Source organism: Triturus cristatus, chromosome 1_2, assembly GCF_964204655.1.
Source record: "Triturus cristatus chromosome 1_2, aTriCri1.1, whole genome shotgun sequence".
In the NCBI taxonomy this organism is placed as follows: domain Eukaryota; kingdom Metazoa; phylum Chordata; class Amphibia; order Caudata; family Salamandridae; genus Triturus; species Triturus cristatus.
The window spans coordinates 1,041,944,597-1,042,016,685 of record NC_140580.1 but is presented as its reverse complement, the minus strand read 5'-3'; positions in this window follow the sequence as shown (position 1 = coordinate 1,042,016,685).

The following is a 72,089-nucleotide window of genomic DNA, read 5'->3' as shown; positions in this document are numbered from 1 at the left end:
TGCATAAAAACGTCACATGCAGAATTTCCGCTGGTTTGAAAATTATTGTATGGAATTCTGAAGTAATCTTTCATTTGCATAAGCAGCTTTTCCTTTGTTTGTTCTTCTGCCAAATGCATGTTTACTCATGAAGAAGCCCCCTCGCCCACCTCCATTAATTATGAGTCGCTCCCTTTGCAATTCTCTCCTTGAAAACACGCTCACAGATGTACATGTGTGTCCACTTTACATTTAAGAGTTTAAATTATGCTAATCCTGATTCTGTGATTGAGGATTGGGGAGTTTACCTTCTAAAATGGATATTTTATTACATCTAAGTAGAATTTGGTTGCACAGATACATTTTGGATTGTGTTTCCATGTAGACAGAGGTATTGAAACCATGATGACTTGAATTTCCCAATTTTTATAATTTCTTTAATTACATCAGCTTCTCAAATCTCAGAGCTGGCGAAATTGAACTGCTGAACTTGGCCGGGAGAACACCCCTCAGCAAATAAATGCTCACCCTTAATCCAGAAGCTCCAAGCAATTTTTGGTACGTTTTTTATAGCGCTTTACATGAGCACCAGTTATTTACATTAGACAATGAAACATTAATCGCTTTTAGGCACAAGGATATGAAGAGAATGCTCAGAGTCACAAGATCATGAGCCGACGCCGAGACTCCAACCTTATTCTCCAGTGCCAAAGTCAGCAGCTCTGGTCAGAGTGCCACATTCGCTTCCACTTCATTTTCTTTCATCTGTATTTCATGTAGCAGTGCAGAAATTACAGTAGTGAATAAAAGAGAGCCTAACTTAGTGGCAGTTATTGTGATTCTACTCTGCCACTTAGGGGTATATTCACAAGAACGTGTGATAACTACCGCAAGAGTAGCTTAACGCAACTATTAACATCGCAGCCTATGGCGGGAAAATTACCCAGTGTAAACGTGGAATTCATAACAAGGCAGCCCCATTTGATAGTTTGGTGAAACAGCGGCCAATGCCCGCAATACAACCACCTCGACGGAGATAAAAACACAAACCCCAATGGGAAAAAACCTGCGATGGGCCAAAGCGCAATAAGAAAACAGTGACAACCAGTGTGAGGGCATTAATACTCAAGCGTAATGCGGGAAAAAGCACAAGAACAGCATACGGAAAATGCCACAGAACAAAATACATCAACAGCGGAGTACCACGGATGCACCCTGACCGACTGCAGAGGACATGTACACCGCAACATTCATGCACCGTGGAAGAACAGAACCGACAGGCACACCGCAAGAGTCCAGTGGCAGACAAATCAGAGCCGCAGGAGCTACTCACCCACCGTACAGCATACGCACATAAGGAGAAGTGCACCTCGACATTGACAACATCCCGGTAAAAACAGCAACCCCACCCCAACCGAACACAGAACAAAACTGGTTCCGCAAATGTGCACAACCTGGCAAATCACACCTGAAACAGCAGGAAAATGTAACATGACAATGTACAAGTACAACCTTTAACCTGCAAATATGTTTTAATCACACATGCAGTGTAATTGGACATCTTCTATTGTCCCATGATTGCCATGGACGGCCACAATGTGACGTGCTCATGAGAAGTAAGTGTCAATGAGGGTGTTCCTACGGGCCATTCCTTCTGCAGCTGCAGTGGGATGTGGGTCACCAGCCCCATCATCACCATCATCGTCCGGTAACTCTGGAACTGGCATCCATGGGGCATTGGTGCAACATGCAATGATCATCTTGCACACGATGTCCGGACTGTACAGGAGCTTCCACCTGTGACGTCCAGGCACCTGAAACGTGACTTCAACACGCCAAATGTGCGTTCATCGATGCCCCTTGTGTGTCTGTGGGCCGCATTGTACTGCCTCTGGGCGGGTGTGTTCGGGTCTCGGAGGGGTGTCATCATCCATGGGCAGAGTGCATATCCTTGATCACCTGTGACAGTGCAGGGAGAAAAGAGTCAATACTTGGTTCGGCAGGATGTGATGGCAGGCCCACTAATACAGTGACGCCTGTGCTGTCTGTGAGTGGGGTGAGTGTAAGCCAGCCCTCAGGGAGTAGCTGATGCTGGCAACAACTCCAACAGTCATCAGGCACTCACAAATGCAATGTCAGAACTACAAGGGGGAATGACTCGAGTCGCACAGGGCTAGTGGCCCCGGATGCACAGCGGCCGACACGGGCCCACCGCCACGGGACGCTGACCTGCGGGAGACTGGGGAAGGGTCATGAGGGCATAGCAGGGCCTTATATGTGTCATGGGTGCCTTCCGCTGTGTGTCACGAGGGAGAATGGAAGGCCAACCCCCAGGGCATGATGCAGAGGGTACATGCAAGATGTGTCCGGCAACATGGCGGATATGAATGACACAGACCCAGGCCAGACACCAAATCCGTACCTGTCCGTTGCTGATGACAACCCCCAGGCCACAGGCTCAGACACCAACGATGTACCGCCGGAGGATGATGGTCACTCATGGCGCACAGGGTTAGTGGCACCACGTGTCGCAGGCCTGCGACATGAGATTTTGCCTCACTGATCGAAGGGAATCTAGTGTTGTGGCCTCTGCCAGGGACTTGAGGTCTGGTGGCTCAGTGGACTAATGCGTCTGCTGCAGGGGCCTGTGTTCGACCTCATGGTCACAGGTTCAAATCCCGGCGGGTCCACTCAGCCTTTCATCCATCTGAGGTCGATAAAATGAGTACCATTGAGTTGGGTAACAATAAACATCTGTTATTCAGCGCCAAGATACCCGTAGTGGTGAACGTGCGCTTTACAAATACACGTGTTATGTTATGTTATGTTATGTTATTCAGGACTCAGGACACTATTCCACATGTGGGAATGACTGGGCTGAAGAGGACGCGGGTGGAGCATGTAAATTAGTAAGTAGTGATGTGGACCACTGTCGGGAGGGCCAGCGGGGGTCTGCGGAGGCTGCAGAGGTTACGGGACTCGGGCTTGGTGCTTGAACCGGCACGTATTGGGCCCTCTTTGACGCACAACGGTGTCGGCAGGTGAGCAGTGCGGCACTGGGACGGGCAGGCCTGGTCTGTGCATGAGCGTCCTGGGGTGCAGCAGGCGTACAGGGTCGCAGGTCCAGCTGCTCACGGCGTCAGGCTCGTGGCAGGCCGCGAGGCGCCTCACTGTCAGTGACGTTGGCCTTCCCGGGAGTGAACCACGCTCTGCGAAACAGGGTTTGTCACCACAACCCTGCGCAGCCCTGGCGTACTCAGGGCCACCCCACTACGCTCACACACACGGGGACGCAGCGTGCGGCACTTCTGCTATCTGTCCCACGGCCTGGGGTGACATGGTTGCGTCCACTTCTCACTACTCTCCAGTCACCAACAGTTGTGGTCTGCATGGACATATCTGTTGTTTGCATTCCCATGTCTGTCCTGCACATCCACGTCTCACTTCTTGCTGTGTATATTCCTACTCACGGGTCACCTGCATCCTCGCACATGGCTGCATTCCGCATCTCCACACGTTCAGCTGTTGTGTGGCTGTGGTGCCATGTAATGTCTGTATTCGGTGCAGGGGTATCCCAGGATGACCAAGGAGTGGTGTAATCGTATCTGGTAGGTGGTCGTGTAGTTTGACATGTTGTATGTGGTTTTGTCACGTGTGCATTCCCACAGTTGTGCGTTGTGTGTTGGTGGCTTTGGGGAGTGTGATGTGTTGATTTGGCACTTACCAACGAGCAGTCCCATTCCGTATGTGCCTTCCTGGAAGCGCTGCTTGCTAATGGGCTGTCGGAAGATGAAGGAATCATGCACACTGTCTGGGTAGTTGGCGGGGACATTGGTGAAGAGTCCCCGGTGGTCCACTATTGCCTGCACATTGATGGAATGCTGATGCTTTCGGTTGTGGTAGTGGTGTGCAGTATCCACAGGGGGCACAAGTGGGACATGTGTGAAGTCGATTGCCCTCAACACAACCGGGAATCCAGCTATGGCGTAGAAGCCTCGCTTTGTCTCCAGCTGTTTCTGCACAGTGTTGGGGAAGTGAAGGTACTGGGGTATGAAGCAGAGGATGGCATCCAGGACAGGTGTGATAAACTTTGATAGGGCTGGCTGTGAGACCCCTCCGACTCTGGCAGTTGTTGGTTGGATGGTATCAGAGGCCAACAGGTGCAGCACAGCCAGCAGCTTTGTCTGCGGAGGGATGTTGGTTGTCCGCTGTGTTGGGACCGTCTGCCTGTTGGCGATGTGGGTCATGATGCGGAGGATGGTTGCCCTGGTTGAGCCTGTAGTGGGCAATGATTTCCTCGGGCGTTAGGTCTGTGAGAGTGGTGCGTTTTCGGTAGGTCCGCTGCCTTACTCTGTGCTGCTTCTGTGGTGGTCCGGGGTGGGGGGCGGGTCCGGGTCCTGGGGGTGGTGGTGGTTCTGGGGGTGGTGGCGGTGGGTGTTGTGGCCCTGTTGGGGCTCCGAGCTGCATGATGAGTAGCTCCATGGCGTCGTTTGTTCTTCAGGTGTGGCTGTGTGCGGGGCTCCGTTGCCTTCTGCAGGTAGTCGTCCGCCTTTACACCTGCTTGAGGCAGGTGTTAAATACCTGTGGCTTCCGCGGCTTATCGCCTGTTTTTGGTTCGCTTCACAGATCTGTCAGTACATTGTGAAAGTGGTGTTGTGGTTTTTTCATGTGTTTTTGCACGGAAACGCCTACTCTGCATCTCATTAGGGTTAGTTGATGATGTCCGCCATGGTGATAATAAGTTTGGGGCAGTTATCGCGGGAATACTGGCGATGTCGGCTGTTTGCACCAGCTTGTGAATGGGGTGCTAGATCTATCTCCACTTTTGATGCGTTAAGGTGGAGATAAATCGGAGATAAGGCCTTGTGAATATGCCCCATAGATATCTGGTAAAACACAGTCACCTTCCGCCTGTGTCCAGTCCGTGTACGTGTGACATACGCTGCATGGAATGCAGGGAGCTGGGCCTTCCAAACTATGTTCAAGTCTGACTATGTCAGGGTACTGCACACTTCACAAAGCTTGAAGGTGTGACTTTACCCGACTACGATAGCACGATTTTAAATGGCTCCCAATCAGCACCCAGATAACCGTCACACACTCCCTCGTCACATTCAAGCCGGACTGCATGCACACTCTCTATGCCAGGATAAAAACAAACTCAACCAAAGGCTGCTGACCATTTAAAACTCATCAGCCAGAATCACTCTCAACCTCCCATGCCTAAATCACATCACACCACACCTGACGGAGCTCCACTGGCTCTCCAAACACTAGCGAGCACAATTCACTTTCAATGCACTACATAACACCAATCCAGCATACCTCAACAATCGCATCTGCTTTCACAAAGTTTGCACACACCTTTAGTTGTCTGAACTTCTACTTGATCACATTCCATGCATATAGAAATCTATATCCGCCGGTTAAGCCTTCTCCTACATTTCTCCTAAAACGTGGGATAACCTGCCACTACAGAAATGAAACTCTTCTTTACTTCTTGATAGCCACTAGATGCTGTAGACCTGGCTTTTCTAGGAGTCCCAATAGGCCCTAGGTTTGGGTGATAATGAGCTCTAGAATTCTGCGTAACAGAACATAACAATTAAAACTTTACTGCCCCTAGTTCAGACTTATGCAGGGGTCCATCCTTGACTCACTAAAGTGAGAATTTGTGATATATCTTCAGGATACCCAGGTTGGACACATTTTTATAAAAAGAAAGCTAAATGCCTCATGGACCAATGTTGGGCACCCCAATATTTACTCAGCACTAGGAATTGTTAGGGTGAGAAATGGCTCTCACCAGCCCATATGGCCATTAAGTCTCCATGGAGTGTAGGAACTGAGATTTCATTGCCTACTTGCTTTGATTATCTGAGACAGGTCTGCAGCAGCAAATAGCCCTTTCTCCAAAGGAGGACTAAGGGCCTTTTCACGAGTAAGGCAACCCATAGGACCGCCGCGGTGGCAGTCCTACCACCGCCAAATGCGGGCCTGTCTGCAGTATTACCAGTTGGGCAGTCGGACTGCCATAGGACCGCTGCATGTGCCAGAGAACCAGGTTCCTGCGGCAGTCGCACAGCGGTCAGGAAGCTGCAATATGCTGGCCGTGCTGCTGTAGCACTGCAGAGTATATTACGAGTTACCTGTCTGCCATGAAAAGAGTGGTGGAGAGGCAATGAAGGGGGCCCCTACAAGGACCCCATGCCACGCCTGGGCCTGGGGGTGCATGCAAGTGGCATGTGTTATGCCCCCCAGGAATTGCCCCCCTGTTTCTTCATGGTGTGACATGCATGCCACACGTGCAGGAATGTGCTGCAGGCGCTGTCACGGCAGAAGGCTGCATGTTAGGCTCTCCATTAAATCTAACAGCCCACAGTCATGTGACCACTGCAGCACTGCCCGTCTGACCAGGATAAAACTCCGAATCAGGCAGCCGGGTGCACCACGGCTTTGGCGGTCATCCGGTAGACACTGCAGAGGCAGCACCACTGGAGGACCGCCAAAGTTATAATAAGGCCCTTAATCTCTTGTTTTCAAAGTAGTGCCAGTCAGAAAAAAAGTATACTTTTCCTTGTGTGTTAAATTTATAGTGGGATTCTCTCCCAAAAGAAGTATGTTACCGGAAGGAGTAAAATTCTTTGGCAAAGCCAATAGGTCTAGTCTAAGAGAGCTTCTGGCTTTGGCAGTGTTTTTTTTTTAGACGTGTTGTACAGCAGCATAAAAAATTGCACAGCTCAAGTACTGACCACCACCCCCTGGAAAAAACACAATATCCATAGCAATTGTACCTTTCTTGATTAACATTACGGTTAATGTCTGCCATGATGGAGTTGACAAACAAACAAAAGTGAGTACCTTTATAAATTTGGTGCAAAATTACAACATCAATTCTTAAAGTTGCCGTTTTAGTGTAAAGTAAGGTCAAGCAAAATTATACTTTGCCTGGAGCACTAAACTCCTTTTACATTCATTGCTAACATGAAGACTATCCACTTGAGGGCTCCATCTGACGCTTACCCCACCATGTCTTATTCAAAGGACTCCTACCGCTAAGCGAACCAGTAACACTCATCATCAACACCTCCATCAATTCAGCCACATTTCCAAACACCTGGAAACAAGCACACCGTCATGCCTATGCTCATGAAATCCAGCAATGCTTTCCAATTACAGACCCCTCTCCATGCTCCCTTACCCGGCAAAGGTCTCAGAGAAACTAATCAACCAATACCTCTCAACTACCTCAACATTTACCTGCTCCTCAATGCCATGCAGTCCAAATTCATGCCTAACCAAAGAACAGAAACAGCACCCATCGCTCCCATAGACGATATTCCCATTATCCTTTACAGAGGAGACATGGCAGCACCCTTTCACCAGAATCTCTCTGCAGCATTTGAGATAGTCTCACACCCCATCCTCATCATGCACCTGCATGAGATTGGCGATCCAGGACCCGCTCTCTGCTGGATCTGCTCTTTGTTAATGGATAGAAAACAAGCTGTCCCCCTGGCACCATGCTCCTCTGAAGCCCATAAACTCGCCTACAGAGTGCCTAAAGGTTTATATCTCAGCCACACTTTATTCAACAGGATTGTGATTTAAAACCGTCTTTAATGGTAAAGTTGGATTTTAAGTCACAATTCTGAAAATACCACTTTTAGGAAGTTGGCATTTTCTTGCCCTAAGCATTTGGTGCCCGCAGCCTGCATCCTGGATCACATAACTAGGTGTAGATGGTTGTTGGTTTTTGTGTATTACGCCCAGGCAGTGAGACAAAGGGAAGGTAGATGTTGGCAGGATGGGCCATCTCTGACTTGATGAGGGGGAGGAGCTGTCACCTACCACACTTGCACATCACAAAGACTCTGTCTGAGCACTCCCACAAAGGGTTGCCACTAATCTTGTATGAACATGGACAAGCTGGGGCCAGGGCATGGAGGCAGGAAGTTCCAAGCATCTCTGGGGGTTGGAAATCTCCAGAATCTTTGCCTACTTGTGGGTACCAGATATTAATATGTGACCCTCAGACCCAACTCTTCAGTACACCTCTGGTCCTGTGGAAGATTCAGAAAGACTGCTGTGCTGCTGTGCAAGAATGACTACTACTCTGCTGCCCTCCTGCCCTGCTGCATCCTGCCCTTCTGCTTGAGTAAAAGGATTGGACATGCATCTTGATCCCAGGACTACTAGAATGACTCTAAGAGCTAGTTGGTTGGCCTCTTGAAGTGCAAGCCCAGCTGTGGTCCTTTGAGCAGAACCGATGTAGCGCAACGCATCTCTTCGCAGCAGCTTTGGAACCACCACAGTGCAATGCTTCCCTGATGCCAAACCAGGGATCGCAGACTCCTCAGAACTGCTGCTGCGTGATGCATCCTCTTCTCAGGACTCCACATTGCAGCCCAGTAACTTCTTCAGTACTGCCGGTGTACAATGCATCTTCGATGAAGGATTTTGCTACGCTAACCCCTCATTGATGGCATCCTCAATGACGATGCAGGACTCCACATCACAGCCTCCTCAAATCTGTGCCATGCACCCTTGATGTGGGATCTTGCAACGCTCCGCAAACAAGGATTGAAATTCAAATTTCATATCTCTGGTTCTCCTAATTGTATTTTTGTAGTTTTGATCTCAAATACTTTCCTATATTTTCCTCCATTTTCTAAATTCGTGGGGGATTTTTCTTCTGTTGTGTTTTCACGTTATTACTTTTTGATGAGCTTTATAAATACTTTACACATTGTCTCTAAGTTTAGCCTGACTGCTTTGTGCCAAGATACCAGTGGGTTAAGCACAGGTTAATTAGAGGTTTGCTTGTGACTTCACCCTGACAGAAATTGTGGTCGGTGCTTAAGTAATGTTTCACCTCCCTCAACCAGTAACCTAATTTCCAAAACTCACACACACATTCAAGGCAAAAAAACTCAGGCCCCACCTACCTGAACAGTAACATCTCCTCTGCGTGATGCCTACTCATACACATCCAAGTATGCACAGAACCAGATTGGGAGAATGGGCTTTCTCGGATATCACTCCCTAAAGCATGACACGGCCCCCCATTCCACATTAGGGCTTCTTCTTCTCTTGGATTCTGCAAGAAGCTGATAACCTGGCTTTTCAATTAACCAATATTCCATAGGTAGGGCTAGGCACACACACCTGCTCAGTGCCAGGATACCCCCTTCGATGATAGTCCATTTGGCTAATATACATAATATTCCTGCATGTGGGGGGAATAACACACCAAGAGTTTGTCTAACATTCATAATAGCAAGGACAACTATGTAGGTCTATAATTCTCACATTTTCTGTCTCTGCTCTGTTTTTTGTCTCTTTTTGTCTCTTTGCTTCCCTTCCACATTCGCTATCTCACTATGTACTATTCTCTTCCTTTTGTCTTCCTTTCCTTTCCTCAATCTCTTCTCACCTCTTTCCTAAAGTGCTCTTCATAACATTTCTCTTAATATAAACAAATCTAATTATAGTTGTTTCTTATCTTTCTTCTTTTTCCGCACACCTCAACTTTGTAATCAAACTTCAAGTTATTGGATACCTCAGTCGGTCCATGTCTGACAGAGGTTCTAATCCTGACTGGGCTGTTTCAGACTTTGATCTTCAAAGACTAATAAAATGACTACCTAGGTCTGTGCATAACCTTTATTATGCAAGTGTAATCTCATGTAATTGCCTATTCTCCTCATGTTATGTTATGTTATGTTATAGTGTTTTATAAAGCGCGCGATTACCAAGTAGGTGTCCTGGCGCTGTCCACAATTCCTAGATTCTTAAGCTGACGTAGTTATTGAAACAACCAAGTTTTTAGAGCTTTCCTAAAATGGAGTAGATTCTCCATATGTCTCAAGTGGAGAGGTAGTTTGTTCCAGAGCTTGGCAGCCCCATAAGAGAAACTACGTCCTCCCCAACGGACTTTTTTTATGGCTGGAATCGTGACAAGCCCGGCCTCCGCTGAACGAAGATGCCGGGCAGGGACATACCTAGTGAGATGCTTAGTCAGGTAATCTGCGCCTTCTCCCTTCAAGGCCTTAAACACCAAGCACAAGGATTTAAACTGAACTCTCTTATGGATAGGCAACCAATGCAAGTCATGGATGGCCTTGGAAATCGGGGAGAACTTTGGAATACTTGTAAGTAATCTGGCAGCCGCATTCTGCAATAACTGCAGTCTATGCAACAGATTTTCCTGTATATTCAGATACCGACTGTTGCAATAGTCGAGTCTGGAGGACACAAGAGCGGTGACCACCGTTTGTCGACTGTCCGGAGGAAGCAAAAACAGGATCTGCTGTGTCCCTCCCTAAACCCATGCTGGGATACATCCAGCAATGATGATTGCTTTATGAATGCTGTAAGCTGTATGTTCATTGCCTTTTCCACTAGTTTAGCCGGAAGAGGAAGCCGGGAAATAGGGCGGAAATTGTTAGGGTCCGCCGCATCTAAACTCGGTTTCTTCAGCAGAGGGAGAATAGAAGCCATCTTCCAAATATTAGGAAAGATTCCTTCTTGGAACATCCCATTAAAGATAGGTGTGAGAAGGTTGGCTATCGGCCCAGATGCTAGTTTAGTAATCCTTAGTGGGCAAGGGTCAAGAGGGGAACCTGAGTTAGCTTTGGTGAGCAAATCCAAGGTATTTTGTACTGTGAGCGGAACAAATTCCTCCAGGGTAATAGATGACGTGGCCACTTCAGTGGACCCTTCCTCTGACTTCTCCTCCCACCTGATTGAGTTGCTAAGGCTAGTGAAAATATTATTAACTTTGGTGGAAAAAAACAAGGCAATTTGTTCGCAGAGCTCTGTGCTAGACGAGATGGGAGTTGGTGCAGGAGAGGATAACTTGGTAATGGTGGAAAACAGCTCCTTAGAGCAGTTTTTAGCTGACAAAATCTGGGTCGCATAATACTTCTGTTTTGCTTCTCGCAACATACAGTTGTAGGTTGCTAAGCTTGCCAGATATTGCCTTTTTTCCGTAGTGGTATAATTTTTCCTCCAATTACGCTCCAATCTCTTACCAATACATTTTTGTACTTTGAGGTCACTCGAGTACCAGGGGGCTGAAGGTACAGTCCTTTTGAGAAGAACTTGTTTAGGAGGAGCGAGGTCAGCACAGGCCTGCGTGAGCAAATTGGTATAGGCCAGTGCCGCCTCATTCGTGTTCCTTGGAATGGGTGTAGAAATGTTAGTCAGAGCATTAGAAATGTCCTCTGCAAGCACCCTATTCCAGGCTCTGATTTCTTTCTTGTCAGTCTGGTGCTGACCATTAGCTGTGTGCGGTATAAGATTAAGATTAAAGCGAACTCCCGCATGGTCTGACCAGGCCAGGGGTAGCAATGCTATGAAGGATAGCTCCGGAGTATTAGAAAAAAACCCATCTAGGGTATGACCAGCCGTATGCGAGGGGCCAGTTACTTGCTGTACCAATTCCGCTGTTTCCATGATATTAAGGAGGCGGGCCGTCTCAGGCTCGTCTGCCAGCTCGAGATAAAAGTTGAAGTCCCCTAATATGGTTTGCGAGTTTCCCAAAAGTGCATTTTCTACAAGGGTTCCTAGCGAGGAAAAAAATATATGTTTGGACCCAGGGGGTCTGTAAATAAGAGTTCCTTTAAATGAAAAATGACTAGTTAATCTAATGTTAAATGCGAGTGCTTCGCAGGCTGGGACAGAGAGTGCGTTAAAAGTTCCGGAGTAGGTGCTATGATAAATAATAGCCAGGCCTCCGCCCCTCTTGTTAGGGCGGTTGAGAATTTCGCAGAAAAAACCTGGTGGAGTGGCTTTGACTAGATCCGGGCCGGATGCTTCGTCCGTCCAGGTTTCAGTGATAAACGCAATTTTTATATCCAGATCCATCAGCAAATTGGCGCATTCAGTGCTGTGCTTTACAAGGGATCTTGCGTTTATCAGGATGCAGGCAACAGGTTTTCCCGCTTTGCACATAGTGTTCACTGACTCTGTGCAAGCCTTATTAGTTCCAGCATTAGTAGGGAGAAATGAAAATGAACAGTTAGGACAAGTGCCTAGAGGTTGAAAGAGACCTAATTCATCCGGTTGCTGGTTACAATCACCCATTACCTTCCCAGGGTTTAATTGTAGCAATGTAGTTCTAGAGTACATAAGTCGTACCAGTACCTCGATGTGCATTCGGGCAGGGGTTTGTGCGCTGAGCGCGGCTTGGGCGCGGACGGGTGCAGACGGGCTTGCCTTTGGCGCGCCGGCGGCGCGCCGGCGGCGCCAGTGCCCCTAATGTAGGCGTCCCCAGTAGCTAGAGCGTCAAACCCCAAATGTCGGATTCCTCCCAATATGGCCGCCGCTAATGCACGCCCGTTCCACAGAGAATCTGTTCGGGTCAATACTGCAGCCAAAGGAAGCGACACCGGTAAGAATGCCTGACAGAGCGCTAAAGAGTAGCTGGGCTAAAAATCACATGTGCAAATATGCAAAATGTGCGCGTGATACAGGGAGCTCGTAATTAAAATGCATAAAATAGTAAAAACAGTCAGCTCGGCTACAAACAACTTTCTGCTAATCTCATAGGAAAATGTGCGCTAAGTCCTACTCCCGGCTCAAGCCTCAGGAGATTGTGGACGCTGCGCGCTCGCGCCAGTGCCCCTAATGTAGGCGTCCCCAGTAGCTAGAGCGTCAAACCCCAAATGTCGGATTCCTCCCAATATGGCCGCCGCTAATGCACGCCCGTTCCACAGAGAATCTGTTCGGGTCAATGCTGCAGCCAAAGGAAGCGACACCGGTAAGAATGCCTGACAGAGCGCTAAAGAGTAGCTGGGCTAAAAATCACATGTGCAAATATGCAAACAGTGCGCGCGATATAGGGAGCTCGTAATTAAAATGCATAAAATAGTGAAAACAGTCAGCTCGGCTACAAACAACTTTCTGCTAATCTCATAGGAAAATGTGCGCTAAGTCCTACTCCCGGCTCAAGCCTCAGGAGATTGTGGACGCTGCGCGCTCGCGCCAGTGCCCCTAATGTAGGCGTCCCCAGTAGCTAGAGCGTCAAACCCCAAATGTCGGATTCCTCCCAATATGGCCGCCGCTAATGCACGCCCGTTCCACAGAGAATCTGTTCGGGTCAATGCTGCAGCCAAAGGAAGCGACACCGGTAAGAATGCCTGACAGAGCGCTAACGAGTAGCTGGGCTAAAAATCACATGTGCAAATATGCAAAAAGTGCGCGCGATACAGGGAGCTCGTAATTAAAATGCATAAAATAGTAAAAACAGTCAGCTCGGCTACAAACAACTTTCTGCTAATCTCATAGGAAAATGTGCGCTAAGTCCTACTCCCGGCTCAAGCCTCAGGAGATTGTGGACGCTGCGCGCTCGCGCCAGTGCCCCTAATGTAGGCGTCCCCAGTAGCTAGAGCGTCAAACCCAAAATGTCGGATTCCTCCCAATATGGCCGCCGCTAATGCACGCCCGTTCCACAGAGAATCTGTTCGGGTCAATGCTGCAGCCAAAGGAAGCGACACCGGTAAGAATGCCTGACAGAGCGCTAAAGAGTAGCTGGGCTAAAAATCACATGTGCAAATATGCAAACAGTGCGCGCGATACAGGGAGCTCGTAATTAAAATGCATAAAATAGTAAAAACAGTCAGCTCGGCTACAAACAACTTTCTGCTAATCTCATAGGAAAATGTGCGCTAAGTCCTACTCCCAGCTCAAGCCTCAGGAGATTGTCGACGCTGCGCACTCGCGCCAGTGCCCCTAATGTAGGCGTCCCCAGTAGCTAGAGCGTCAAACCCCAAATGTCGGATTCCTCCCAATATGGCCGCCGCTAATGCACGCCCGTTCCACAGAGAATCTGTTCGGGTCAATGCTGCAGCCAAAGGAAGTGACACCGGTAAGAATGCCTGACAGAGCGCTAAAGAGTAGCTGGGCTAAAAATCACATGTGCAAATGTGCAAACAGTGCGCGCGATACAGGGAGCTCGTAATTAAAATGCATAAAATAGTAAAAACAGTCAGCTCGGCTACAAACAACTTTCTGCTAATCTCATAGGAAAATGTGCGCTAAGTCCTACTCCCGGCTCAAGCCTCAGGAGATTGTCGACGCTGCGCGCTCGCGCCAGTGCCCCTAATGTAGGCGTCCCCAGTAGCTAGAGCGTCAAACCCCAAATGTCGGATTCCTCCCAATATGGCCGCCGCTAATGCACGCCCGTTCCACAGAGAATCTGTTCGGGTCAATGCTGCAGCCAAAGGAAGCGACACCGGTAAGAATGCCTGACAGAGCGCTAAAGAGTAGCTGGGCTAAAAATCACATGTGCAAATATGCAAACAGTGCGCGCGATACAGGGAGCTCGTAATTAAAATGCATAAAATAGTAAAAACAGTCAGCTCGGCTACAAACAACTTTCTGCTAATCTCATAGGAAAATGTGCGCTAAGTCCTACTCCCGGCTCAAGCCTCAGGAGATTGTGGACGCTGCGCGCTCGCGCCAGTGCCCCTAATGTAGGCGTCCCCAGTAGCTAGAGCGTCAAACCCCAAATGTCGGATTCCTCCCAATATGGCCACCGCTAATGCACGCCCGTTCCACAGAGAATCTGTTCGGGTCAATGCTGCAGCCAAAGGAAGCGACACCGGTAAGAATGCCTGACAGAGCGCTAAAGAGTAGCTGGGCTAAAAATCACATGTGCAAATATGCAAACAGTGCGCGCGATACAGGGAGCTCGTAATTAAAATGCATAAAATAGTACCTCATGCCTACTCCAATCATGCATCTTTCTACCACAGCAGCATTACTTCAAGCATATATGTGTTGCAGAAACCGCATAGCTGGACCTTATGCATCTACCTGGGACAGTGCAATTTACAGAATCTGAACATTGGACCTTCACAACAGGTATTTAATATCCTTCCATGTGCAAACAGATATTGATAAGTGGGATCTGGAGATGAAAAGTACTGCAAGATCCTGATTAGCAGTTGTCAGTTGCCACTGTGTAGCTATAGTTAGGATCACGTTTCCATAGGAAAATCATTATTTGGTTTGTATATAACTTTGGCGCCTTCTTAAACTTTCCCAAAAAGTGTTCTTCCACCTCAGCTTCTAACTGGAAAGTATTGGGGTAATCTGTCAATCAGAGGCCTAGTAAAAGGGAGGTCCAAAATGTGCTTTCTCCATTCATTTTCCCACAGGAAAATTAGATACAGCTACAGCCAAAATGGCTGAACTAAATTACACCAAATTTGTCAGCAAGTTAGATCTTGGTCCAAGAAGCCTGTTATTTTCATTTGGTGTTAATCTGTTCAGCAGTTTTTGAGAAATTTAGGCTTAAATATGTTATATATTTAATACTGCAGAGGATCTGCGGTGCCAACAGATCATGAGATAAAATCTGATTGGCTGCCACCACATCAACAAAGATGTGGTGGCAGCCATTTTAGGTCCTGGGAGCTCAGTACCCTGTCCAGGAAAAAAAGTGAAAAAAAGATGTAAGGGGGCATGGTACTGATAGCCTGCTCCTTATGCCTGGTGAAGGGGGTCCCTGAGGGACCCCCTACTGGGGCCAAAAACAGCAAAAACAAATTTGACACCACGCATCCCTGGACAATCTGTGGAGGAACTACAGATGTGCAACTCATGTAAAGAAAATGGCAGTCTCCCGCTTTTAACAAGTTATCCGCCTGAGGCAGAGTGGGGCAACCCATCATTCTTTTAAGGGGAGGAGGGCATGCGGCCCCCCTCCTAAAAGCCTCTAGAAGGCCTCAGGTACCCTTTCCCTGGGGTCACTAATAATATAGTGGGAAGGAGGTAGCGAGGTCACCCTCCCTGTGCCTCTTATCCTCATACCCCCATCCTAATAGATTATATTTATGGGTAGAGAGGTGCACGTAGCCCCCTCCCCCAGCCTTACACAGGTCCTGGAAACCCATACACTAAGGTCGCCACATTCTAATTGCCAGAGCCTTGAACAAGCCCCAGGGACGCTAAATGGAAGAGGGGAGCGCTCGTCCCTTGCTGTAAATCGCCCTCAGAGACCCCAACCTAAAGGCCCAGATTTAAGCAGTGTCCCGAGGACCCCATTCCCTAGGACATGTATGTTTTCTGCCTGGGAGAGTGCAGGCATACCGTGCCCACAGTCTCCTGGGCAGAAAACACAACTTTGCTCTCACAGGAGCACTGGAAACAGCTGCTCCTGCCTGGACAGGGGCAAAGGTAGTGAGATGCTCCCACCAGCACCGATTATTATCATGCTGGCCAGGGAGCCATCTGGGGTCTTGGGGGGCCATGGGACTCCCACTGCAGCTCTGAAACAAAGATGGCTTGTGGGTGCCCCGGTTGGGCACCCACCAAAAATTGAATACGTGGGCTGCTTCCACTGGGGGAGCCAGCAGGGGCTACAGGGGACTTGGGGCTCCCCTGGTGGCCCCCAACAAAAGGTAGCATATGGTTGCCCTGGTTAGACACCAGAACACCCACCAAAGATTTAAAAAGTTTTCAGCAGAATCCACTAATTTATTATTCACTGCTCTGGCAAGAAGCACCCCTCAAGGTCCAATGGCATTATAACATTATTATTATTTTCTGGCTGCTGGTGCTCCTAGATGGGGCAGGGGCACCACCAAACATTTTTAATGTTGTGTGTGGCAGCAGTGAGTGCAGCAGTCCCCCATCATTCAAAGACATAACTCAGTAGGTCTCCTGGGACATTGAATCATTGACCCCAGGAGAGCTTACCATATGGTTTAAAATGCTCTGAGCTGGAGCTGTATGCTCTTCAGATTTAGTGTGGGGACTTCTAGTGGTTGGATTTATGATTGACTTTGTGGCCTTTGATGAAGCCAGTAGGTTTGCCCTATTTAAAATGACACCTTTTATATTATTACATAATATACCCAGCCCTGTGCATGGGTATGATGAGGGGGTTTGGGTGCAGGGTCTAGCCGCAGGCCAAGTCCAGCGAGCAACCTCAGCGATGGAAATCTTACTTTACGTTTAAAAAACAGAAATTCACAGAAAAAAACAAAGGTTAAATTGACAGGTATAGTCAAGTATTTTAAAAAACCTTAGAAATTCATGAAAAAAATTAAAGGTTCAAGGGACGTTATAGTTATGTGAAAAAGTCAGTTAAAACATTCTATTTGAAACAAACAAAACCACTGTAATTCACCAGTTATAGCTATCTCAAGTAACTGTAACTAGTGTCGTAAAGTAACTATAGTTAGCACCCTCGTCATGCACTGCAAATTACCTCACATATTACATCACTCATGACTTGTTCTATGACATCATTGATAACATCATCACTGCAACATCTGAAATGACATCATCCATGACAATACTGTGCATGGCAGAGGTGCAAGTTAAAGTTGCTTTAGGGCATATTTTTTTTAAAACTGTGTTTTGTTTTTACTTTTATACAGAGAGACCTACTCTGTTTCTTTGCGGTTTAACATCTGCTTCTCCAAGCTTTTTCTCTGCTTTTTTAACTTTATGTAATTTATCCATTCCCTTTCCACCTCTGATACCATTTTTGTAATAGATTGTGTTTAATCACTTTTTCCCAACACATCTGCTGCAGTGATTCAACCTTTACTATTTTCGAGTCTGAATTAAAGAACTTTCTACAATGATTTTTAAACAAATAACAAAAGAAAATGTATTTGTTTTGTCATTTTTATACTTTGGGATATATATTAATTAATTTTGATTAATTCCCCTCTGTGTCACTGGTGAATTCATTGCAGTTTGCTGCAGATTTCTCCCAGCCCTGAATTGCAATTTGCTTTAATTTCTTTTCAGCCTATAGTCTGCAGTCACCTGCAGCTTCTGAGATAATCCCTGTCTAATCTCCTTCCTAGTTTGCACTTCCTGTTCCTGCTACCATTGCCCCTTGTTCCTACTTGGCAGGAGCCTTGTATTCCGGTTTCTGATCCAGTCGTCCTGTTTATTTCATCCCTTTCAACCCTTAAATCCTTTATGCACCCTCATTGTCTCATTGTCTTGCTCCTTGTTTTATCTGCACATTGCTAGTAATTCCCCTTCTGCGGGCTCTAGTTTAGCTTGCCATTCATGTCTTGCATGTAATAGGTTCCATGCACTTTGGGCCAGATGCATCATTGTAAACTGCGGTCGCAAAGGGGCAGATTCACAGAATCTGCCCGTTTGCGACTGCAATTTTTGAATTTGGATGTATCTCCCAAATGCAAAAATCATTATTTAAGTAATCGCTAACATTGCAATTACTTAAATTGCGATTGCATTTAGGGAATCGCAAATTGTTATTCCCTAAATGCAATGCAACAACCCAAAAAAATTGTGATTTCGCAATTTAGAAATGCAAATTACCATCAATTCAAAGTTGCATTTTTCAAAGTTCTATGTTGCACACATATGTCCTTGGGGCATGTGTGTGTGCAACATGTGTTGAAATTGCAATTTTAGGGGTGCATCGAGGTGTCCTTTTGGCACTCTTGAAATTGCATGCGCAATTTGCGAGTACCTATTTGGTACTCGCAAATTGTGCATGCAATTCCCATTGCCTAGAGGCCCATAGGAATGAATGTGAAGCAATTGCCTAGAGGCCCATCGGAATGAATGGGAAGCAATTCCTTATTTGTGAATCACAATTTGCGAGTCGCAAATAAGGAATGTGTTGGAATCGCACATTTTTTGGCGATTCCCACATGCATAAGCATTTGCAATTCCTAAATTGCGATTTCTTAAAAATTGCAATTTAGAAATCGCAAATGCACAGTTTGATGCATGTGCTTGTCCTGACACATCAATCTCCTTTACACTATCTTGCTATTTAAGGTTTCTGGCATTCTTGCGCTTACCCTGCCTTGTTTGTTCTCCAGCTTTTCCTTCATACCTAGTTCTTGCATGTTTGCTAAAGTTCTTAGTCTCTGTCTTGATCGTGAAGTGTTTAGTTTGCAGATTTGCTCTGTCTTGCTGTTACAGTCCCTTTGGCTTCCAATGTTTGTCTTGCTCTCTCCATTCTCAGGATTTCCATACTACATTCCTCTTGTATATTTGCTACTATTTTAGGGTTCTGTGTACTTACTTACCATGCTTTATTTACTCATTGTTATTGTCATTTTGTCTTAGTACTCCCATGATTCCATTCCAGTTTCTTGTGTCTTATCTTTGGTTGTTTACTGACACAATTTTCTCTCTTGTGCTCGCCTAGTAAGCCTCTTGGGCTCTGAGACCCAGATTTAAGAAAAACTGATCCAGCACTGTGCAGCAAGTCACCTTGCTGCGCTGCACTGTGCCACAGGGAAAGGGCAGGAGTGCGCAATATTTAAGGCAATGCAGCGCATTTCTGTCCTTTCCCTTGCGCTGGCGCTCTTTTAGCAGCCTAGCACCAACACATCTTGGTGTAAGGGTGCCCGTGTTGCATGCACGGTTGCATTTATGTAAGAAGGAGCAACTACCTGAACAAAAACAATCCTGTGAGACAAATTCCTCTTTCAGCACACATAAAAATAGGAAGAAACAAGGAGAAGTAGAGATATTTCTCCTCACTATGCCTGCTGTAGTAAGGCGAAAGATTTTGGTGCATCGCCAGGTTTACAAGTTCTTGTGAATCTGGGGATGCGTCAAAATCCATGGGAGTTGTGTGGAAACACCCATGCAATGCCCATGAAACACCTTCTCAGGGCATAGTAATACAACACAGCGATATGCACTGCATGGCATTAATCCAGATTTATGAAGCCACGCAGAGCCATGCAAAGTGGCTTTGCCTGGCTTCATAAATCTGACTTAGAGGTTTACATCACGCATGTACCACTTTGCTTGGTGCTAACATAACACAAGCCTCTCGTAAATATGCCCCTGAGTGTTTTGTTAAGTGTACTATTGTGTCCTCATTGTATAATTGTACTCGTTTGTGCAACTGTTCACTCCTTTAGTCTAGGAGGCAATCTTAGCCCCACACTTTGTTGTGTGTTACATGTAGCCTTAATAGACAATGTCACATATTGCTATTTACTTAGCTATCTCCACTGTGTTTAGCTTTAGACACATAGGGCTAGCTTCTCTATCGAATAATAAAACTCCACTGTGGCCTTGGATCAAGATACAGAACCATTTCTGCTATCACCCTCCTATGAGTTTGCTGAGTGACTATCTGTAAAACTAATCTGCATATAGACTTTGCATTTCTCCATTCTGCATCTTACCTGTGTACATACCTAGTAATAATTCAGTGTGCTTGTGCAGACGTTTTTTTCCATGTTTGTACACATTAGGGTTGTCTTGCCTCCACTTTCTTGTTGTTGTCTCCAAGTTTTATTTGTGCCTGTAATTCTGTGCTGTATGTCATTGCCTGCTCTTCTGCATCTGTACACCATCTACGGACTCTGTAGTTCGATATTTATTCACGTTACGATGTGCTTCCCTGAGACCCATTACATTTTGAGGTCAGCCCAGGTGTCATTTACAAGATATGTCTAGTTACTAGATTTCCCAAGACAATATCTCAGTTGGGATATATCAGGAATATAAAAACTTACTCAGTTTCACAATGTTTTTGAAAATGTGAAAATGGATTAATTTAGCATAGAAAGTTGATCAATTTGCTAAATTTTTGGGAAACATTTGTTTTTATAAGGCGAGCCCAATTGTGCTGCAAAAGTGATAGTTCCTAAGACAGTATTCATAGAGACTGTATTGACAAATGATGGTGCACTTTATAAATGTTTTAACACAAAAAGAAATGTAAGCCCAGATCAGGAACAACGTAGAAACAAAATAGAATTGCTCATTTCCACTGAGAATATGTTTGTGCTTTATTTGTGTTTTATTAAGCCCTAACGTACACTCAAAAACATCTGGGAACTGTAGAATGTAATTGCAACAGGGCATTAAACGTCATTTGCTTTTAAGAAGTGCAGAAAGGACAAAGTCAATATTTTAAGGCGTTCCTGAACTTCAGAACATTTGTTTCTTGGTGCAGTGCCAGGGGAAGATGGATTCCTGGGACTGCTGCAGTGACTGAAAAACCTACCTACTTTTATTGGTGTTTAGACAAAACATCAGAGATAATATATTGTGTGCACATAATATTGTGTCAAGAATATTGAGGACAAAAATATTTGTCAAGGTAAGTTTATATAGGTAAGCAATGTTTTACTTATATAACTCCACATATATTTTTATATATATGTGTATATATATATATACTCACTTAAAAAACCATAGGTTTCACACATGTTATAGTTAGCTGGACATTTCACTCGTGAAAAACCATTGAAATTCCCCCGTTATAGTTAGTGCAGGCAACTATAACTCACGCGCCCGCAATCCTCTGCTGATGACGTCAGATATTACATCACTGATGATATATGTGTCTTTCTGAAAAAAAAAAAATTGTAATATATGTATAGCTAAAAATTAATGGAAGAAGACATGGGTAAATAAGTGTCTAAATACAGTGATGTAATATCTGACATCATCAGCAGAGGATTGTGGTCGTGTGAGTTATAGTTGCCTGCACTAACTATAACGGGGGAATTTCAATGGTTTTTCACGAGTGAAATGTCCAGCTAACTATAACATGTGTGAAACCTATGGTTTTTTAAGTGAATATATAGATAGATATATTATTTTTTTTAAACGTGCCTCCACCAGGACCAAATATTGAAGCACTCTTACAGGGTCAATATTCATTTATTTGCACTGGGAATAACGCGTTTCAGCACAAAGCTTTTTTCAAATGCCCCTCATGAAACAAATCATTTGTGTGCAGGTGTTTAAATACTATGATTGGCTTCCCAGTGCAGTGGATAATAAAAAAGGACCACCATTTCACCATGGTCCTTTCAGTTTATACCGCCGCCATCATTACATGTATTATCTCACATTGATTTACCATCATAATTAAGTGGTTTCAGCTTAGTGATAACAGGAATAGTTCTCCAAAATCCTTATCTCGCACTGATAGTATTTGGTGCCACTGTGATTTTACTAGGAAGCATTAGCATCACACGAAATGCCCCTTGTCTGCCTCTTACTGCCAGTTCAAAATTCTGTACCTGAAGGTGCTCAGTCTCAGTGACATCCGCCTTGTCATGTTGTCATGCCCCAACTCACTGTCAGTAGGTGCACAATTTGTTTCCATAGCCACAATGGTTCTGGCAGGTTTCAAATTTCATAGTCAAACAAAATGTGACTAAACCTGCGGAACTCATTACGAACGGGTGCCTCTGGCGTACATGTGGCCTTCAAAAATTAATTATTAAACAAGGGATGCCAATATGAGTATTTAAACACCTGCACACAAATTATTTGTTTCATGAGGGGCATTTGAAAAAGGCTTGGTGCAGAAACGCGTTATGCCCAGTGCAAATAAATGCATATTGACCCAGTAAGAATGCTCTGGTATTTGTTCCTGGTGGAAGGACATTTTGTTAAATAATTCATTCGTGCAGGTACATGCACACCAGAGGCACCCGTCAGTAAAGAGTTCAGCATGTTTAGTGGCATTTTGTTGGACTACATGTATATATATATATATATTCACTGAAAAAACCATAGGTTTCAGGGGTGTTATAGTTAGCTGGACTTTTCACTTGTACAAAACCATTGAAATTCCCCGGTTATAGTTAGTTCAGCTAACTATAACTCGCGCGCCCGCAATGCACTGCTGATGACGTCACATATTACATCACTCATGACATGGTCAGTGACATCACTCATGACATCACTGATGACATCTCAAATGACATCACTGACGACATCACTGATGACATCATCCAGTGAATGTGTGTTTTTCTGAAAATTAAATATGTTTTAAATATGTATATCTCAAGGTCGATGGAAGAATAAATGGGTATATAAGTGTCTAAGTGGATGATTTGTTTTTGAAAAATTGATTGTGTAACTGACTGATTAAGTGTATCATAGTGAATACATGGCTTAGTGAGTAATGTTTAAATATGTAAATATCTGTATCAGTCTCTCACTTTGTGTATAAGTGGCTGCATGGGTTGGTGAGTAGCTACATGGGTGTCTATATAGGTTATTAGTTGTTTTTTTGAGTATCAGTCTGAGTGTCTGCATGGTTCGGTGGGGGGTATTACGTAGTGCATAGGTGCATGAATGAGTGACTCACTGTTTGTATGTGTTGAACACAGCATGTGTGCAGGACTGTATGGGTGGATGAGTGTGTGCATGGGTGTGTTAGTGAGTGAATGATTGTCTCAATAGTGTCTTTATGAGTAACTACATATGTTTTAAACTAGTATATGTGACTATTGGTGTATATATGTGAGTATATGTGAGAGTGAGAAATTGAAAGAGTTCCTGTATGAATAAGTATGTGTTTCTATAAGTGATTGTTTAAAAGACTAATCATGTGTAAGTTTCCGTAGAAGTAAGTGTAGTGGTGTGTGTATAACTGTATATGCAAGTAAATGTATATTTGATTCTTTATTAGCATGAGTGACTATGTGTGTGAGTAACTCTATGGATGAGTGGCATTGTGTAACAGGATGTATAGGTGTATGAGTACATATGATGAGTGAGTACATGTATGAGTGACTGTATAGGACTGTTGGTGAATGAGTGGATGTGTATGTGGATCTTAGAATAACTGAAGAGGTTGTTGTAACTGGTATTGGTATGTCCATTGTTTTGAAAATTTTAGTCTCTATTTTTGAATGTGTGTATCAAAGGTTATATTAGGGTGAGAGGAGGTCTGCCACTCTATCACAAGGATGATGTCATCAGTGATGTCATCAGTGATGTCATTTGAGATGTCATCAGTGATGTCATGAGTGATGTCACTGACCATGTCATGAGTGATGTAATATGTGACGTCATCAGCAGTGCATTGCGGGCGCGCGAGTTATAGTTAGCTGAACTAACTATAACCGGGGAATTTCAATGGTTTTGTACAAGTGAAAAGTCCAGCTAACTATAACACCCCTGAAACCTATGGTTTTTTCAGTGAATTTCTGAGGTTTTTTAAATGCTAATTCCGAACTATAACGTGCCTAAAACCTATGGTTTTTTCTGTGAATTTCAAAGGTTTTTTAAATGCTAATTTCTAACTATGACTACAGAGATAGGACATGTGAAGAAAGAAGAAAAAATGCACAGAAAGAAACAAAAGAAGTGCAGAAAGAAGCAACAGAAGTCCTCAAAGACGAAGAAAAGTGCAGGAAGAAGGATAACGTGCAGAAAGAACAAAAAGAAGAGCAGAAAGAAGCCTTGTTGCAAAATCATCCTGTACCCTCAACTTTTTCAGACGGATACTGGTGGTAACTGAGTCTGACTAACCAGTCCTAGAGCCAGTGCTATGTTAAAAGACACTTAGAATACAGTGAAAACACCTACATACACTAGGGAACATTATGCGTTGGGGTCCCCCTGTGATTAGCATGACCTCCTCTGTAAGCCCCTAGTATATAATAGGGCATGGGGATTAAAACTACCTCTTAAAACAGGCCACAGGGCGTTTTTGCACACGTTAACTCAGGCCCCATCCCCTCCCTTCACCACTGTGTAAACACGCCCTGTGTCCGTTTTTAGTTGGGAGATTAAGTTCATTTGAATCCTGAGGGTCCCTAGGGTCCAACTAGCCCACTAGGTACCTCCAGTTAGTGCCACAGAGCTGCGTTGCAGAGAGGTGTAAAAAGTGGCACGGCCTTGACCACCTCTCTGCAATGCAGCTCAGTGGCGCTTACTGGAAGCACTTGGTGGGCTAGTTAGCCCCCAGGGGCCCTCAGTATTGAAGGGAAATTATATCCCCAATTTAAAACGTGCCATAGTGCGTGTTTGCACACGTCACCTCAGGCCCCGTCCCCTCCCTTCACCACTGTGTAAACGCGCCCTGTGGCTGTTCTAAGTTGAGAGATTAAGTCCCCTTGAATCCTAAGGGTCCCTAGGGTCAAACTAGACCACTAGGTACCTCCAGTAAGCGCCACAGAGCTGCGTTGCAGAGAGGTGTAAAAAGGGGCTTGCCTCAGAACACCTGTCTGCAGCGCAGCTCCATGGCGCATACTGGAGATGCCTGTTGGGGGCGCGTTTGCAGAGTGCTGCACGGAGGGGGCATGGCCTCCGGCACGATGCCAGTCTTTTATTTGTTTTAATTTTTTAAGAAGGGGGGCTGTGTGGTTCCCCTTCTTATTCTAATTTATTGGCCCTGATGACCCCATCCCCCAGGGCCTGTCTCCTAATTATATTTTTTTGACCCCAATCCCCAGGGCCTGCCACTGTTTTTTATTATTTTTAAAAAATATATATTTATAGACAAACCTAGTACATGCTGGACAAACCGTACGTACCTATCACCATGACGATTTGCGTGATATTCATTAAAAGGCGACTATGCATACAATGAATCCACGTGGAATGTATTTACACCACTAGTGAAGCTCTGACATGTCTGATGCCCTACCGTGCCTAATCCCGGTAGACACCCTTGTCGTTTATTTATACAAACATGGGTAGCTATTGATGGGCACATTTAATACACATGCACACCAAGCCATTCAAAGGGGATGCGACAAAAATTCGACCAAAACTATGCAAGAAACCCCCCTCACGGTTAATAAAACACACATCCACTGCCGGATGTGTAATACTTTTTATTTTACTCTCTGGAAAGGGGACGAACATCACTTGAGAGTCACAGCGCACTCCTGACAGAGCCCAATGCTGTGTTACACCCACCATTGCCTGCCGAGTGCCACACACCTCTGTGTTGTATTCCACTAGCTAGTGCATATGCTATGACACTCTCTAGCCCATGTGCACTGTAACACCACCCCGTGAATATGTCATGCCACACTTGTCTTCGCACGGGTTATATTGCCCCATCTAACGTGCCTTCCTCGATGCCTATGTTATAACGCACAGTGCTATGCCATACATATTACAATCTGGGATCCATATCTTTGTCACAGTGCATATGCAACGTTACACTCCCCAGCACATATTTTATATTACAACTTTAGAGACTAGTTAGGTTACACAACACTGCCCTGTGCATATTACACTCCAAGGCGCAAATCGCATAGCACACGCTTGTGCCTGTGCTATCTCGCGCTCTCCAATGAATCTGTCATTGCGCACAATGTATTGCATATTATATCTCACGCCCGGTTCATCTTATATCACACTTTTTGGTGCATAGTTTATACCATACACTATATCTAGTTTTCATTTTCAATCGTGCTCTCAGGACTATGTTCTATATAACACTGTGTTCACCTACCCTTTTCACGGGCATTACATTTTGCGATAGGGGGTGGAGGGTCAGGGGGTGTTTCTGCCAAGTGAGCCCGGAGTCACAGTCACAAACGTCCTCTTCTTCCTGAATAAAAGTGAGATTAAGCTGCATACTTGTTCATATTTTAAGAAGTTCGCACAGACACAATGTTTTACAAACAATAAAGTTCCTAATACCCGCCTTCTCTGAACAGGTATCTTGCTGCCCCATCCCCCTCCTCCCTATCCTCTGTTGTGTGAATCCATGGACTAGCCTCCTCCCTCCTGCCATGCATGGTCTGATGTGCTGCCACTGCCCTCAATTTAGTATGATGTACCAGTCCACTCCTCCTGCCCTCCATTGCCCAATTCTATGCCCCATCATTGACCTCCTGCTTAAACTCTGTGCTTAGCTTGCTGCCCCTATTCTCCTTCCCCCTGCCCTCCGATGTCTTTGTGCATGCCCCTGCTCCATCCTTTTTGCCCACCATGTTCCATGGACCTGCCATTCCTATCTACTCTGAGTGTTCTGTTGAGCTGCCACTCCCCTCCCACCTGCCTAGCATTGTCAGATGACTGTAACCTGTCCCTGCCACCTCCACCGTGCCTGTCCACATGCCATGCCCCTATCCTCTTCCTCCTGTCCTACATGGTCCATTGTACTACCACATCCTTCTGCCCTCCCTGGTCTGTTGTGCTGCAACTGCTCCTCCTGCCTGCCCCGTGTGGTCTGTTGTGAGGCCCCTTCCCCTGAACTTTCTTGTCTGTGCACAGGTCCTGACCCTCCCTTCTATCCTCCATCGTCCTTTGTGCATGCCCCTGCACCCTCCTTCTTGCCCATCATAGCCATTGTGCTGCCACTAACCCTCCCACTTGCCATGCATGGTCTTCTGTGCTGCCATGGCCCCTCCCACCTTCCCTGTGTGGTCAGTTAGCTGCCCCTGACCCCCTCCCACCTTCCCTCCATGGTCTGTGTGTAAGCCATCACAGTCTCACTGTTGCTCTTCATGGTGTGTCTTGCTTCTAGTGCCCATCCTGCCTGACCTCCATGGCTATCTTGCTGCTCCTGCCCTGCCCCCTTGCCCCCAGTCCTCTGTTTACATGTGCAGACCCCTACTCCCTCCCTCCTGGCTTGTCTGTTCCATTGTAATGCCCCTGATCCGTCCCTCCTGCCCTTTATGGTCTGTTATGCTGCAGCTTTCTCTCCTGTCTGTCCATTATGGTCAGCTAGCTACCATTGCCTCTTGCCCCTCTGTTCTCTGTTGTCCATGTGCATGGGCCTGTCCCCTCCCTCTTGCTTTCTATGGATTGTTGTGCTGCACTCCCGTCCTGCATGCCCTGTGTGGTGTATTGTGCTGCTGCAAACCCTGATGACTGCCCTGCAGGGTCAGTTTGGTGCACCTCTCCATGTCCCTCCTGTCCTCTGTTATCCAAGTCCATGTCCCTACCCCATTTCCTTCCATGATCCAATGTACCATACTTGCGAACATTTTGAACGTGGTAAGAGGGAGATTTTGAAAAAAAACTGGGGTATTGATTTTCCCCTTTGAGTTACATTGAAAAAGAGGAGATTGTAGACAGGAGACAGATCAAATAAAGCCCATTTGAGCTTAAAAACATTGGACGTTTCCTGGCTGAATCGGGTCTGTTGGCATGTATGGTTGTACTACCATTGCCTCTTCCTTCTGCCCACAATGGTCTATTACATTGCCACAGCCTCTCTTGCAAGTCCTGTATTGTTGGTTTGTTGCCCCTGCCCCCCTTTCCACTGCCCTCCATAGTCTGTTGTGCTTCCACGGCCCTTCCTGCCTGCTCAGTGTGGTTAAATTGTTGCCTTTGCACCCTCCTACCTGCCTTCAATTTTCAGAGTCCGTGCCCCTGGCCTCTGCCTTTCAACAGTATCCTAATGAACAACTAGATTGCTAACATTCTATATTTATTACAAAAGTGTGGAACGCCTGACATCATCTTGATGTAATCAAAACTGTAATACCTTGAGCATTTCCTTTAGAAATTACATATGTGAGAGGGTCTTATTGGCATCAAAATTATGGTTAGTGCTCTAAAAGACTAAAATAAGGACATATTTTCTGAGTTTTCAAATAGCGACAAAGCACTTTTAAATTATTTGTTATCTTTATGTTTTTTTATCCAGTTGACCACTTGATTAAATGTTGCACTTAGGAGAGAGGATGTGGTGTTACTTCCATAACTGCAGACTTTGCAACTGGGGAACCAGGTTGAAGTTTCTGCTTCAGCTCGACATTCTGTGATTCTGGTCAAATCACTTAGTCTCCCCATGTCTACAACCAAAATGAATTTGTTCTTGTGTGATGTAACCAATGCTCATGTAAAGCACTCCAATACCTGACAAGTCTGCACTATATAACACTGCAAAAACACAAAATAATAAGTGTTTTGCACACTTCTGTCATTGGGCTATATTTGGGCTACATCTGGGTGATTTTGGGCTACATTTGGGCTCTTTTGTCTCCGGTGGCCATCTTGGGAGATTTATTTGTTATGAAGTTTCCTAATTTCCTCATGTACTGCAGTCTCCTCAGTAGGAAATGCTTTCAGTTTTTTACTTTGATTCCATCATGAAGGTATTCAGATGTGTCACACATTTGCCATAAATTCAGAATGTTAGCACTCTTTTTGCTCATTAGATCACTGTAGTAAAGCTACTGCTCACCAGGGAAAACTGCTGCTGTTATTGAAAGTGCATGTTTCAGTCTGCATGTCAGAATTTTTTAATGAAATAGAAGAGGATTTGAGAAGGCACTCAAAATGTGCCCTCATTTTCTTTCTTCTGCATTAATCATAATTTCTATAGCAAAATGAACCCCCTCATTGTGTTCCTTTTTAAATTAAATGTTTTCAGTGTTATCAGTTTATTCCAATCAAGATGGCTTCAGGTGTGCCATACTTTTGTCATAATGAAGACAGTAAGCGCTCTAGTTGTTTTTAAGAACATTCTGGGACATTCTGCCATTGGGCTATACTTGGGCTACATCTGGGTGATATTTGGGCTACATTTGGGCTCTTTTGTCTCTGGTGGCCATCTTGGGAGACTTATTTGTTATGAAGTTTCCTAATTTCCTCATTTACTGCAGTCTCCTCAGTAGGAAATACTTTCAGTTTTTTACTTTGATTCCATCAAGAAGGCATTCAGATGTGTCACACATTTGCCATAAATTCAGAATGTTAGCACTCTTTTTGCTCATTTGATCACTGTAGTAAAGCTACTGCTCACCAGGTAAAACTGCTGCTGGTATTGAAAGTGCCTGTTTCAGTCTGCATGTCAGAATTTTTTAATGAAATAGAAGAGGATTTGAGAAGTCACTCAAAATGTGCCCTAATTTTTCTTTCTGCAGCACTAATCATACTTTTTATGGAAAAATGAACCCTCTCATTTTGTTCCTTTTTAAATTAAATGTTTTAAGAGTTACCACTTTAATCCAAGCAAGATGGCTTCAGGTGTGCCATACATTTATCATAAGTAGGACTGTTAGCGCTCTAGTAGTTCTTTGGAACACTCTGGGAAGCTGCAGTAGAACACAAAGGAATCAACTGACAGTCACTGCCCTTGTTGGATGTACATGTTTTACTGAGAATGTCAGACTTCATTCTCACATGACTGAGAAAGATAATGTGAATTTACAGAAAATAAGCTCTCAATTTAGCTTATAGATCACCTTCCAAACCTCTGTGGTAAAAGCATGAGAAAATATTTTTCTCTCAATTATGATATCCCAGCAGAAGGCTTTTTCACATGGTGAAATCACCTTAGAACATACCACAATTCCTAAAATGAGTATGGTACCATCAACAAATGATTTATAATGTAACTAAAGTCTTAAAACCTTCTATTAACTGCAATGCTTTTTAATGAGGTGATATCATGTATATTGGTCCCAAGATGGCTGCCAACACTTCTTGGATGAAGTGCTGACAGCCAATCAGATCTCAGGATGAGATGTGTGGTTAGGCTCCGCCCATATATATATATGCTTTTAAATGCTATTTTCTCAGGAAATACTGAACAGATTTACACCAGACCTGCAAAAGGCACTTCCTTGACCTTATGGCTACCTCTCTGTCAAATTTCACGTAATTCTGTTCAGCCGTTCGGGCTGTAGCTGCGACTAAAGGTCCTATGGAAAAATGCATGGGGAAAATGCGTTTTGGGACCCCTCCTTTTTCTCGGCCCCCGCTTGACGAATCACCCCGAGACTTTCAGGGTAGGAGCTGAACGGAGCGCCCCATTAGTTTTGAAAATTTCGCGAGGATTCGTCAACCGGCGCCAAAGTTATTCAAAATAGAATTTTGAGATTTCCTATGGAAACTAGGTTGTAACTATGACTATCTACTGGCGACCGCCAGTAGATAATATATATATATATATATTTATATATATATATATATATATATATATATATATATATATATATATATATATATTACCTACTGGCGATAGCCAGTAGGTAGTTATAGTTAGGACCACGTTTCCATAGGAAAACCTCAACATTCTATTTTGAATAACTTTGGCGCCGGTCGACGAATCCTCGCGAATTTCTCAAAATAGGTGGGGCGCTACGCTCCGCTCCTACCCTGAAAGTCTCGGGGGGATTCGTCAAGCGGGGGCTGAGATAAAAGGGGGGTCCCAAAACGCGTTTTTCCCATGCATTTTTCCATAGGACCTTTAGAACGAGCTACAGCCCGAATGGCTGAACAGAATTACTCAAAATTTGGCAGAGAGGTAGTCCCTAGGTCAAGGAAGTGCCTTTTGTAGGTTTGGTGTAAATCTGTTCAGTAGATTCTGAGAAAATAGCCTTTAAATCAATATATATATCTGAGCCAGCTTACGGTACGCTTACCGTACGCTTACCGTAAGCGTACGGTGGCGTGCGCGAGCGCGATTCTGATTGGCTCTTAGATCTTAGTAAACATTCGAATCGGCCGAAACCAGGAAGCGGCGGCCGCCATTTTGTCTCTCGCACTGAGAGAGATTTTTAAAATCGGAAGCCCAAAAACATGTAAAGGGGCTGTTTTGACAACTCCCTCCCACATAGTCATGTTGAGGGAGTCCCCAAACATCCCCCAAGTGCAAAAACGGTTTTATTTTTTTTTCGGCAATTTCGCGGGGTACGCTTACCGTACGCTTACGGTAAGCGTACGGTAAAAAAATAAAAATAAAAAAAACACTATCCACACTTACCCCACCCCCTGTGCTTTTGGCGGCCGAAGGCCACCAAATGTGCTGGGCTTATTACAATGGAAAAAAACACTATCCACACTTACCCCACCCCCTGTACAGGGCTTATTATAAGGGAAAAAAACTTAGCATTTAAAAAACCGTACTAATTCACTGAAAAAACCATAGGTTTCACACACGTTATAGTTAGGAATTAGCATTTAAAAAACCTTGCAAATTCACTGAAAAAACCATAGGTTTCACACATGTTATAGTTAGTGGAAATTTTACTGATAAAAAACCAATGAAATTGCCCCGTTATAGTTAGCGCAGGCAACTATAACTCACGCGACCGCAATCCTCTGCTGATGACGTGTCTTTATGAAAAAAAAATAATTGTAATATATGTATAGCTAAAAATGTATGGAAGAAGACATGGGCAAATAAGTGTCTAAATACAGTATTAGCATCAGCAGAGGATTGTGGTCGCGTGAGTTATAGTTGCCTGCGCTAACTATAACGGGGCAATTTCATTGGTTTTTTATCAGTAAAATTTCCACTAACTATAACATGTGTGAAACCTATGGTTTTTTCAGTGAATATATATATATATATATTTATTTTTCTTTTTGGCATGGGCCTTTGAACCTTTTCACTAACAAGAGCTACTTATGTTAGATGAGCAAGCATCCCAAGCTACTAATAATATTAGGGTTGTACACATCAGGCAAGATTACATTAGTGACTACCCTATGCAAGGTTACCAGCCATGATCACCTCAGTGCAGGATTGCCAGCAGTAATGTAACAAAGGCTTAGTCATTTTGGAATGCCTTTATAAGGGCAATACATAACAGGCACAAGTGTAATGCCCTGGCACCAAGGTAATACTATTAGTAATAGGTCTCTCAATGCTGCATGATTTATCATTCAGATATCAGAGTTAAATAGATTTTGGAAATTATGAGTTCTGAAAATACATTTCACATCAAATACACACTTTTTAATTTTGGCATTACATACATTAATTCAACCAAATAAAAGCTTCTAATTTAGTAGGCCGGACTACACACAGGAGAGCTACTCACAGGTAGCTGGAGAGCTACCTAGACTTATCTGGTTGCACTTACCTGCTCGATATTTTGGTCATTGATGTTTTTGGCACACTATTCTGTCCACATGTTATTTTTGTCGATAGTCTGTCAGTGATCCACTTTTATGACCTATTTGTTTGTATTGAGTCGAAGTAGTATGCGGCTGGCTGAACTAAGGGACCATGTGGGTTGATGCCACTTAACACATTCAGACAACGGCATCAGTCTTTGGCTATTGATAGCTTTTGGACAAGACGTGTGGATTTGAATACGGTGCACTGGTGAGCAGGTGGCTAGTACAGAGAAGGGTAAGCAAGAGGTATATTCTCTATCAGTTCTGGTGTAATTAATGTGGATTTTGGCAAATCTAAGTAAACTGCGTTGCAGCATTCAACCAAAAACAATATACTATTATTTATGTCAAACTTTTATGGGAAAAGAGGAAAAGTGGTCAGTCCTTTAAATGTTGTAAATTGGAAAAAGAGTGCTAGTAACTGAACTAATTTGCGATGATTTTGTCAGTTTTTAGTCAATTTTAATGCCAAAATTTGCATTTATTTATATAGCGCTTATTACCCTTGAAGAGGCGTTGAATGATGAAAAAGTTTAGTGTTGAAGGGTGGAAATCATACCTCATTTTATAGTGCTATTATTCAAGCACGACTGGGATAATGGTATTTAGAATTGATCAGCTGACTAATAATTTCAATGATCAGAGTGGTCAAATGAAGGTATTCGAAAAATGAAAAATCAAATATACGCTGTGGGTTCCCTTCACAGACCTTTTAGGTCTCCTGTAGGCAGCGCTTGTGCTGTCTCTTCGAGGCATGCAGCATATAGGATATGGGCTTGAAAAAACATCCATCGTTTTCATTGGTTCCTGTTGCTGTCCTTTAGAAATCCTGGCTTTTCATTGGTGAATACACTTAGTAGTCCCTCCTTTTGGAATTTTGTATCCTTCCATGAGGACTGGCCCTCTTACATGTGTTGTTAAAGTTCAGGTTATTTATACTTCGAGAGAACTCTTTATTTGGTTGGGCTGCATCTTTGCTCCTTAAGTGTTCTGTTTACTTGTGCACTGAAACTTCTGTCACTTCATTTTGCTTATGGTCCATCCCTTCATTGGCTTGGTCCCTTGAGCTCCCCGTGCCTCCCCCTCACCTCTACCACAACACTGCTCCTGGCCCCCATCACCCCTCTGAGGCCACTGCTGTTTTACTCATGACAAATTTCCAGCTTTTATTTAATATTTCTAGCTTTAGCGCATCTATCCATGTGCTTGTAAACAGTCAGGCTAACAGCAGACTCGAATCGGGATCCCCAGCTCCCCAGTTGCAGCTCTCACCGCTGCTCCCTATCCTTTCCTTGTTGCAGGGTGCAGTACCATATGTGGCCAAAAGACGTCCCATGGGACACCTCGTGACATCCTGTGGTACTGCACCCTCGCAATACTGCTTGTTGCTTACTGCTGGGATATTTGTTGCCCAAAAATAAACCTAACAAACATTTTCTTTTATACCATTGCGGCCGCTTCATGGGCCACCAAGGAAATAACTTTCATATGCAAGGACACCGTGCTTTGTTTAAACATGGCACCCGCATTTGCATTTACAAAGCAATTGTTCTATGTCTTGCAAATGTGATACCTATTGCTTTGCAAATGCTTGAATATCTATGCTTTGTAGGGATGCTCACTGCCATTGTGCTTCCTGCACATACTTCGCTCAAGGTTCTTTTTATTTATTTATGCTTTTGTTAACTTTACAGGTTTCTCTAATTCGTCAGTATATCCTCGCTGGCCTCTGGAATTCAATAAAAAGAAACTATTTTATAAACTCTTCTCAGCAGAGCTCTAATAAATGTCGGTGCATTCGAAGTGCACGTTGTGTTCTACATTTTACATTTGTTTCAATTCTCTCACTAAGTGAGTGCATGTGGGGAAGGGACCCTGTGCACTCTGGGAATCTGTCCTGGTTAGGTTATTTAACCGTGGAGCCCGGTTCTCTGTCTGCTGCGCCAGTCGCCTCCACTCTACCAGTTGGCTTGAACTACAGGTGCCCGGCTCCAGCAACGCAGGATTGGCACTGTTAACACCATTACTACAGGTCAACCTGACGCTTGCAAATTACAGCGCTTAGAATCGGTACAGCTCCTTCTTAAAAATATGTATTGGCAAACAATTGTGTTATTCATGGCCACCGAGGTTTGGGAAAACCGGTCGAGTGTTTTTGAAAATAATAAATACAAGAATCCCTTATCCTGCTAATTTCCTATTTTGGCTTTACACAACTGAAAACAGGCATTTGATGTAAAATGTTAGTAGCAGACAGCTCACCGAAAAGTGTTGGCAATTAGTTTTTTTAATGTGCTTTTTTACACACCCCTTTAACCTAACGCAACGTTTTATACACCCTTTAGACATGTTTCTAAACAAAAACACATTTTGAGAGAATCTGAATCGAAAACAAAAATTGGCCCATGTGAGTGTCACAGCCCTGCACCATGAGTGCTGGCCTGGTGCTAATCCAATGAACCAGTTACAAATGCTTTTTGTGTAATCCAACTCTGGCATGAGGGTTTTTGGGCATCTACTAGTACTGCTAGTTTGAAACTGAATTTTGATGCATTTTGGGGTCTGTTGCTTTAATTTGTTATTTTTTTTGTTTGTGTGGCTTCCCTTGTGTGTGTATGTTGTGTTTTGTTTGTTTTTATGCTGAATACACGTAGCCCAGTATTCAAAACCCCCAATACTTCAGATGAATCAAAGAGAGACCACATGCAAGCAGTCTACAGTAGCTTTCATATTTTATTCAAATGTGTGGTCTCATTTTTCTTAGCTTTTGTGTTTATGTGCGTTTTGGGTCCTGGTAGGATGGCTGGTTGGACAGGTAGGAGGTTGAGGGTCAATTGTTGATTGGTAATTTTTCTTGTACTTTTTTCGTTATTTATACTATTGCACTTGAGAATGAGAGTAGCTTATCTCTTTAAGAGATTGTGGTCAGTGTTGCCGTTTTGGGGATCTTTATGATAACATCTAGAACCATCCATTTAAATTGGTTCTCAATGTGAGCTGTCCACGTAGTGTTTTACAAAGGAAGCGGTCATCTTTTTAGTTCATGTCCTGGGTTTATAATGACATTTGTTTGTTCGATTTTCAGGTTGGGGTTTTCATGTAGTTTCTTGCATGGGGATTGTATCCCATATCTTAACATTTTTTGTTTTTGTTTTGAGAACTTTTTGTGTGCAATTCTCATCTGAACGAGACTATTACTTAAAGAGTGCTTACCTTAGAATTACCCCCAGGCGCCAGATTGGATCCGGAGAATTTTTCTTCAGCAGCATCCCTGCGCGTCGGTAGGTGGCGTCGGTCGACTCCGCGTTAGTTGCTGGCATCGTGATCGCCGGAATGACACAACAGTATCTACTTAGACGCCGCCCCTGCTCTCTGATGTCAGTTCTTTTTTTTCTGTGCCAGTCAGAGGAGATCAGGAGAGAGCGGTAGCTCTTGTCACTTTTTGACTGTCATTTTCGACTTTTGTTGACATCTTTTTCGAGTCACTCGACTCCTGGTGCACAGGGATCTCACATCGGTGGGCCGGGTTCAAACCTTGTGACTCCTGTCACAAATTGATGTCGGTTACAGATCCGCACCTTGGGGCAGATTTACAATAACTGGTGCATCCCTGCATATTAGCAGGGATGCGCCAGTTATTGTGCGTCATGGCTCTGCCACCATGGATGCGCCGCATTTACAATGTGGTGCACCATGGGGCAAAAATGGACAGATGCGTGACGCATTTGCTGCCGTAAAGGCGGCGCATTGCAGGAGTTGCGTCGCAAACGTGACGCAGCTCCAGCAAGGCTTGGGGGTGCCCTATCTTTAAAATGCAGCGTCAATCCTTATGCCTGCTTCACGCAGGTGCAGGGTTTTGACGCAGCATCGCCTTAAAAGTGGCTGAGTGAAATCTTGTAGATTTCACTCAGCCACTTTTAGGAGGCGTTCCGGAACGCCCCCCCTGCGTCGGAATGCCTACATGTGGCGCAGGGTTTGACAACGTGACGCATCTCCCAGATGCGTCACGTTGTAAGTACCCCGCACCATGGCGCTGGTTTTGCGCGCCACTGTGTCACAAAAGTGACGCAACAGCAGCGTAAAAGAGGCGCAAGGGGCTTGTAAATCTGCCCCCTTGTGTGGCTGTGATGCTTGAAGCGCAACCACGACCCGAAGTCGTGCTCCGACTGTTGGGCCATTAATCCGAAGTCTTTGCGGTAGCAGTCCCGAAAGCTTGTGGAGGCCCAGCAGTTGGCTCTGCGTCGCTTGAGGTCTCGGTCGAGAGGGATTTCACTGGACCGGTTGTGGAGTCAACACCATCACTCCTCTCCGACGTCTTCATTTTCTAGTAAGTCGAAGCACAAAAAGAAGGCGAAGAATCACCGTCGCACTTCACATTCTCCCCATCTGTCGGCCGACGCGATGCGAGATGAGTAAGGCCGTCAGCTATCCCACAGAGCCTACTGGGTCAGCTCCGAGCTTCTCTCACTTTCTAGGAGCTGGAGCGACCCCTGCCCAACTTCGTAGTTTTAACAAAAGCCCTCCACTCCATTTTTCGGCAGCCCAACTGCGCTGGCGTGCCTTCAGGCCCCGCTGACTCGGCTGGAGCTTCTAGGCCTTCGATGCTGGTCGCTTCGGCCCCAGGGCCCTCAGGGATCCAGGCCTGGATCCGGATTGGCACCAGTCGACCTTATGACACCTCCTTCAGTGCCGAATCCATTGACGACACCTCTGCCCCATCCGACGCCAGTTGTGTCCTCAGCCGACATCAACCCCGGCCTCCTCCTCGACATGGACACGGAGACGGACCGGGGTCAACCGACACCGGTACCGGCGCTGAACGGTACTTTTGTACCTCTGTTCTAACCTGGTGTTCCCTATTGCCCTGAGTGGCAACAGAGTGGGGCAAGTAGGACTGGGAGCGATCTGTGGACCCTTTGGCAGACCAGTTGGAAGAACTGGAGAGAGGAGTTGGGTCAGGCCAGTGGTTTGGACACTTCTCAAGACCTTGGCATGCTTTCTCTCCCTACCGTGGCTTCGGTGGAGGGAGCCTCTTATGCTGTGGTGTTGCATAGGGCGGCTGAGGCCTTGAACCTTGAGCTTCCTACGGTGGCGGTCAGGACTAGCCTCCTGACAGATGTGCTTCAACCGACTGCGGCCTCTTCGGAGCCCCTGCTGCCATTCAATGAGGCCCTCAAAGACATCCTTCTCGGCACTTGGTCCAAGTCCAGCACAGGGGCCCCTGTGGATAGGATGATTGTCCAAAGCCACTGCCGGGCCCCAGGCGACCCTATTTTCCTCTCCCAACACCCTACCCCGAGAGCTTGGTGGTCCAAGCCTCAACTTCCAAGGGCGCGTTCCCTACTGCTCCACCTGATAGGGAATCCAAGAAGCTGGATCACCTTGGGAAGAAGATGTTTTCTTCCGCCAGCTTAGGACTATGGTCGGTGAACACCGCATTTCTCTTGGGTCGTTACGCACACTCTGTGAGGGACACGGTCACGCAGGTGCCACCACAGTGCCCGGAGAAGACCCGGCCGTTCTCTTCCCATGCAGTGGCTGAGGATAGAGATGCAGCTAAGTTGGCCATACGATGTGGGCTGGACACCACCAACTTGTTAGGCAGGACGATTACAATGTCAGTAGCCCAGAAACATTATGCCTGGATGAGGACCACTGGCTTCTCAGGTGATGTCCAATCACTCTTTTGGACAGGCCCTTTGATGGCCGTCGCTTGTTTGGCAACAAAGCGGACAACGTGCTTGAATGCTTTAAGGGTTCCAGGGCTACAGCCAGATCCTTGGTCCTCACTATCACCTCTAACCCGCCCAGTCCGCTTTTTGTCCCTTTTGTGGCTACGGAAGGGGTGCCCCACCACGTTCCACCCAGAGCCACAGGGCAGCGCAAGCTACAGAGCCTCTGCGTGGGTGGGGATGTGGGACCTGGGGGCCAGCAGGCGGGCCAGTCCACCAGCGCCCCTCTGCAGCAACCTCCAAACCTTCCTAGTTCGACTTTTCAGGGCCACCAATTGCCAGTGGGCAGCAGGATTCGCCTTCACCTCCCCCACTGACACAAAATCACGTCGGACAGGTGGGTTATGCAGATAGTCCAAAGGGGCTACTCCCTCCCTTTTGAGACAACCCATCCCTCCATGCCATCTGTTTTCCATCGCATGTCGGGGGATCACTTGGCCCTTCCCCGTCAGGAAGTTGTGGCTCTCTTGTGCCAGAAGTAGGTCGTGGTTGTTATTCCCACTACTTCCTGGTGCCCAAGAAGGACAAAGGCATGTGTCCTATCTTGGATCTCAGGGAAGTCAACCACTTTCTCCGGAAGGAGAAGTTCAAAATGTTGACATTGGCTCAGCTCCTGACTGCCCTCGACCCCGGAGACTGGATGGTAGCGTTGGACTTGCAGGAAGCCTATTTTCACATCACCAGCCTGCTTGCCCATTGGTGTTACCTACGGTTCACGGTTGGTCAGAGGCATTTTCAGTTCACAGAGCTCCCCTTTGGGCTTCCAGCACCCCTTGGGTGTTCACAAAAGTGATGGTGGTGGTCGCAGCTCATCTGCACAGATCAGGGGTTCCAGTCTTCCCTTATCTCAATGACTGGCTGTTGACGGCGAGTTTTCCCCAGGCTGTCATCTCCCACCTCCAGGCTACCACCGACCTTTTGCATCCGCTGGGTTTCACTATCAACGTGCCGAAGTTATGCCTGATTCCCTCTCAGAAGCTCCTTTTCATCGGGGCACTTCTGGACACAGCACAATTTCGGGCTTATCCTCCCGAGCAACGAGTCTAGGATATTTGGGCTAATATTTCATTTTATTTTACTCATTTGTATTGCGCTGCGAATCATCCCCAGGGGGATCGCTCGGCGCCTGAGAAGAAGTCACCTAATGAGCAGAGGAGTCTTAAAACAGCCAAGTCTTCAGCAATTTCTTAAATCAAGACAGATTGGAGCAGGCACGGATCTCCTCAGGGAGACTGTTCCAATGAATGGGGGCTAGATGAGATAAAGCCCGACCACCCCGTTTGGCTTTCCTGATTCTCCGCGTGCAGAGCAGACTGCGATTGCTAGATCTCAGCTGACGCACGAGTAGATACAGTTCAAGTCTCTTCTTAAGGTAAGAAGGGCCCGTCCCCTGGAGCGCTTTAAAAACAGTACATAGAAGCTTGAAGAATGCTCGTTTTCTGATAGGAAGCCAATGTAGTTGACGTAGAAGAGGTAGAGATGGGGTGCGTGCCGGTTTATTGAGGGCAAGGTCGGCTGCAGTGTTTTGAACCACCTGCAATTTAGATAGAAAGTCTTCCCTTATTCCGACCAGCAGAGAATTGCCATAATCCAGTCGACTAACCAAGAGCGAAATGTATGAGGGTTTTTCTTGTCGTGAGTGGTATCCACGGGAAGATCTTTCTAAGCATCCGTATTATTCCGCAGCAGGTGCCTGACAACGACTTCAACTTTTCCTCCATAGAAAGTTTATTATCTATTCTAATGCCTAAGTTCTTGGCCCATTTTTTAGGAGAGGGCGCCTCTCCTAGTTCTGCTGGCCACCATTCTGGTGTCCACAGTTCCTCAGCTTTACCAAACTGCAGTATCTCTGTTTTGAATTAAGCTGGAGAAAGTTCTTCCTCATCCGTATGGCTATATTAGACATACAGTTTTAAACTTTCCTTTGGTCGCTGTCGGGTCCGCCTCTATAGGGACTATCAGCTGTGTGTCGTCTGCGTGCGATATGGTCTCAAACCCGCAGCTCCTGATAATTGAGGCTATGGGGCCACATATATATTAAACAAGGTGGGACTTAAGATGGATCCCTGTGGGACCCCCTTATCCACCAGAGTGGTCTGTGACACAAAGGAGTCCAACTGGACACATTGTGTTCTGTTGGTCAAATAACTTTGAATCCATTTGAAGGCCATGCCTCTGACACCAATCTCTCGAAGCTTATCCAGAAGGATAAGATGTGAGATGGTGTCAAAGACAGCCGATAGATCAAGGAGAACTAGCATCAATGGGGTCCTATTGTCCAATGACATCCTTATAGTGTCAGTGACTTCCAGCAATGCGGCCTCGGTGCTATAACAGACCCGAAAACCCGACTGGGATGAATCCAGTAGGTTACTCTGTTCCAAATAGCCAGAGAGATGACGATTGATTATTGTCTCCATGATCTTCGAGCTGCAAGGGAGGAGAGAGATCAGCCTGCAGTTTTGCATATCAGTGGGATCTGCTAGCGCCTTTTTCAGCAGTGGTTTAATGTGTGTGTGTTTCCACTTACGAGGAAACGTAGCTGTAGCTAACAGGATGTTACAAACTTCAGCAAGCACATCGGCAAAGACTGGGGTAAGTTCTGACATAACGACAGGCGGAGCCGGGTCTAGTGGTGATCCAGATTTCAAGTCCATTAATAAGGAGCCCACTTGCTCACCCGTGATAACAGGGAAGGATTCTAGGCTAGGGGGGGCGAGGGTTTTCCCGGGGGGAGGCTCCCTTGTAATCTACCTCTTCTGGACCGATGGAGCAATAGATTGTATCAATCTTTTCAATAAAATGACTGGCTAGATCCTGGCATAACTCCTGGGTAGGCGGAGGTAGCAGGTTATTGGGCCTCTGGTTAGTGAACTCCTTGAGAATCTTAAAAAGCTCGTTAGAGGAGTTCTTTGCTTCCGTGATCCATGAACCTAGATTTTCTCTCTTGAGAGTATCTTAATACCAAGGGGCTGGAGCTGCCCTGTGCTGAATTTTTACCCTCTTAAGTGGAACAATAGCATCAAGGGCTTCAGTTACTGAGGCCTCAAACCTTTCTAAGGCTGGATCACCATCTTCGCAGTTTGTAAACGAAGGGGAGGTGTACACCCGCCTAAAGGCTATGATTCCGATCTTTCAGCCTCTATCCCGGGTTTCGGTCAGAATGACCCTGAGGCTATTTGGCCTCATGGCCTCCTGCATCCTGCTGGTGGATCATGCCAGGTGGCACTTGCGGGCTCTGCAGTGGGACCTGAAGTTCCAGTGGGCACAACATCAGGGGAATCTTTCCTATTGTATCTAGATCTCAGAGGGCACTGCGCACCAATTGCAGTGGTGGCTAACGAACCAGAATTGGGTCAACGGCAGATCCCTCTCCCTTCCCCAACCAGAGTTCACAGTGGTAACATATGCTTCACTTCTGGGGTGGAGCGGCCACATGGGGAGGCGGAGATCAGAGACCTCTAGTCTCCGGCAGAGTCTGGGCTCCATATCAACCTTCTGGATCTCCGGACAATTTGTCTTGCACTGAAGGCGTTACATCCTTCTCTCAAAGCAAGAGTAGTGCAAGTGTTCACGGATAACACCACCGGTGTATTGCATCAAACAGGGCGGGGTAGGGTCTTGGACCCTCTGTCAGGAGGCCATTTGTCTCTGGCAGTGGCTGGAACATCAGGGAATGTCCCTGGTGATTCAACACCTGGCAGGTTCCCTGAACGCCAGGGCGGACAAACTCAGTTGCCTGTGCATGATGAATCACGAATGGCATCTTCACTTGGAGGTGGTGCATGGTCTCTTTCAGCAGTGGGGAGAGCCTTTGTTATATCTATTCTCCACTAAGAAAACGCGCAATGTCTGCAGTTCTGCACGTTGGAATTTCCAAGGTGGTATTCGCTAGGTGACGCTTTTGGTCGCGAGTGGAGTTGTGGTCTTCTATACGCCTTTCCGCCTACACCACTTATGCCCAGAGTGCTGCTGAGGAAGATCAAGTGCCGCCAGGCCCAAAACATTCTTGTGGCTCCCGATTGGGCAAGAAGAGTCTGGTATCCTGAGCTCTTGAACATGGCCATAGATCCTTCGATCAGACTGCCTCTTCGGCAGGATCTTCTATTGCAGCAGCAGGGAATGGTCCTTCACACGAACCTGTCCAGCCTCCACCTCCTTGCGTGGAGATTTAGCGGCGACAGTTGACAGCTTTTGACCTTCCTCCCAAAGTCTGTAACATTATCTTGGCAGCCAAGCGATCCCCCACCAAAACAGTATACGCCTGTAGATGGAACAAATTTGTGGCATGGTGTACATCCATCTAAAGAGGAGGAAAGGTTCCACCATCTGGATTCAAAACGTGCGCTATCATTTTATCTGGTTCTCACTGGGCCTGGCCGGTAAATTCCGTTCCGCTCATGGAATTCATGGAATTTGTGGAATTTAGGTACTTTTGCGTCCCGCGGAGAAAGCGGAATTGCCAAAAATTCCGCGATCCGGGGTTTTCCAGAATTTTTTGCTTGTTCGTGCTTTCAAAATATGTGTTCGCAAGATATTTCTACCCGAGCACGCAAACAGCGTTTGTGAACAGGTAAAAAGCATCGCTAACGGGCGGAAAAAGCAATTCCGCGTGTTCGCGAAACTTTTGCGTGCTCGTGGAGATTCTTTACCATTTCACGGAGCTTTGCGTAGTGTGGTAAATAATTTAATTACCGGAACTTAATTTGATGCGGAAAATTAATAATAATAATAATAATAATAGCTCAGAAAAATAAGAGGCAGAATCCGTGGTATTAGAGGTTCGGAACGGGCTTTATTCCAAGATCAATTCGAATTGATGGGCTCCATATTCCATCACCACGAAGGTTCAGGAAGTGAAGGACCCTACTTTATTGACAAGTAATCATTTTTATACAATAGGCATTACAGTGAAACAGATGCAGGGGGCGTAACAATTGATAACACATACATGCGTAACTAAAGTGGGTGTAACTAGGCGTAACTTAAAGAACGTCATCAGGTATGATGTCACAATAGGGTGGTTCCATGAAAGAATTTCGCAATGTCAGCAGAAATACTTGGCAGAGATGCGCGCGCAGCAGCATGACGTGTGATTGACGTGCAACTAGGGGGTGAAGGGGACTTGACATTTAGCTCTACATGTGGAGACAGGGAGTCTGGGGGGTCAAGTCAACCTAATCCCAAATCATATCTAACATCCTATGTTTAAAGAACTATGTTATCCAAAAGGAAAGGTCTCTCGAACAAAATCTATTCTATACTGACTGTGAGTGCGTGTACAAGCGTCTAAGTGTCTACACTAGATGCGAGAGCAGAAATCTTCCATAGTAACAGGGCTATGAATTACTTGCATAAAGACAGAGAAACCGGGCCCTTTGCTCGGTAACTGGAAGAATGTTTACTTGAACTACTAGACAGGAATGCATTGGATAGGGAGCGGAGCAGATAATCTCGAAGGTGAAATACAGTTTTTGGCAGGCAACAGGCTGGAGTCAGGCACCGTTAGCCGCGCAGGGAGTAGGACAAAGTTCATGGATACAGATGCGAGCTCAGACTGGAGCTTTCAGAGGCAGAAGGCAAGAAAAGGCTTGATGGCAGAATCAGGGCCTACTCGCCTGGACTGTAAAATGGGATAAATGAACCATATAAAGTCGGTGGCCTTTCATACTTAGGAATGGAATATCCGGCCCATTCATGGCGGATCTGAAAGAGGACATGTTGACGGTGGACGCACATGTGTTTGCGTCTTCATAACTGGAACTGGAGGGATCATACATGTACTTATGATTTATACATGAAATCGTTGGGGTCCAAGATAGGGGACATAACTGATCATAAAAATCCATATTTCCACATTCCCTCCTTGTCCCCTACTTGCCCTTAAGAGATATCAATCTTCATCAATCCATTGATCTGTTCATATAGCATCATTTGTTCTTCTTTTTTCTTCTGGGATGAATGAAATCTTGGTGGTGGAATACACGATGTGGCACACAGACCACAAATCGCTGGTCCACATTGTAGGCATAGACAGCAACTGAATAGTATGAGAAAGCCAATACCTAGGAAGGATAGGACCCTCCATCCAAAGGTAGATAATACACTCCAAAACCAACCGGACCAAGTCCAGGTGCCTGGATTCTGGTGTATCTGGCTTACAATCTTATGAAGGCGAGTTATGGCTTTATATACAGATGGCGAATTTTCTGGTATGAAAATGCAACAGCTTGATCCTATGACCCTGCAAGCTCCGCCCCTATCGGCCAGGATGACGTCAAGGACAAGACGATTTTGAAGCACAACGATCCGCATAGCAGACTGCTCTTCTGTTAAATTGCCTAAGGCGGAAATAGTTTCGTTCACTACTGCTTCAAGGGTTCTGGTTAATCTACGTATCAGCTTACTATTGGTAACTGTACCTATATAGGGAAAGAGACCTTTATTGAAATCTGTGTATTTTTCCCATGCTGTCTCAGTGTAGTCGACTATTGGGAGATCTCTCCGTTCTCTATTGTGTACTAAATGAGTATTTCTATGATAATCAGGAGGAGCTAGGAAAACAGGTGGCAAAAGGAATCCGATGTAGCAGGTACCATCCCAATCTAGAGGCAAACGTATATATGCCGTCTGACCACATATGAAGTAGGAATGGCGAGAAGCTCTAAATGTAGACTTGCCTTGATCACTGAATTCTATTACAGTGGTGCATCTACTATGGCCCATATGTATGGAACCATTCTTTCTTACACATAATTCACCTTTAACTGGAAATACTGACATGGCGGGCAAAATTGGTGCAGCTTCGGATTCGACATTCAGGATCATGAGATTAAGCGTGAAATTCCCTAATCCATATACTTCATTTTCTAGATCAGTTCCTGTTCTTTTGGGAAGTCCCTTCTTGTCAGGGTAGCAGATTTTGAGCAAAACTAAGTTCAGGTTTCCCCATACCCAGTTGTCTTGATAAACTGCAGAATTCGAATCTAGGGAATTAATTAAACTAAACCATGCTCCACAGGAGCCATTGTGTGTGAACGGATATGGAAAGAGAGGCAGAATTCCTTTATAGTTCTGATAGGGAGGGAGTCGGCCACATATCCAACAATTTGTAGCATTGCTAACCTGATGGGAATGATGTAACATACTAATAAAAGTGTTATTGCGCAGCGCAAATCTATAGGACAACTCATGCGGGGGTAATTCACTAAAAGAATGTTCAGCAGTAACATTGTAAATATGTTTAAAAATAGGATAATATATGTGCAACAATATACTTGCAGTGATTATTAATAGACTTAAGAAAAACAAAATTAATAACGTCACTGTGCAATGACTACGCAGTGATTTACAGTACGCATGTTGTTTCAACTGTATTTTTCGGTTTCTTTCTCTATTCAGGTCTAGACAATACATGTCAGATACAAATTCGACCGATTCACCTTGGAGAGGACTTAAACAATCAAATTGTCTGACTTGTTAGACCGTAGTTTTAGTTTATATTGTTCCTTGTCATTCAGTTCAACCAAAGGAAGCTTTGAGTCAATCGGTGAAGACACGCGAGGTGTGTCGTTTACATCGGACGGTAGTCCATTAAATTTCTTGATATGACTTGAATGTATCCAGCCTTTTCGACCTTCGATCTTCACGGCTGTCCTCGTTGTTAACAGTACGAGTTGAGGCGATTTCCACCTAGGATCCAGCTGAGACTTCCGGTCAAAGTTCCTCACTAACACCAAATCCCCGGGAACTACGTCATGGGGTTTCACCTCGGTGTTGTCGGGAAAGGCTGCAGCCACCTGTGAACGACAAGATTGTAGTGCAGACATCAAGGAAGCCAGGTAATCTGTCAGCATATTACAGTCAACATCAGTTATTTTGCGTGGTATAGGCGTCCCCCACATATTTGGTGGTCTGCCAAAGACCACCTCATAAGGGGATAGCCCTGTTCGAGAGTGTGCTACCATTCTCATGTAAAAGATTGCAACTGGTAAGGCTACTACCCAGTCGACACCTTTCTCTCTACATATTTTGGACAATCTAATTTTCAGGGTCTGATTATGTCGTTCCACGAGACCTGCTGCCTCGGGGTGTCGGACACAGTGAAATTTCCACTGATAGCCTAACAAAAGTGAAACGTGTTTCATTAGTTCGGATGAGAACGGCTGGCCGTTATCTGAGTAGACAACACGTGGTAAACCGTACCGTGGGAAGAATTCTCGAACCAACTGTTTGGCAGTAGTCGGGGCAGTGTAATCTGAAACCGGGTATGCCTCTGTCCAACGGGAAAGAGCACAGACAACTACGAGAACATATTTGAATCCTCGACATCGTTCCATCTGGATATAATCCATCTGGAGGACTTCAAAAGGGTGATCAGGAGGCCGAAATCCACCTTGTTCTACGGGAATGCTTTTACCTGGATTAAACTGACAACAGATCATACAGGTACAAACTTTTTGTTTAGCTGCTGCTCGTAAATGTTTGTTGAACCAAATGTGTTGAATGCTGTCTAGCATAGCTTTTTCTCCTAGGTGCGCTGGACTATGTACAGTATTAATTATAACTTGAACCATTGAATCAGGAAGGAACCACACAGATTTTTCCTTCGTCATCCATCCTTGATCCGTTTGGATCCCTCCTAATTCAGTCCATTTCTTTATTTCATCTGGTGTAGCATGTGTCTGTATGTCAATTACGTCAAGAGCGGGATCCTTAACCGTCATGCAATATGTTGGTGTCGGGACTATTGTCTTTATCATGTCAGATGTTTGAGTTTGAGCAGTCTGTTTAGCTGTTCTGTCAGCTAGGTCATTGCCTTGAGAAATGATATCAGTAACTTTCGTATGAGCTTTACATTTCATAATTGATATTGTAGTGGGCAGATGTATTGCATCTAATAAGGCATGAATAAGGGGTCCGTGCTGAATGTGGGCACCGTGAGAAGTTAAATAACCTCTCTCTCGCCACAGCACGCCGAAGTCATGTACAACTCCGAATGCATAACGTGAATCAGTGTATATGTTGACATTTTTATTCGTAGCTTGAATACAGGCTTGTGTCAGAGCGATAAGCTCTGCTGCTTGAGCGGAAAAGGTATTTATGCGATTTGTTTCAATGACTTCAGTGTCTGTTGTGACTGCGTAAGCGGCCACTAACTCTCCTGTACTTGTTCTCATACATGAACCATCTACATACAACGTCAGGTCTGGGTCTGACAATGGGACGTCTGTCAAGTCTTGTCTGGGTTTCGTCGTGATAGTGATAACTTCAATACAATCATGTGCAAGTGGGTCTGTTCCATTTACAGGTAACAGTGTGGCAGGATTCAATGTACTACAACGTCTGATTTCTATATGTGGCTGAAACAATGTTAATTCGTAACCAGTGAGTCGTGCTATAGTCAAGTGTTGTGTTTGTGTGCGGTTCAAGAGAACCTCTACTGCATGTGGTACTTGTACTGTCAATTGGTGTCCTAGTACTATGGCATCGCTTTGTCTGATTGCTAAAGCTGTCGCTGCCACCGATTTCAGGCACGCAGGCAGAGCCTGAGCTACGGGATCTAATGTACTAGAAAAATAAGCACATGGTTTGTGTGATCCTGCTTGTTCCTGTGTGAGTACTGACAAGGCAGTACCTTCGCGTTCTGTAACAAAGAGTGTAAACTGTTTATTGTAACATGGTGTTGCTAAAACAGGTGCTTGACATAAAGCTTTCTTTAGGCTTTCAAAAGCTTGTGTATGTTCCTGAGTCCAAGGGAGAACAGTCGATGTGGCTGCCTCCTGTGTTGTCAACTGAATGAGTGGTTTCGCTAGAAATGCATACTGAGGGATCCACTGCCTACAATATGAAGTGAGGCCTATGAAAGCCCGCACCTCCTTTTGTGTCTTGGGTATTGGCATGTTAGCAATTAACTGAATGCGATCTGGTGTAAGCTGCCTTCCCTCCTTGGACAGCGAGTGCCCTAGGTAAGTAACTCGCTGGACACAGAATTGCAGCTTAGAAGGGGACACCTTGTGCCCCTTTTCAGCCAAAAATTGTAAAACCGTCAGTGAGGTTTTTTCACATTCAAGTTCGCTTCTAGCGGTGATCAGCAGATCATCGACATATTGAAGCAGGGCAGTGTTGACTGGCATGTGGATACTGTCAAGTTCTCGTTTCAGTGCTTGGCTATAGATGCTGGGGCTTTCTGTGAATCCTTGAGGTGCGCGTGTGAATTTAAAGCTTCGTCCATTTAAACTAAATCCGAACAAGTATTGGCTTTCCGGATCTATTGGGACGCTGAAAAAGGCATTCTTGAGATCAATTACAGTAAAGAATGTTGCTTCGGAATCAATGGCTGTTAGTAATGAAGAAATGTCTGGGACTACGGGGTATTGTGGTACAATACATTTATTTAATTCGCGCAGATCAATAACCAATCGATATACTGGCGGGGCTTTTGGATCAGTTCGTTTAAGAATCGGAATTATCGGTGAATTACATACATTGGAGTCGGTTTCCACAACCACTCCTTGGGTAATAAGCTCGTCAATGATTTGCAGTAAAGCCACTACAGCATCTGGGGGTAACTTATATTGTCGTATTCGTGGTAGTACCACTCCTGCCTTCAGTCTGACTCGATATGGTGTAATGTTCATGCAACCAACATCTGTAGGGCCTTGTGCCCATAAATGTGTGGGTAAAGTCTGCAGTCGGTCATCCATGTCTCGGGACACATAGTGCCCTTTGAAATCACGTAAAAACAATCTTACTCCTTCCGGAGAACAACATATTATAGCTCCTAGAGCTTTCAATGTTTTTATGCCTAACAGGTTTTCTGGACATGATTTAGTAAGCAATAAATCCGTAGTTCGTGTCAAGGGACCAATCGTAAGTGGAAGAGGCTGTGATACTTCGTTAATGATAGGTTTTCCTGAAAAGCCAAGGGAAATATTCTGTATGCCTGAGAGGGGTGCCCCCGGAACTTCACTACGTTTTATTGTTGTTCGGCTTGCCCCTGTATCAAGTAAAAATTTTCTATCTTGGCCTAATAGTTCACTGTGTACATAAGGTCCTTCTTGATCTACAGGGACCTCAATAAGGGGTAAGCCAACTTCCCTCTCTAGGCTGTTTCATGAGTATCGTTGATAATCAGGATAGTCATACTGTGCGGTCTGATACATCTGTCGTGTCGTTGTTTGTGTGGCAGCAATAGGCTGCGGTGGTGGAGCTGGCATAGACTGTTGTGGAGCTGGCATGGACTGTGCATGCTGCGGGGCTCCTTGTTGGTTCTGATCCTGTCTAAGTGGTCTTGGTCTTTCTTTTGTGTTACCTATGGCGATATTATGTTTTAAAACGGGACAATCGTGTACATAATGACCTGGCTGTTTACAATAGTTGCACGTCCCTTTTACAGGACCTGCTGAAACACTGGACTGTGTCATACCCTTTTTATGACCGTCAGCTGGAACTGTCTGGGAAACTAGCATTTTCATTTTCGTGTCTTTCATGCGTCTTTGTTCATGTTCTTGTTCCTCTCTAATTCTATTGTGATGGTACTGTAGCATTTGTAACATTTGTGACGGGGTGTTACCTTGCCAGGTACTCTCGAATTTCAATACTCTATTCTTAACTTGGGGCAAGGCATTTTCAACCAATTTTGTCACAAACAGATGTGGATACGACTCGCTACTTGCTTTTATTCCACTATTTATACTAAAACATTTTTCAAATCGGGAATAGAAATCACTAGTGTCTTCATCTGGTTTTTGTTTACAGGCTGAGATTGCACCCCAGTCTTCCTTCTTCGTAGTTAATAAACGTGGCAGTACCTGTACTAGTAAACCTGGTAGTGTTTTGGTCTTGTCCCCGAGCCCTGAACCTGGACCTCGAGCTTTTTCTTCGTTTTCTAATGCTGTCCAATCTATCTTCTGGTCTCCCACCTCCCAATCCTTTTCCTTGAGTTTTTCGTAAATGCCCGCAGGCATTAATACCTTCAATATTGTCATAATGTCGGGGTAGGTATATTCTCCCATGAGTAACATATCTTTAATTTCACGGTGGAAACCCGCTGGGTCTTTGTCATGACTGGGTACCACTTTCTTCATTTCTAACAGTTCTATTTTGGATATCGGTGTGTATACAAACACACGTTTAAACTGATTGTCCTCACCTTTTATCGGGTGAACTTCGCGTAAGGGATTCTGTCTATCCATATAATACGTCGTTCTTTCCTTGATGGGCAGTGAGACATGTTCGGGACATACAAAAAGAATGTACTGCTTTCTGGATTCTAGTATTTCTCTAATTAACTCAGTACCTGAACCTCTCCATTTGTTCGTGAGTAATTCAGTCAATATATCAGGTAAGGGACCAGGATCGGAATGTTGGATTTTATATAATATAAGGAGTTGTTGAATCATATAGATACCAGCTAAACGCTGTTCATCTGGGGTGAGGTTCAAAAACGTATGCGCTAGTGTATCATCACCATATTTTCCAGGACTATCAACCCAGTGTACGGCTGACCTGGCTAATTCTTGTTCGTCCATAGAATCGAGTATATGATAACCCCTTCGTTCTCGAAGTAATTTGTCAGCGGCTTGGAACGAATGTTCGGGGGACCTTAGATTTATTATAGGAGTTTGGAATTTTCTGCTATTCTCTGGACGTGTCGGACGTATCGGATCAGTAAAGCATCTAGTATTATTGCAAGATCTTCCTCTACCTACATAGGCCATGGTTTCTAACTGTCCTGTGGGCAGTTCTAATTCTTCCTCGTCCTCGGTTTGTTCAGGTTCGTCTACTGCTAATCTTTCTTCGTGTATTCGTTCTATTTCTTTGCGGATCTTTCGGCACATAGCTACTATACATGATCGTTTATCATGTCTCCCCTCTGATATATTCTTACTCCATGTGGTAAGAATTTGCATTTCTTCCAGATTTACCCCTGGTCGGTCTTGATTTCTGATCACACAGTTTATGAGGAAACGTAACAGTTCCCCCTGTATTTCCACTTTTTGGTACTCCATGGCTCTGTTAATACTCTCAGGATCTCGCCCTGACTGGACAAAGTGATATATATTTTCTAAATTTGCAGTCATTCCTGGTATCTTCCCTAAATATATTGCAGCTCGTCGGATACGTAATGATGCCAGCACCATTTCGTCCCCTTTTCCGGGCACAGGGTCATATCTACAATCTATTAGAAGTTCCTTGAGCGTATTGGGAGTTACTAGTTTGGGCGTACGTTGGTGGGCTAATTCTTGAAAGGAAAGTTTATTTACTCTGGGTGGCGTGGAAAAAACGTTTGATGTAGCTCCGGTAGCACCACCTGGGGTGCTGGATGTGAAAGGATTTGTTGAACGTGATATAGCAACCATAGGTGTGGATACAGATGTAGAAACAGATGTGCTTGCCGGAACTTGTGTCGGAGTGTGCTGTTGCGGAGGTACAGACGGAGGAGGGTCTTGGCGTTGAACCCCCTCGGCAGGCGGTCTATGTGGCGCAGCATTAGCATACTCGGGAGCTGCGTCGTCTAAATAAGAGGAAAGAAAAACATCTTCTGCGGTTCTGGGATGCCCTTTGGGATGTACTTTAACGGAAACAATGGGGGTGGCAAGTCTTTTGGTATCTCCGGAGTAGCCTTAGGTAACCCTTCGGCCAGAAGGGGATACATACCATTCATAAGGGCATTTCTTTGTCTGTCTATTTGTTCTGACTTTACTCGAGTACCTTCTTCAATTAATAGATTTTCTCGAACTTTATTTGAATTCTCCTTACTTTTCTCTTCCTGTCTGAGCGCTTTTTCTGTACGTCTATATGATTCTTTACGCCATAATTCAATGGCATCTTTCTGTGACTGTCTAGCTTTCTTTTTCCATAATTCTTCTTCTACTTTCATGATGCAATCTGCATCCCAGGTCCCAGCTGCGGGCCACCTCTGACTTTCTGGTAATTCCTTGGTGTAGTCCACCCATAAATCAAGAAATAATATGGCGTCTAGGCCATGTTTATGATACATGAAGTACCCTGGAGTGTCCCTAGGAGGAATGGGAACAGCTTCTTCGAGTACCCCTTTTCTAGTTTTGATCTGTCTTAATTTCGAAAAGAGCGGCATATTGAGAACTGATCTGATACCTAATTTTGAACACGTTTAATACAGCAAAACACAATAATGAACAGTCATTCACACCACAGTATGCAGAACGTATTTAAAACATTTAACATTTAACATTTAATGAACAACAATGATGGCCATTTAGGGAACTAGTCACTAAGCATAATACTCGATACTAACTAGGTAATTCTGAATTATATACTAGACATACTTGATATACTGCTAAACAGTACAGATACACTGCTGAAACAGTGCAGACCGGATTTGTGTACCAAACCCGTCTTGACCGGCACAAACTATGTGCACGTCAGAACGCCTCCCCGACAATGGTACTCACCGGGTAGCTCGAAACGGAAGGCCTCGGAACTGAACTGAACTGGACTTGAACCGGACTGGACTCGACTCGAAACTTCGGAACCTCGGAAACTGGTGGGCCTCTGTATACCTTGGATCTTGCTCTCTCAGCTAGGCTCTGGTCGGGATACTTCGCACTTCTCACCGCCTCGTCTGGGTGTTGATCGCAGCCTCAGTTACCCCCGCCTGGCAGGAGGGAGATACAGGAAATCCTGTGGGTACGCGTTGTTGTCCGTCCAGCTGTGGCAGGAGACCGGGCCTGCAACGCACCGCCGGCGCGTGAGATGAGAAAGTGTCCCTATTCGGGCGCCATATATGTGGTAAATAATTTAATTACCGGAACTTAATTTGATGCGGAAAATTAATAATAATAATAATAATAATAGCTCAGAAAAATAAGAGGCAGAATCCGTGGTATTAGAGGTTCGGAACGGGCTTTATTCCAAGATCAATTCGAATTGATGGGCTCCATATTCCATCACCACGAAGGTTCAGGAAGTGAAGGACCCTACTTTATTGACAAGTAATCATTTTTATACAATAGGCATTACAGTGAAACAGATGCAGGGGGCGTAACAATTGATAACACATACATGCGTAACTAAAGTGGGTGTAACTAGGCGTAACTTAAAGAACGTCATCAGGTATGATGTCACAATAGGGTGGTTCCATGAAAGAATTTCGCAATGTCAGCAGAAATACTTGGCAGAGATGCGCGCGCAGCAGCATGACGTGTGATTGACGTGCAACTAGGGGGTGAAGGGGACTTGACATTTAGCTCTACATGTGGAGACAGGGAGTCTGGGGGGTCAAGTCAACCTAATCCCAAATCATATCTAACATCCTATGTTTAAAGAACTATGTTATCCAAAAGGAAAGGTCTCTCGAACAAAATCTATTCTATACTAAATGTGAGTGCGTGTACAAGCGTCTAAGTGTCTACACTAGATGCGAGAGCAGAAATCTTCCATAGTAACAGGGCTATGAATTACTTGCATAAAGACAGAGAAACCGGGCCCTTTGCTCGGTAACTGGAAGAATGTTTACTTGAACTACTAGACAGGAATGCATTGGATAGGGAGCGGAGCAGATAATCTCGAAGGTGAAATACAGTTTTTGGCAGGCAACAGGCTGGAGTCAGGCACCGTTAGCCGCGCAGGGAGTAGGACAAAGTTCATGGATACAGATGCGAGCTCAGACTGGAGCTTTCAGAGGCAGAAGGCAAGAAAAGGCTTGATGGCAGAATCAGGGCCTACTCGCCTGGACTGTAAAATGGGATAAATGAACCATATAAAGTCGGTGGCCTTTCATACTTAGGAATGGAATATCCGGCCCATTCATGGCGGATCTGAAAGAGGACATGTTGACGGTGGACGCACATGTGTTTGCGTCTTCATAACTGGAACTGGAGGGATCATACATGTACTTATGATTTATACATGAAATCGTTGGGGTCCAAGATAGGGGACATAACTGATCATAAAAATCCATATTTCCACAGTAGCACGACTACGCAAATTCCACCCAACCCTAGTTCTCCCAAAAAATTTACGGGTGGATGATTAGCGCTTTCTTGGCTATGTGGGCACCAAGAAAGGCCGTGCAAAACCGAACCATCTCTCCATGGGCCGTTCTTTGCATTGAAATGTGCTATTCCTTAATGAAAAAGAAACCTCCAGTGGGTTGTGCGCCCATTGCACTGAGGCGACGGCGGCCACTACTGCTTTGGGATGTGGAGTCCCCCTTCATGGCATCTGCCAGGCTGCCACGTGGGCATCATTGCACACGTTCACTAAGCATTATTGCCTGGATAGCCAAGTCCTGAGAGACAGCTTCTTTGGCCGTTCAGTTCTCCAGGACTTTCTGGTGTGAACCTAGTTCGCAGACCCACCTCCGGGTTTGGTTTTGCTGGGGTATCTATTCTAAGGTAAAGAACCTATAACTAATAGTCTCTTGCAAATGAACAAGTTACTTACCTTAGGTAACGATATATCTGTAAGAGACATTTATTAGTTATAGATTCCTTACCACCCCACCCATTCTCCCCTTTCTGCAAATTGACTCATAGGTATGGGGACTCCCTTTCAGGGCCCTTGTTTTGTGCACCAGTGGTCAGTATCTGCGCTTCTGGCATGGAATGTCATGTAAAGAACTGACGTCAGCACACAGAGCCGGCGTCTGAGTCATTCCAATGAACACGACGCCAAAGACGAATGCAGAGTTGACCAACGCCACCACCCGACGTGCAGGGGTACTGCTGAAGAAAAATTATCCAGATCCAGTCTGACGCCTGGGGCTAATTCTAAGGTAAGGAGTCCATAACGAATATATGTCTCTTACAGATATATCGTTACCAAAGGTAAGTAACTTGTTCGATGTGACCATAGAGAAATTAGGTGGCCTCAATGGTGTGTAAACAAATGGAACTTTTGCCACAATTCTTTCTTGTCTTTACAGGGTTGTAGGTTCCAGATATTCTTTGAATCTTTTAGTTTAGGTCGAGCCCTGGCAGCGCATGATGTATTCACTCTGTGGGCTTACACATCGCCCAAGTGAAGTAAAAGTAGATTTTGTAGCACCCAGGATAGTTTGCTGCATACCTAAACACTTATAAGGTCCCAAAGACAAGACCTATTCACCATGCCAATACTAGTTTTATAATATTGTGCGGACTTCAAAGCACCATGGGGCATATTTACAATAACTGGCGCATCCCTGCATATCAGCAGGTATGCGCCAGTTATTGTGCGCCACAGCTCCGCCACCACGGATGCGCCGCATTTACAATGCGGCGCACCATGGGGCAAAAACGGCACAGATGCGTGACGCATCTGTGCCGTAAAAGTGGCGCATTGCTGGAGTTGCGTCGCAAGCGCGACACAGCTCCAGCAATGCTCTGGGGGGCCCTATCTTGTTAATGCTGCGTCAATCCTTACGCCTGTTTCAGGCAGGCGCAGGGTTTTGACGCAGCATGGGCCTAAAAGTGACAGAGTGAAATCTTGTAGATTTCACTCAGCCACTTTTAGGAGGCGATCCTACGCCGGAACGCCCCCCCCCTGCGCAGGAACGCCTACATGTGGCGCAGGGCTTTACAACGTGACGCATCTCCCAGATGCGTCACGTTGTAAGTACCCCGCACCATGATGCAGGATTTCCGCTGCCGCTGCGTCACAAAAATGACGCAACGGCGGCATAAATGAGGCGCAAGGGGCTTGTAAATCTGCCCCCATGACCTTTGTTCATTCCGGGCAACATGCATGGTTCTCAAGAAGAGGCATTAGTAGTCTTGCTGCCTGCATCAGGACCACCTTCATTGCCTTTGAAACATGGAGAGGACACCTTTTGGCAACTGATCACCACACAGAAACAGTTTGTCTTGTTACTGGCTGACCAAGCGTGTTGTGACAACAAGAGTTTAACAAGGCTGAGTGCTGAAACCAAGGTATTGGAAAATTAAAAAGTGTATTTAGGGCCTGTCTGTTATTTGATTTCCCCACCTGTTAGATGCAGATAATTTCCTTCCATAGGTGTTTTATTTCAATTCATCAAACCCTATCTTCCACTCCCTCTTGCTCCCTTAACCATTCCTTCATGGCATTCAGCCTAGGAGCCCTGGTGAAGTGATGTCATTTTAAGGGAACCATCCTGTGGTGTCACCCTGTTTGGGCTTGTTCGAGACTGTAAAGTGCTGTGGGTCAGAAACTCTGCCCCTCAGCTACCCCAGCAAACCTCTTCATTATATGTAAATCTACATTTCTACCACAGATCTCCTTATTGAAACTTAAGCCCACTATTACTAACTGGAAATCAACAGTAGTAACTAACCTGATAGACTTCCTACTGTTGTTTCTGTAGGCTAACAACAACTCTGTTTCAAGGAGAGCCCCCTGCAACTACTTCTCTGGGAATAGGTCTGTGGAGAAGCAACTCCACTGTTTCCTGATGCACCTACAACTGTAGGTAATGTGATCATTATCTAGGGTCGCAACAGCTCATCCTCTACGTGAGCCCCATACAATAACTATAGGTTCTGCAGCTCTGTGGTTATTCTATGAGGTAGTAGCACCCCCATCTGCTTGTGGACCTCATACACATAGTACTGCGGTTTCTGTGCTTCTTTGATTATCTCTAAGGTTGAAGTAGCTTTACTTCTAGATGAACTTATAAACCCAATATAATGGATGCTTCCAAGGAATCCTCTGATTCTTATCATCTCTATGCAAAGATGTTAATTGCCCGAATGTGTAGCTTCATTTATTCTTACACTCGCTGCAACATGTATGTGGTGTGAACTACTACAACCCACTTCTAGCTTGCCTCCTAACCTTTTACCACACCGGCTACATCTGACAGAGTTTTCCAACATATATGTCAAAGGCACACAAGAACTAGATGAAATCATAGTGCTCTGTGATTAGATCAAAGCTTGAAGGGCTAAATAATGATACACATTCAGAACGAGGAAAAGGTGTCTAAGGATTGTCTTTGTGCAGGAAGCTGTGCCTTCCTGCAGAAAAAAAATCCTGGGTCTAACACAGGCACCCCTGCACCATGGCGCAAGGATACCTGCATTGACACTAGGCTTAACTCAGTGTGTCAGCACAGAGAAAGAGCAGGAATGCGCCATATGCACTATGTAAGTTCTCCCTGTCACGTAGTGCAGCAATTTGTCTTGCTGCATTTCGTTTTGTAAGTTTTTAGTAAATCTGGCCCTGAGTGGCTACTTACCTAACAATCCAGACTTCGGTTTAAATCTGGCAAGGACAATGGAAAGTGCTGTACAGTTACTAATACAATACTTTCATCCTCTCTCTAACTCTCACTTTCTTTCCCTTATCTTGATCTCTGTGACTCTTTCTGCCTGATATTCTCTTTTCTCCATGCCCTACTCTCCTACCATATAGGTACAAACTACAGGAGGCTACCCGTAAACCCAGTTGAGACCTGGGTAGATAGTGTAAAGCAAATAACAATGTCTCTACAGGTATTATGTCTAGGATAATTTCACTTTTTAAGGTGCATGCCAGTGGTCGAAGTGGGCGGGATCGGCAGGGCACGGCGTGCCCGTACTTCTTTAGTTTTAAGGATTCTGTTCCCCTACTTTTTTATTCTGAAAATGCGTCCCAGGACGCAAGAATTTGCCACCGCCTATAAATAAAGCTCGGCGTTCCTGGCGTTCGTGACGGGAGGGACGGCAGAGAAGAAAAAGACAGTGTCCATTTCTTCTCTGCCGCTTCAGCTGCCCCCACTCTTTCCTTCTTCCCTCTCTTTCTGTCTAGCAGTTCTTCTCTTACTGAAAACCGTGACTTCAAGACGGGGTTCTCACTCTCTTTCCTCTGCTTTCTTTTATTTGCTCCCCCGTGAAATGGATCCAAAAAAGCAAAACACTTTTGCTGGAGATGTCGTATTTTTCCGACATTTTAATTTCAAAGTGCAGCATAAGGAATAAAAGGTTAAAAATATGAAAAATAACTAAAGTAAGATAGAGTGGGAGCAAACTGGATTGATTTTATTCACACCCAATCACATTAGCGCCACTTGTACAGAGTTTGCCAGTGAAGCGCTATTTTTGTTTTCTTGTCTTTGTTTTTCCTGGGCTTGCAACTGGTGCACCAATCCTGGAGGTACTACAATGTGTGGATTGGAAAACAAAATGTGTACTGCAGCTCTGCGTCCAGGGATGTGGTCTTTTTACCATGCTGCTAACGTTTTGTAAGGATATCAGTAATGGACATTGAAATGGGTCCCTTCCGCGCCCTGTATTCATGTCCCTAACTTTTCAGGCAAAAGCACTCACTGATTTCTGAATAGTGAGTGTAAAAGCGTTAAGGTAACCATGTTGTTCCTGCTTACATTTCACATGGTTTGCTACATTTTGCATTCCCTATGAGTGTTTGCTTTTTCCTTGATGTTGTTACTTTTTTTTTGTATGCCGAATATTGCTCTTGTCTAGTACGTATCTTTAAATTGGGCCGCATCCAGGTGTTTATAGCCGGCAACAATTGGTTGTAGTTGAAGGCAGTGTGAGCTTTCCTCAGTGGGGCAGTATGGTGTTCAGTGGGGGAAAGATGTGGCACTATGGCCAGAGCTGCTGAATTTGGAACTGGGGAACCAGGTTCAACCTTAATAACCAGTCCACCAGACCACTCTCCTGAGAGAGCACAATCCCCTGCTAGACCTTAGAAGGCTTCGCAAGACCTTAAAAGCCCTGGCGTCTTAGCACCAGCAGGTGGACCCTAGCATGACAAGTGTTAACCTTCAAGGCTTGTCCACCACAATCCATAATGAAGTTCACCTCCAGTCTTGCAGGCAGGCCTATGCAGCAGCACACTCTAGAGCAACAGTGACTCTGTCACTGAGGTCACAGGACCCTTGAGAAGGGCCAGCTCTAGGGCGGTGCAACCGGAGTGACCGCAGCGGGTTTCTGACTTTGGGTGGAGGCATTATGTTTGCTAGTATATTATGGTTTTTAAAGCACTTGCTGCCTCCTTCCTGGCCTCCAGCAATTTTCAGCAACAATAAAAATGTCATGATGACTCTGGTGATTACTGTTCTTCCTAGAATTTTGTTTAGTGGAAGTTTTGACTCATGGAAAGGTAGCTCAGAGGGTTAATGTGCCTGCTGCAAAGAACATGTACCATGCAGATCACAAAGTGCACATAATGTAAATAGGTCAGTGGGCTACAGCCTTTGTCAGAGAGATCCTTTTGTTACTTGCAGTTTATACGTTAAAATCCTAACATAGAACAGTGAGCTATTAACTGTCAGCTAAGAGCTGCATACAAACTGCAAGGCATAAATTAGAACGTTTGTTTTTCCCCCCAGTCTTTGATTATCCTAATGTTGCAAAAAATGTTCTTTTGGACAGAAATCAATTCTGAATATTAACGAGAACCCCATCAACCATGGTATTACGTTTTAAATTCAGAGTTTGTGTTTATCCAGACCAATCACTATTAAACTATACGACCTACTAGTATGGTTGTCATGTGACTCCTACACCTTGTAGTCCTTAGAATTATGTAACATTTTCTATACAGTGATTTGCACACATATTGATTGTCTCTGTGTAATATGTGCGATGCAAAGTGTTCTGACACCCTACAATGGTATGAGTGGTGCTGTAAATCAAATTAAATGCACCTGAGAGAGAATGTGGTTATGGAGACTTGAGGGGCACTGTTAAAGGGTGGTAGTGAGGGAATCCATGGCAGCGGTGGTCAGTGGGGGGCACTAACGAACATTAATGCATAGGGCACCACCAGTGCTAAGGCCGGCCCTGCCCTTAAGGCCGGTCTGCCTCACCCATTGGTACCTCCATTGGCCTTGTTTCAGCAGTAGTAGCTGAAACTCACCAGGGATTGGCAATGCAGAATTTGCACGCACACCAAACTAAGTTTGCACACTTCACAGTCTCTCTGCTTCATTCACAAGCACTTTTAACAACTGCTGTCAGCTGTGGGGCCACTGGAATCAATTATGCTGCATAGGAGGATGAAATTATGCTTCAGTGTTGACTAAATCATGCACTTAAAAAAGGCTGCAGCGTTATGCAGTATATTTTCTTATATTTTATTATTTGTACACATGCTAACAGTCCCTGGAAAGATTTTGCCTTATTTGTACCAGTGTAACATACACATGCAGCAGTGAGAAAGGTGATCAGTCAACCTTTGCAAGGAGTCAGGTCAGGTCAGGTTCTCCTGCCGATTGTGCGCCAGCCCGCATTCTCAACATTCTACTCACCAGCTGCCCTGTTCCCCCTCTTACTCTTCTCAATTCTTCTTTGGCTTTGGGTTCTGTCCCTTCCTCTTTCAAATCTGCTATTGTCCTTCCTATCCTTAAAAAAACTGGTTTGGATCCCTCTCTTCTTTCCAACTTTCGCCCCATTTCCCTTCTCCCATATCTTGGTAAAATTCTTGAAGCACATGTCACCTCCTGTCTCTCTTCTTATGTCGAGCAGAATGGCCTGCTGGCATCTCACCAGGCCGGATTCCGTCCGGGCCATTCCACGGAGGTGGTGGTCCTCGCGGTCCTGGATGAGCTTAAGGGGAAAGCTGATCTCAAACTCCCCCAAGCCTTGGTCCTCCTCGATTTGTCCGCTGCATTTGACACGGTCGACCACTCCATCCTTCTCGACCGTGTCAGATCAGCTGGTATTCGGGGTGTGGCCTTCTCCTGGATTGCGTCCTTTCTTCAGGACAGGTCCCAGGCGGTCCATCTCTCTGGCTTTTCGGCCCCTTCCCGCCCGGTTACCTGTGGTGTTCCCCAAGGCTCCTCTCTTTCCCCCCTACTCTTCAATCTTTACATCCAACCCCTCATCACTTCCCTTCTTGAGCAGGGGGTCTCTGTATATAACTATGCCGATGACCTTCAGCTCATCTTTGATTTGTCCTCCTCTCCTGACTCCCTTCCCAAATTTTGTTCCACTTTAGTTTTCATTTCTGAGTGGATGAGCGCCAATCATCTGAAACTCAACCCTGACAAGACGGAACTTGTCCTCACGGGTGGCCCCTCTAATCCCTGGTCCCCTGCACATTGGCCCCTCTCTTTCGGTCCCCCTCCCTCACCCGTTTCCTCTGTCCGCACCCTTGGCATCAAAGTCAGTCATGACCTTTTGATGCATAGTCAGATCAGCTCCGTTGTATCTTCTTGTTTTTTGTCCCTCCGTCTCATCCGGAAGATCTCACGGTTCTTTTCTATTAATGCCCTCAAAACTATAGTCTTGGCTCTTGTCATCTCCCGCATTGACTACGGAAATGGCCTGTATGTAGGCATCCCTGCCTCTCAATCTCGCCGACTTCAGGCCATTCAAAACCAAGCTGCCCGCCTCATCTTTTCCCTTCCCAATTCTTCTCACATCACTCCTGTACTCAAATCCCTTCACTGGCTTCCCGTCCACTTCCGATCATTTTTTAAATTGGCCTGTCTAGCCTTTCAGGCTCATTCCCGTTCTGCTCCTCTTTTCATCACCTCTCTCATCTCTTCCTATGCCCCTTGTCGCACCCTTCGTTCTTCTTCTCTGTCTCTCCTGTACATCCCTCGCTTCCGCAAATCCAGAACCGGGGGCACTCGCTTTTCGGTTTTGGCCCCCCAGCTCTGGAACAGTCTTCCTCTCTCTATTCGCTCTATCCCCATTTATTCCCATTTTCGCAAAGCTTTAAAGACCTTCCTTTTCTCTCAGGCTTTTTCTCCCTAATTCTTCGGTTGGATTTATGTGAGTCTTGATCAGGTTTTAGCGCCAGGAAGCCGCTTGGCCACAGTGCGCTCTACCTTCTTCATTCATTCATTCATTCAAGGAGCCCTCCACTTCGCGGCAACTCAAGTTACTTTTTTCATTAACGTTTGATACGTTTGAGCTACAAACAATTTACTAGTTTAAATGGTCAGATCATGCAGCAAAACTTGCATTATGAGGAAAATATGGCAGAGCCATAATTATATAGAGAATATTTGCAAACTAGGATATTTTGCCATACATGTTTGAACTGCTGTTGTGGAAAAAGTGAGAAGTGCTGAAGCCAGAAACTCCATGACTCGGAGACAAATGGCTTGTGCTTCCACACTTTACCTTATTTGGGACATTCGGTGATTAGAAGCATATCCCATTTTGTGAATGTATTTTAATGTCAATAACTCATTATAACCTTAAATAATCATGTGTATCCATTGGTTGATTTAACTGGGCAGTGAAATGCCAAACAAATACAAAAAAATGGGATGTTTGCGCATTCTGGCCAAGCCTCTGGCTTGGCCCAGTGATCCAATCCTTGGGTTTTTCCCGCCCTCTGATTCACCTCCGACAGTTCCCCTACTTTTTTTCCCCCACTTCGACCACTGGTGCATGCACATCAAATTTGCAAGGGGAGGGAGACAGGAAGACAAAAGAAATAAAGTCAATGAATGCAGTTTTTGGGTGTATATTTGGACAAAAAGCAAAATAACAGCACTCAGTTACATTAAATGGTCATGTAACCTGTGAACACTTGTGCACAACAGTGTTCGTAGAACATAAAGTGAACAGGCACAAGTGACAAGTGAAGAGATTTTATGTAAATTGGACCCTATTGGCTGCTAGCTGACACAGAGCGTCCAGAGCGCGCTGCGTAATTTGTTGTTTGTTCTTGCCGCCTACTTCTGGCATTTTTAAAATATCCCGTTTTTTATCTTGGTTATATTTAATTTTGTATTATCCCCTGCTTTTATCCCGAGCCCACTTACCTGCACCATAATATACCGAAAACCACCGCTGTTGGGCGGGCCCTTTTCCCGGTGCTTCTGAAACCTTGGCGGCCATACTAGGTGTGCACAGGGACGCCTGCCGGCGCCATCTTGGAGGTCGGACGTTCTAGTCGTCACAAGGACGCTAGACGTACACATAAGGGTGTCATGCTGACGCGCAGCGGATACGCGCAGCGGGGACGCCGGATTTCCGCCGGAGTTACGCCTGAGTTCAGCCCGTCTGCGCCCGTCCGCGCTGAGGACGGGCTGCGGGACGGGCTGGGCACAGAGGATTTGCATTCTTCTTCTCAGGTAACATGTTTGTACTCCTTCCAGGAGATGATTGCTTTAAAGCCGTCTCTATTAGCCTGTCACCACAGCTTTTCGCCTGAGGGCATTCTACGTTCTTCTGTATGCCATACTTGCAACAGTGTTCCATCGCCCTCTTGCTCCCTTAACGGGATAACACAAACCTCTTCTGTTTCACCGAACCATACCCAACTTAGAAAGGGCTTTCTAGTCAATGCCAGGTCACTCATTAAAAATAATGTTGCCTTTCACGATTTTGTGACTGCCAGGAAACCCTCCTGGGTGTTTGTGACAGAAACTTGGGCCTCGGACTCGTCTGGTCATGATTTATTGATGGCGATTCCTGAAGGCTATGCGTTGCATGGACTTGACAGAAATAGACGTAGAGGGGGCGGGCTGGCAATTCTTTATAAAGCTTCCTTTGCCTGTAGTATTTAAGCCCTGTCTGAGCCCTCGGACTCCTTTGAGGCTATGTACTTTTCTATTTCCTGTTCCCCTTCGGTATCCTTTACAGGCATCCTTATTTATAGACCTCCTGAACCCAAATCCAACTTCAGATGTGAGCTCTTTAGAATTTTGGAACCCTATTTTGGTAAACTCCATCTTACCATACTAGGGGACTTAAATTTTCATCTGGATGACCTGGGGTCTAAAGATACGCTTTCCTTGGTGGACTCGCTGGACGCGTGTGGCTTTACTCAATTGGTGAACAGCCCAACCCATCGGGCTGGCCATATACTAGACGGGGTGTTTACTAACGACCCGAGACTCTCGGTTGGTCCCCCCCTGCCTCTGGTCTGGTCTGACCATTTGGCAGTGCCTCTAGAATTAGCATCTTCCCCTGCAGGTGCGCCTAAGCTGAGCTCCATCAATAGAGAACCCAAAAGGAGCTATAGAAATATTACCAACGAATCCCTTGCTCCATTTATAGGGTGTATCTCGTATTCATCTACCAGGGAATCTGGTGAGGCTGCACAAGAGCTCGCTAATTCTATCACTAGAGCTGTAGATGTGCTAGCCCCTGCATCCCTTCAGTACTCAGCAAGGCGTAAACCTTCAGCTCCCTGGTTCACTGAGCCGTTAAGGCTCCTGAGGCAGAGCTGCAGGAGACAGGAGAGAAAATGGCGAAAATCCTGGGACCCCACTGAAGGAGAGGCACACAAACGTCTGCTGCGAGAATACAAGGTCAGGGTTATAAAGGAAAAGCAGGAGTTTCTCTCCAACCTTACCACATCCCTCACATCATCTAAGGAACTTTTTAAGATTCTGGACTCCCTATGTTCCCTACAAGTGCCTGATCCAGTTGTGGGCTCACAGGAGTTGTGTAATAAAATCTCAGAGTTTTTCCATAATAAAATTGAGGATATCTATCTTGCTCTGGAAACACAGAGGAGTACCCTGGGGGCTCACTCTCCCTTGGCCCTCGCAAAATTGGAGTCCTGGTCCAGAGATCCCACTAAGACCCTCATCCATTTCCCGCCGCTTTCCCTTGAGGAGCTTGATCTTCTGTTGGACAGGACAAAGTCGGCCTCTCCTTCGGACCCTTGTCCCCTGAAAGTGCTGAAAGCATGTAGGGACACCCTACTACCGCCTCTGATGGAGGTGATGAATGGTGCTATGGCACAGGGTACTTTCCCGGCAGCCTGGAAAAAGGCGATAGTGAAGCCCCTGCATAAAAAGCCCACCCTGGACCCAGAAATGCTCAAAAACTTCAGACCCATATCTCTGCTGCCTGCCCCAGCCAAAATGCTCGAATCCCACCTTAATATTCATCTGTCTGCTTTCCTGGATTCCTCTGGGTTTCTGGACAACTCCCAGCATGGATTCAGGAAATTCCATAGTACGGAATCAACTCCCAGCATGGATTCAGGAAATTCCATAGTACGGAATCTGCACTCACTATGGTGGTGAATAATATTCGAACAAAGGTGGATCAAGGTCAGACCACTCTTTTGGTCCTACTTGATCTAACTGCAGCATTTGATACCCTGTCTCCCTTGACTTTAACATCACGTCTGAGGGAGGTAGGAGTGGCGGATCCGGCCCTGAGCCTTTTGTCCTCTTTTTTAGATCTAAGAGAGCAGAGGGTCAAGCTTGGAGAGTTCCTCTCCCCTGCCAAATCCTTGCAATGTGGGGTTCCACAGGGGTCGGCCTTGAGCCCGACCCTGTTTAACATTTACGTGGCCCCACTTGCTAGGCTTGTGAAATCGCAGGGGATGGAGGTGGTGTCATACGCCGATGACACCCAAATCATGGTGTCCCTGGCTCACTCGGTTAGTACATCCGCGTTCAACTTTAGGAACTGCATGCAAGCAGTCTCCGAATGGATGATCCAAAACTCCCTAAAGTTGAACGGCGATAAAACCGAGGTCCTGATCTTTGGTAGGAATCAGGATATTTGGTCCAGTGAGTGGTGGCCCCCATCCTTGGGAACCTGCCCTATTCCATCCCACTCTGCCAGGAACCTTGGCGTTATATTTGACACCTCGCTGACTATGACTCTCCAGGTCAATAGAACGGTGGCCACCTGCTGGGGGGTTATCAAGATTCTTAGGAGAATCGTTCACTATCTTTCCCCCCAGGCCCGTAAGCAGATTGTGGTTGCGCTAGTGAGGTCAAGGTTGGACTATTGCAACGCACTATATGCAGATATCAACAAGGGTCTCATTCAACGTCTTCAGGCTGTGCAGAACGCTGCAGCAAGATTTGTTCTGGCTGTACCTAATGCTTCCTCGGCTACATTAGCCAGGAAGAGTTTGCACTGGCTTCCAATCCAGCATAGGATCTCGTTCAAACTTCTGTGCTTGGCGTATGGAGCCTCATTGGCCGGATCCTCTGATGCCTTAGGTTCCCTGCTAACCTGCTATATCCCAAGCAGGTGTCTTCGCTCCTCCGAGATGAATCTTCTTGTAGTTCCCCGTTCCAAGAAAGTCAGATGGGGCAGCAGGGCCTTTTCCAACGTGGCCCCTCGATTATGGAATGCCCTCCCCTCGGAGATTAAGGCCCAACCTTCACTAGCCCTCTTTAAAAAAGCGCTCAAAACGTGGTGTTTCATCAAGGTCTACCAGTAAGCAAGTTCATTTGATCTAACTAGCATTCTTTGGTTAGGCGCCTTGACACCCATTGGGCTTAGTAGCGCATTATAAATTGGATTTCATTCATTCATGTGCCCCTTGCAATTATACACGCCCATGCATTATGCACACAGGAACCGTTTGACTTTAAATTCTGCATGGTTCTTTCTTTCACAGTACCGGACGTTCCCCTACGGGGCCCAGCAACCATAATCCCCGCCTCTGAACAAGCACTGACCCAGCGCATCCCACGCTTTGAAGTAAGTCTTTGTGGGTCAACGCTCCATGCATTCACCCATAATGCATTTCTCAATTTTTAATGACATCACATTTCTCACCCAACTTCTTGTTTTACAGTCCTTGGCACCAATCTAGTAACCACGAAGCCTACCTGCTCGTTACTCTCCATTCACTTTATCTGTCTCCCGCTGCACCCTATACCTCTTCAGTACTCAGCACTTAACAAGTCACCCCTCAAGGGACCCTTTTTCATGTTCCATCATTCTCCGCACAGATACTTCCCCTATTGACGTCACCACTATTACGTGCCACACCAGGCTGACTCATGACCCCGATCGGTGCTAGGGTAATTCAACTATGTTTATTCCTCCCTAATCTGTAATTTCATCCCTCTTTCTTCCCCTCTACTCTTGTTTTCTCACCATTACCTTTGAGTAATACTTTGTTGTTCCACTTATGACTGGGGTCTATTTATTTCCCCTCTCTCCATAGAGTACTCCTGTAAAATAGAGTATCCTGGTCCTGATGATGACCTGAAATAAAGCAGGTCGAAACGCCGTCGACACTTCAGTGCAACTCTGGGCGCTATGTGTGTGGTTCCCTCAACATTTACTGTACTTCTAAAATGTATTAATATATGGGAGCCACTTAAAATTCAATGTATATATTTATGTTCTCTTCTTTGCGCCGTCTCTCCGCTGTATATAAACATCCTTCACTTGTCACTTGCGTCGTTTACTTTATGTTCCACGAGCACTGTTGTGCACAAGTATTCACAAGTTACATGAACATTTAATGTAACTGAGGGCTGTTATATTGCTTTTTGTCCAAATATACACCCAAAAAACTGCATTCATTGGCTTTAAGTATTTCTTTTGTCTCCCTGCCACTCTCCTACCATTTCATTTCTTGCACTTTGATGTCCTTCTGTAACACTCCTCTTCTCCTTTACATATCCCACTCTTTGCCACTCTTCGAAGCTGTCTTTGTCTCTGGCATTCCTTTCCTAATCTTTCGATCTCTGGTGCCAATTCTGTCTGGTTTTCTAGTGTCATGCTCAAATGCCCCCCACCCCCCGCTTGTCTCGCTCTCTTTTCTTTATCTCGTTTGTTCCTTCTCCTTTCTTCTCTCTCTCACCTTTCCTTTGTATCTCCCTTCCTCATTAACTCTTTCCCATCTATATGTCACCTTTTTTTTCTCTGACTTCTCATTCCCACTTCTAAACTTCGCTTTTTGTCCCACACTTGACTTTCTCTCTTGTCTTTTCCTCATAACCCTGTCCCACTCTTCTTCCCTTTGATTCTTTCACACTCTGCTATTCCTATTCTTTTTCATCCCTCAATCTCTGTCTCTCCACGCGTTTTCTAGCATCTCTTGATTACATTTCTTACCCCTGTCCTCGGTTTAACCCATTTGCTTTTCTTTCCACCTCTCTATTCTCTCCTCTTAGCTCAGAAACAGCTTTCCCAGCTCACACGGGAGAATCCTGTCTTTTGACTCCGGCTGGAGACGGCTCCTTCAGAGGCACTGGGCCCGCCCAGCTCTGCTGAGCCGAGGAAGGTCAAAGGCGGAAGATGAATGGCCCGTTGTGTTATGGCACGCTGAGGCGTGCTGCCATTACAGCCAGATCTGCAAGGGATTGCTGCTATTAACGGACTCCATTAAACGCAATACATGTGGGGAAATTGCTGCTTGATTTAGTTTAGCAACACAGAGATATTGGCTAGATAATCACATAAAAGTGACACCTTTTATGGCCAGGCTGTTTGATTTTATGTCACTGGGTTTCCATCGCACGCCTTTTTATGATCATATATGGGACTTGGGTCTAATGCCTGCTTCTAATGGTGTAAAGGTTAAATACATGACTTTAGCATTTCTGGGCGCAGATATTAGTTATGTATAGTGTATTAAAAGAGTGAGGGAGTTACTCTAGCTTGTGACGAGTTTCTGTCTACCTGAGACTTCTCCCCGCCTCCCTCAGCTTTAAAATTGGGCCCTGCAGGAAAAATGCAGACAAGTCTCCTTTCCTCTATAATAGGTTGTCAGCTACCTCTGAATGGAGAGTTTATGTTTCCATAGATGCGTTCTCTAGTTGTTGTAAGCATCTCGTGGCGCTGCCATCCCACATGCTAAATACCTCTTTCCGAATGGCACAAGAAAAAGAACAGGCTACCAAGATTAAAAACGATGGGTGGCGCGGGTGTATATGTATTCAATGAGAAAACATAGATTAAACTTGTCTATAGCCAGGAAAATGTTAGTTATTCTTTCAATACAAACCCAACTTAAAATACACAAACATTACAAAGTCTAAAGATATAGTTATACCTTAAATTTATAAATAATGTACCACCTTTTCAATAATATAACTTTATTTTTTCTTTAACTACAAACCAAACTTAAACTCCACAAACATTTATATTACAAACTTATACTTTTAACTTTGATTTATAATTTACACAGCCCTTTCAAATTATTATAACTCGTGCACCTCCTTACAGTGTATTCAACTCAGTAGCCACACTACATGAACTATAACTTGCGCCTTCTCCATGCACTGCTTATGCCCTTATATATTATATCAGTTATACTATATAAAATAATATCATTTACAATAACATTTATAACATCACAAATCACATGAATTGTGAGAGCACAGTTCATGTTATAGTGGCGAGTTATAGTTAATATACTGTGATTACTGAGTTGAATAGTCTGTCCAGCCGTTTTCACGTTATATGCGCAACACAAAAGTCTATGGAAAATGCATTGGTGGAAACACCTGTTTAGGGACCTCCTTTTTAGGTCTCACCTAGGCAGCGCTCATGCGCTGTCTCTCCGAGACATCCAGTAAACCGTATCAGTAGTGAAATTCCGCCTTTTGCCGCCTATTGCCTTTTTATTGGCTTGGTCGCTTGCCAGCTTAAATCTTTTGCTTTTGACCGTTTAATCATCTGTCTTTTAGTTCCTCCTTTATTTGTTTGGGAACGCCTATGCAGCACCGCCTAACTACTGTAAACCTGCCACGAGTGTGCTGAAGTATTTGTCTTGAAACTATTTTTTGTTTTTGGTGTCGAAATAGGCCCCCGGTACCGTAAATCCCTTCCGTGCACGGTGAGATTTAATTTTTGCATTTGTGTTGCGATGATTTTACCACTGATTAGCATTATGCCCCTACATGCTTTCCACAATCAGTTTAAGGGAAACAGGCCCCCGGTACCGCAAATCCCTTCCGTGCAGGTACGGGCTGTTGTTGTCACCAGGAGAGGGGGGTCTGTTAGCGATCACGCTGCACGGGAGTAGCGAGGCAGCTCCTTTGTGTTGGTGACCTGTGAGCTTTTAGTGTTGAATTTGTAATAAATAATGTTCAGTGAATCCTATTAGCATCAACTTTAGGGAACACATTTTGTTTTAATCGTACCACTAGTGTGGTGAAGTATTTGGCTTTGAATTTTTTTTGTTTTTGGTGTTGGCGTCTTTCTTATTTTGCTCATGCATGGAATTGTTTTGGGGGGGTGACCGGTGAGATTTAATGTTCGCATTTGTGTTGCAATGATTTTAGCACTGATTAGCATTATGCCCCCACATACTCTCCACAAACAGATTAAGGGAAATAGGCCCCCGGTATCGCAAATCGAGGCAGCTCCTTCGTGTTGGTGACTTATGAGCTTTTAGTGTTGAATTTGTAACAAATAATGTTCCGGGGATCTTATCAGGCGGCAGCTTTAGGGAATCGCGTTTGCTTTCATGTCACTGGGCATATGGAAATAAACCTTACAATTCACAGCGCTCTACCCTTCGAAACAAAATGCAGTGTGCCAGCCAGAATGCTGTAATAAAAGTAAAACAAACATGTGAACAGTTTCTGCGCTTCATGTTTTAATTTTTTTTCGCCAATCAGCATGCAATAATAACAGAACAATGCCTAGGCACACATGTCTGCAATGTACGTCCATGATGTTAGTGTACTACTCGACCTGCAGTAACCAGGCAATGATTGCCATTCTGCTCTTCACACGGCCTGTGTACCGGTCACTATGCAGTAATCTTGGTAGACTGCACACGCGATATACCCATGTTTTGCATGCCACATGTTTGTTTTGTGTATCAGTCCGCATGCAGTCACTGCGAAAGGGATGTGGCCTATGGGTAAGGGCTGCTGACTTTGAACCGGGACAACATCCTGGCTTCAGCTCAACATCGCGTGATTCTGTACCACATTGGAACTCACATTCCAGTTTTAAAATTTGCTCTACAACGTGTGATTTTGGGCACATACTTTACATTTTTAAGATGCACTAAAAATACATGTGCTCGGGACTGGAGCAGAAGCTGTTATGTTGATTATAAGGTGCTAGTGCTAAGCACCCGAAAATGTTGGCTTATATTTACCAGTGCGCTAATTCTATATGTAAAATACCTCTACATAATATGAATGCCCGGAATCTGGATTTAATCCTCGTTTTCTGTAAACACACTGGAACGCTTTAATAAAATAAATGTAGTCCCATGTACTTTAGGGCCTGTGTGGCATCCATAAAATCAATTGTAAATTTTAAAATCCTTTTATGTGTGTGTCATGTTTCTTGTTTTTTGTACTTGTTAGCTGTAATCTACAGTTGTTTTTGCATGTTGTTTTTAAGTTATTGATCTGCATCTCACAGATGCTGCACACACAAAGATTAGGATCTTTACAACATGGCTTATTTACACTCAATTCGCTCTTCGCAGCTGTAGGAAACATGCTAATGTTTCACACTACAGCAGACTTTCAGGCTTCTTTTTTCCTCCAAAACAAATGCTAATCCACAATCAGTTCAAGGGAAACAGGCCTCCAGTACCACAAAACCCTTCCGTGCACGGTGAGTTTTAATGTTTGCATTTGTGTTGCAATGATTTTAGCACTGATTAGCATTATGCCCCCACATGCTATCCACAATAAGTTTAAGGGAAACAGGCCCCCGGTACCGCAAATGCCTTCCATACACAGTGAGTTTTAATGTTTACATTTGTGCTGCGATGATTTAACACTGATTAGCATTATGCCCCCACATGCTTTCCACAATCAGTTTAAGGGAAACAGGCCCCCGGTACTGCAAATCCCTTCCGTGCAGGTACGGGTTGTTGTCACCTGGAGAGGGGGCCCCGTTAGCGATCACGCTGCATGGGAGTAGGGAGGCAGCTCTTTCGTGAGGGTGACCTGTGAGCTTTTAGTGTTGAATTTGTAATAAATAATGTTCTGTGAATCTTACTAGGTGTCAGCTTTAGGGAACACATTATGTTTTTATCATACCACTAGTGTGATGAAGTATTTGGCTTTGAATTGGTTTTTTTTTGGTGTTGGTGACTTTCTTAATTTGCTTGTGCATGGAATGTTTTTTTGGGGGTGACCGGTGAGTTTTAATGTTTGCATTTGTGTTGCGATGATTTTAACACTGATTAGCATTATTCCCTCACATGCTCTCCACAAACAGATTAAGGGAAACAGGCCCCCGGTATCACAAAGCGAGGCAGCTC